This window comes from Phocoena sinus, chromosome 4, assembly GCF_008692025.1.
Source record: "Phocoena sinus isolate mPhoSin1 chromosome 4, mPhoSin1.pri, whole genome shotgun sequence".
In the NCBI taxonomy this organism is placed as follows: domain Eukaryota; kingdom Metazoa; phylum Chordata; class Mammalia; order Artiodactyla; family Phocoenidae; genus Phocoena; species Phocoena sinus.
The window spans coordinates 72,460,826-72,532,914 of record NC_045766.1 but is presented as its reverse complement, the minus strand read 5'-3'; the positions used below and the strand labels follow the sequence as shown (position 1 = coordinate 72,532,914).

At 39.0% G+C, this 72,089-nt stretch overlaps 2 protein-coding genes across 2 annotated transcripts; one reads left to right on the top strand and one right to left on the bottom strand.

The window, feature by feature from the left end:
- Positions 1-19,618: 19,618 nt before the first annotated feature.
- WDR53 (WD repeat domain 53) lies at positions 19,619-33,612 on the bottom strand. The gene is made up of 3 exons (XM_032631321.1): positions 33,463-33,612; positions 27,841-28,336; positions 19,619-20,402 (listed from the first exon to the last, which is right to left on the bottom strand). The coding sequence occupies exons 2-3, from the start codon at positions 28,318-28,320 to the stop codon at positions 19,806-19,808; spliced, it is 1,077 nt and encodes a 358-aa protein (XP_032487212.1). The 5' UTR covers positions 28,321-28,336; positions 33,463-33,612; the 3' UTR covers positions 19,619-19,805.
- A 206-nt stretch (positions 33,613-33,818) lies between these two features.
- On the top strand, positions 33,819-47,870 carry FBXO45 (F-box protein 45). The gene is made up of 3 exons (XM_032631322.1): positions 33,819-34,237; positions 39,785-40,141; positions 44,640-47,870. The coding sequence occupies exons 1-3, from the start codon at positions 33,929-33,931 to the stop codon at positions 44,823-44,825; spliced, it is 852 nt and encodes a 283-aa protein (XP_032487213.1). The 5' UTR covers positions 33,819-33,928; the 3' UTR covers positions 44,826-47,870.
- The last annotated feature ends 24,219 nt before the right edge of the window (positions 47,871-72,089 follow it).

The following is a 72,089-nucleotide window of genomic DNA, read 5'->3' as shown; positions in this document are numbered from 1 at the left end:
TTTCTGGATACACAATCATGTTGTCTGTGAATGACAGTTTTACTTCTTACTTTCTAATTCTTATGCCTTTTATTTCTTTTTCTTGCCTCGTACTATCTAGGACCTCCCAGATAACATCAAATAGAAATAATGAAGGAGATATCCTTCTCTTCTCTTTTTCCCAATATCAGGGGAAAAAGTGTTAATATTTTACTATGTTTCTAAATAATCCATATCTCAAAGAAGAAATCACAATGGAAATGTAAAATGTTGTATTGGAACAACAATGAAAGTGCAGCACATGAAACAGGAAGGATGCAGCTAATGCTATACTTAGAAAAAAAATCAGTGAGTTCTGAGTATCCATCTCAAGATGTTAGAAAAAGCAAATTAAACCTAAAGATAGTAGAATGAAGGAAATAATAAAGACTGGAGTAGGAACTAATGAAATATTGATAGAAAACAAATTAATAGAATTATCAAAGGCAAATTTTGGTCCTTTGAAAAGGCTATTAATATTGAAAATCTCCTGACAAGACTAATAAGAGAGAAGCCAGATAGGCAAATAACAGGATTGAAGAAGGGAACATCACTATACATGTAAACAAATATCAAAAAGTGAAGAGGATATTACAAACAAATTCTTGACAATAAATTTGAAAATCTATATGAACATCCAAGTTGCTTCATGTATCAAGTTTGTTCTTTTTTATTCTGAGTAGTATTCCCTGGTGTGAAAATATCTCAGCTTTTTTAACCATTTACCTGTTAAAGGAATCTCAGCTGATTCCGGTTTGGGGCTATCACAAATAAAGTCACTGTAAACATTTGTGTACAGGTTTTTATGTGAACACATATTTACATTTTTCTTGGATAAAGGCCCAGGAATGCACTGCTGGATCATACGGTAGTGGCATTTTTAGTTTTGTAAGAAACGGCCAAACTGTTTTCTAGAGTGGCTGTAGCATTCTACACTCCCACCAGCAGTGGAGGAGAGATTCAGTTTCTCCATGTCCTTACCAGCATTTGGTGTTTTCACTTTTTTTTTTCTATTTTTTATTTTAGCCATTCTGACTGGTGTGTAAATCAATTAAAAAATGTCATTTGGGGCTTCCCTGGTGGCACAGTGGTTAAGAGTCCACCTGCCGATGCAGGGGACGCGGGTTCGTGCCCCGGTCCAGGAAGATCCCACATGCCGCAGAGCGGCTGGGCCCGTGAGCCATGGCCGCTGAGCCTGCGCGTCCGGAGCCTGTGCTCCGCAACAGGAGAGGCCACAACAGTGATAGGCCCGTGTACCGCAAAAAAAAAAAAAAAAAAAAAAAAAAGTCATTCAGATTATCTAGTATTTTTGAAGGGTGAGTTGATCTGCAACATGTAAAATCTCTGTAATTGGTACTGAATCAGATATTTGAGGGATAGGACACAGGCATCTAGATATTTTTAAAATGTTAATTGGAGAATCTGAATTGCAGCCAAGATTATGATGATACCTTGGTCTCAGAAGACACAAGCTTTGAAGGAAAAGCCCTATAAAGAAACAGCCTTTCCTTCCTTTCTTACTTCCTCCCTTCCTCCCTTCCTCCCTCCCTCTCCCTCCCTCCTCCCTTCTTTCCTCCCTCTCCTTCCCTCCCTTCTTCCCTCCCTTCTTTTTTTTTTTCCCCAAACATAGGATTTTTATGAAAGTGCTGTGGGCAACAAAAAAGAGACAAAATAGCAGCATACCCACTAAAATGTCTATTCACCTCTTGTTTGACCTTTGATGGCAGTAGAAACATCACAGACACCAAGAGGATTGTAACGTTAGGCCCCTGAGAAGCAGAAAGCCAGCACTGGAAGTCTCTTCAAGGGAAACATCAAATAGCTATTTCCAGTTGTGTCAAGCTTTACAAACAAGCTGAATCCGAGCTCTACAATTTTGCAAATAATTCCACGCAGAAGCCAATGGCACACACATTCCTGAGACTTTCATTGCAGTCGATAAGTTTGCTGTTGCTGTCAGCCTGTGCAATTTCCCTGATTAACTTGCAAAAAGTGTTCTCCTTTATGAATGCTGTTCAGAAAAAAAACAGATATTGTCAAAGGAGACAAGGGCAGGTTCTGGAACTTGAATTCTTGGTGATCTTAAATGATGATGTATGAAAGAAAGAAAGAAAGAAAGAGGGAGACCAGTTTGATTTGCTGCAACTAGGTTGACCCAGAAAGGAGAAGAGCAGAAAAACTGCTTTGCCTAAGCAAACATGACATCAAGTCAGACAAGAGCAGCACTCACAATATCCAGTATTGAAAGCTCATTTTAAAAATATGTAGTCTGGATCTGAAAGACATTTAAATGCCAGTAATAAAGAAGTCTTTGCTCAAAAAAAAAAAAGAAAAACAGCCATATTAAATGATGGGAATGTCATAGACAATAAAAATATGTGGTAGATAGTAGAGCTAAATGTTTCAGAAACATTAACAAGGATTCTATGACCCTGAAAATTACCATATTTTGGAAAATAATTTTTTAAGCTTTTGAAGATTCAAACTAGATTAATTTAATTTAATTAAAAAAATTTTTTTGTTGAAGTATAGTTGAATTACAATATAGTGTTAGTTTCAGGTGTACAGCAAAGTGATTCAATTATACATGCATATATATTTTTTTCAGATTCTTTTCCCTTATAGGTTATTACAAAACTGGATTAATTTTTAAGGGGTCTACTTAGACCAAAAGAAAATTTTTAATTTGAATATCAAAATAATAAATGGTTACTTAGAGCCATGAAGAATTCCTTATTAACAAGAAAGAAAGAAAGAAAGAAAAGAAAAATAAGTTAGTTGATAAGGAGATGTACAATTGTCCCACTCAGAAAAGAACAAAAAATAATAAACTCAGGTAGTGACTAATAAATTAATTGATCAATTTGAGGCTATCAAAATCTCTGAGGACCCGGAAAAAGTTGCGGATTGTGTCTCTAGGGGGACCTGAATCTCTACAGAGCAATGCAGGAAGGGAAAATACTGAAAATTCTAAGAACCAAAAAAGTAATGCCTCATGAAAAGCATTAGCATCAATTAGAAAATTAGAATATGTTATTAAAAAGGGAGCAAGACTAAGAGTAAGAGATTTAAGGGAAACAAAGAGAAACAGAAGTGTCTGCTTAGTCCTCCCTCTGGCTTTGTTAACAGACTCCGAACCACCCCTACCTCTCCAGTGGGATTCTGTCTTGTGCAACCAAAGAGTATTGACTAATAAGAGCAGCTGTGTGTCATTTTGGAGGACTGATGGTAATGACACCAGAAATGCTAGCCAGGGCAAGTCAGGGCAGATCAGGTCTAAGTAGTCAAACCTGTTTACCCTCTGGTGCTCTCCCTACCTGGATTTATGGCCTCAGGATCCACCCAGTCACTGAAACCAGAAATCTGGGCTTCCTTCTTGACTCCAGTACCTCATACTGATAATTTGACTAGTTTTCCTACCTGGCTACCTTAGAATTTATACTGAAAAGTTCTCTGTGCTCCTTCAGAACACCCTCTTCAGAACAAACTATGGGTTCTATCCTTGCTACTTCCCCACATTCCCCAGCAACATCATTGACTTAGTTGTAGTCTCACCTAGAAATGCTAAAAGTCACTCAAGAGGATCTTCAAGACTCTGTGTACAAGCCCATGCATTCAAGCTTGAATACTGTCCACTTTTAAAAGAAAAAAATTATTAGACTTCTATGAGTGATTAATTATTATACCAAAATTATTTGTCCAAATCCAGCATTAGGTATAAACTTCTTACAACTCTTACATAACTATAAAATCAAAACAAATCTACATATTGAATACAAACCAAATTACAACTAATTAAATTGTCAATATTAATTTATTATGATGGCTGATGCTGTTTTGCTGAAACTAAATCACCTGTAACATCATGGATTTGGTACTACCTGCTTTAGAGGAGATGCTTTTGCCTTTGGCAAGTTGATACTACCTTGGGCAGAGTAATGACAATTACAAAACATTTCTGTAATTGAATTACATCCATCACTTGGTGTATGCCTTCTTAGTTTGTAGATTTTAGATTAAAAGAAACACAACACTCTGAATATTTACACCAGCCATGTATTTGAAACATTTTTAGATTTCATGAGTTCCTTTCAAGGCAAAGACACTCTATGACATTGATGACATATTTAAGATCATTTAAAAATCAACATGGAGTAACTATGGTTCAAGCGTCCAAAATGGAGCTGGGTGGCCATTGTGGATGTGGTTTCAGACATGTTCCTGCATCACTGAGAACCTGAACTTTCTGAACTGTATAAAACTCAAAGACACCACCAGCCATTTTCAAAACAATATCTACTAGCAGCTGCTAGATGCAACCTTGTAGTTTTAAAACTCCCCACCCCTACTTAGCAACTATGTAATCATTTTGAACCCCAAACAATCCTTGCTTAACAAGCACCCTTACTTCCCGCCAGCTCCAATCCTAATTCTTGACAAACAATTTATGTAAAGCTTCCTCCATTTTGTAGTCTGGTGGGACACAATTCAAGTTGGATTTGTGCTTGGATTTGTGCTTCCCAGGCTGCAGTCCTAACAAATCCCAAATAAAAGCTTTTTGTTTTGTTTTGCCTCAACCAGGTCTCCATTCTTTGAATTTTTAGTTAACAACATGATTTAGAAGATACATTCTTTCCGTTACTTCTGCTACTGCTGTTGATGAGTGGAGTACTGATCATGGAACACTGGGAGAGTGTTTATTGACACATACTGAGTAACTCTTTTGGCTCTGGGGGGACCTGTGCCTGCTGAACAACCAATCAAAGTGTTTCTATTGAACACATGCTCAGTTTAAACTCCTGTTTGTACTATTATTTCTAACACAACTTTCAAACTAAAAAAGAAAGCATAGAAAAAGTATGTGAAATCTAAGGGGAAAAAAGCCTAATTTTAAGTGAAAAATTAGTGATAACTCAAAGCAAGACAAACCTTAAAGTCATGAAAGCCTCAAACTTTCTATGTACAAGGACAATGGGTGGTAATAGGTTTGGAAAGAACACTAAGAAACTTGTCTTGAAAATGTACTTTATATAGCAAGCAATCTTTTTTTAAAAATCTGTTTTGAGATATAATTTACATACAATAAAGTTCAATAATTTTATTTATTTATTTATTGGCCATGCCACATGTCATGTGGGATCTTCCCCGACCAGGGATGGATCAGGGATTGAACCCATACCCCCTGCATTGGGAGCGTGGAGTCTTAACCACTGGACTGCCAGGGAAGTCCTCAATAATTTCAAAAGGTACAATTTGTTGAGTTTTGACAAATGTTTATAGTCATGTGACCCCCTACCACAATCATGACAAACATCACAGAACATCACCCCTATCACCCCCAAAAGTTCCCTGGTACTTCTTTGCAATCAATCCTATACCCACCTCTGACCTCTGGTAACCTCTGATCTGCCTTCTGCTTTGCCTCTTCTAGACCTTCATATAAGAATAATACAGTATTTTGTGTCTGGCTTCTTTCACATATCATAATGCTTTTGAAATTTTGTTGCATGTATCAATAGTTTGTTCCTCTTACTTCTCAGTAATATCCTATGGTATGGACATACTACAATTTGTTTAAATAGTCACCAGTTGGTGGGCATTTGGTTTGTTTTCAATTTGTCTATTTTGAATAAAGTAGCTATAAGCATTTGGGTAGAGATCTTTGTGTGGACCTAAGTTTTTATTTCTCTTGGGTAAATATCTAGGAATGGATTTGGTGGGTCATACGTAAATATGTTTGACTTTATAAAAACTGCCAAACAGTTTTCCAAAGTGGCTCTTCCATTTTTCATTCTTAACAATGTAAGAGAGTTCCAGTTGCTCTGCATCCTCTCTAACACCGTCAGTATTTTTTTTTTGCAGTACACGGGCCTCTCACTGTCGTGGCCTCTCCCTCTGCGGAACACAGGCCCCGGACGCGCAGGCTCAGTGCCATGGCTCACGGGTCCAGCCGCTCCGCGGCATGTGGGATCCTCCCGGACCGGGGCGCAAACCCGTGTCCCCTGCATTGGCAGGCGGACTCTCAACCACTGCGCCACCAGGGAGGACCAACTGTCAGTATTTTTAATTTTAGCCATTCTAATGGGTGTGTATAGATATAACATTGTGGTATTAATTTGTGTTTACCTAGTGACTATTGATGTCAGGTACCTTTTCATGTACTTATTAGCTATTTGTATATCCACTTTGGTGAGGTGTCTCTTCAAATCATTTGTTCATTTTTTAATTGGACTGTTTGTCTTTTCATTAATTTGTAAGAGTATATTATATGTTGGTAAGTCCTCTAACAGATATGTGTTCTACAAATATTTTCTCCCAGTCTATGGCTTGCCTTTTCATTTTCTTAATAGATTTTTTTTTTTTTGAAGAGCAGAAGTTTTCCATTTTGGTGAGGTCCAACTTGTCAATTTTTTTTCTTTTATGGTTCATGCTTTTTATGTCCTAAGAAAACTTTGTCTAACTCAAGGTCGCAAAGATCTTTTTCTATGTTTCCTACGTTTTACAGTGTTAGCTCTTATGATCCATTATTTATGGTATGACGTAAGGGTTGAGGTTCATTTTCTGGCATATGATATCCAATTGTTCCAGCAATATTTGTTGGAAAGACCCTAACTGGATTGTGGTCCATATTGGACCATGTTGGAAAGACCACATTGAATTACTTTGGTAACTCTGCTGAAAATTTGTTTGCCATAAACGTGCAAGACAATAAGTGCATGAAAGGATGCTTAAGATCATTAGTCATTAGGGAAATGCAAATCAAAACTACAATGAAATACCAATTCACATCCACTCCGATGGCTACAATAAAAAGGAAAAAACAAATGTTGGTGAGGATGTGGAGAAATGGGAATCCTCATAATTTGCTGCTTAGAATATAAAATGTTGCAGTAACCTTGGAAAACAATCTGGCAGTTCTTCAAAATATTAAACACATAGTTACCATATGACCTAGCAATTCCACTCCTAGGTATATACTTGTTCTCAGCAGCATTAATCACAGTAGCCCCAAAGTGGAAACTACCTTAAACATCGATCAGCTGATGAATAAACAAAATGGGATATATATATACATACACAAATCTATGTATATACATACACACATATGTGTGTGTTTGTATATATCTATAAACATACACATACAATGGAATATTATTTGGCCATAAAAAGTAATGAGGTACTGATACATGCTATAACATGGATGAATCTTGGAAACATTATGCTAAGTGAAAGAAGCCAGTCACAAAGACCACATATTATATGATTACATTTATATGAAATGTCCAGAATTGGCAAATCTACAGAAACAGAAAGTAGATTAATGGTGCGAGTGGTGGTATAGGGGAAATGGGGAATAACTGCTAATGAGTACAGGGTTTCCTTTTGTGGGGGAGAGAAATTTTCTAAAATTAGGTTGTGATGGTGGTACAACCCTGTTCATTTATTAAAAACCATTGCATTGTACACTTTAATTGGGTGAATTATATGGTATTGAATTATACCTTAATAATGTTGCTTTAAAAATCCCCCTCAAAATTATTGATTTAAATTTTTTGTTCTCTAAAGCTATATTCTTGTTTCTACCAGTACCATAAAACAATTGTTATTTCCAGTGTTTGAAACAGCAGCTTCTCTCTTACACTGTTAAAATTTCTTCTAGTCACAAAACACACATAGGCACACTAAGATTAAAAAAAAGTTTAGTTTCACTGATGTGTCAATTACATAAGAAACAGCAAGCTAAAGTAAACAGAAAGTATAATGGAGAACTTGCAGACCACTGGGGATACAAACTCAGACCTTAGTTTCAGTCTCTGGTTTTCCTCCTGCTACGTGGGTACCACCTGACTAGTGAGAATATGGAGGACTGCAGCTTCCCCAAACCCTTCGTGGTATAGGAGGACTTCAACCTCGTGACCTTCCAAATTCTCCTCGCATATTGTCCTGTATTTTTTATATTAGAAACAAAATTTTTCCATAGGTTTAATTCCTCCTTTCAAACAAGAGCATATAAAGGAATCTAGAAATAGTCAAGAAGGGAGGAAATTGCCATCACCTGTGTCTTTATAATTCACAATGTCAGCATGTGCTATACGGTTTGCAGCTGAGCCTTTAGCTCCTGAACCTGAGACGTAGAGTTGGAATGCTTGTGAACACTTGGGCCAGCCTCAGAACCTGGCTGAGAAAGGACTACAAGCGGAAAGAAAGATGCTGGGCAGGTGGGGGTGCCATCTATTACTTTAGGTTTTCAGAGGGAGGGACAGAATTACAGAGAAGCCTCATCAGATGGCAAGATGAAGCCAGGATCCTGGGTCACAGAAGTTTACTTTAGTCCTTCAGACAAATATGTTCTGTTCAAATACCAATTTATTCATCTTTCCTTCTTTCATGAGTACACTACACTAAGCTACAGAAAAAAGGCTCTCCTCATCAGTCCATGGTTATATAACCCCCTGTATCTGGCATAATGATATTCTATCTTTTTTTAAAATTTATTTTTGTTATTGGAGTATAATTGCTTTACAATGTTGTGTTTGTTTCTGCTGTACAATGAAGTGAATCAACTATATGTATACATACATCCCCTCCCTCTTGGACCTCCCCTGCCCCATCCCACACATTTAGGTCATCACAGAGCACCAAGCTGAGCTCCCTGTGCTATACAGCAGGTTCCCACTAGCTAGCTATTTTATACGTGGCAAACCTAATATCCCAATTCATCCCACCCTCCCCTCCCACCCCGTGACCACACATCCGTTCTCTACATCTGCATTTCTATTCCTGCCCTGCAAATAGGTTAATCTGTACCATTTTTCTAGATTCCACATATATGCATTAATATACAATATTTGTTTTTCTCCTTCTGACTTACTTCACTCTATATGACAGACGCTAGGTCCATCCACATCTCTACAAATGACCCATTTTCATTTCTTTTTATGGCTGAGTAATATTCCATTATATATACATACCACATCTTCTTTATCCATTCATCTGTTGATGGACATTTAGTTTATTTCCATGTCCTGGCTATTGCAAATAGTGCTTCGATGAACATTGGGGTACATGTGACTTTTTGAATTATGGTTTTCTCAAGGTATATGCCCAGTAGTGGGATTGTTGGGTCATATGGTAGTTCTATTTTTAGTTTTCTAAGGAAACTTCATACTGTTCTCCACAGTGACTGCATCAATTTATATTCCCACCAACAGTGGAGGAGGGTTCCCTTTTCTCCACACTCTCTCCAGCATTTATTGTTTGTAGATTTTTTGATGATGGCTATTCTGACTGGTGTGAGGTGATACCTCAATGTAGTTTTGATTTGCATATCTCTAATAATTAGTGATGTTGAGCATCTTTTCATGTGCTTCTTGGCCATCTGTATGTCTTCTTTGGAGAAATGTCTATTTAGGTCTTCTGCCCATTTTTGGACTTGGCTGTTTGTTTTTTTAATATTGAGCTGCATGAGTTGTTTATATATTTTGGAGATTAATCCTTTGTCCGTTGATTCGTTTGCAAATATTTTCTCCCATTCTGAGGGTTGCCTTTTCGTCTTGTTTGTAGTTTCCTTTGCTTTGCAAAAGCTTTTAAGTTTCCTTAGGTTCCATTTGTTTATTTTTGTTTTTATTTCCATTACTCTAGGAGGTGGATCAAAAAAGATCTTGCTGGGATTTATGTCAAAGACTGTTCTTCCTATGTTTTCCTCTAAGAGTTTTATAGTGTCTGGTTTTACATTTAGGTCTCTAATCCATTTTGAGTCTATTTTTGTGTATGGTGTTAGGGAGTGTTCTAATTTCATACTTTTACAGTTACAGTAGCTGTCCAGCTTTCCCAGCACCACTTATTGAAGAGACTGTCTTTTCTCCATTGTATATCCTTGCCTCCTTTGTCATAGATTAGCTGACCATAGGTGTGTGGCTTTATATCAGGGCTTTCTATCCTGTTCCATTTATCTATATTTCTGTTTTTGTGCCAGTACCATATCGTTTTGATTACTGTAGCTTTGTAGTATAGTCTGAAGTCCAGGAGCCTGATTCCTCCAGCTCCGTTTTTTCCCCTCAAGACTGCTTTGGCTATTCAGGGTCTTTTGTGTCTCCATACAAATTTTAAGATTTTTTGTTCTAGTTCTGTAAAAAAGGCTACTGGTAATTTGATAGGGATTTCATTGAATCTGTAGATTGCTTTGGGTAGTATAGTCATTTTCACAATATTGATTCTTCCAATCCAAGAACATGGTATATCTCTCCATCTGTTGCTATCATCTTTAATTTCTTTCATCAGTGTCTTATAGTTTTCTGCATACAGGTCTTTTTTCTCCCTAGATAGGTTTATTCCTAGGTATTCTATTCTTTTTGTTGCAATAGTAAATGGGAGTGTTTCCTTAATTTCTCTTTCAGATTTTTCATCATTAGTATATAGGAATGCAAGAGATGTCTGTGCATTAATTTTGTATCTTGCAACTTTACCAAATTCGGTGATTAGCTCTAGTAATTTACTGGTGGCATCTTTAGGATTCTCTATGTATAGTAACATGTCATCTGCAAACAGTGACAGTTTTACTTCTTCTTTTCCAATTTGTATTCATTTTATTTCTTTTCCTTCTCTGATTGCTGTGGCTAGGACTGCCAAAACTATATTGAATAGTAGTGGTGAGAGTGGACATCCTTGTCTTGTTCCTGATCTTAGAGGAAATGCTTTCAGTTTTTCACCATTGAGAATGATGTTGGCTGTGGGTTTGTTGTATATGGCCTTTCTTATGTTGAGATAGGTTCCCTCTACGCCCACTTTCTGGAGAGTTTTTATCATAAATGGCTGTTGAATTTTGTCAAAAGCTTTTTCTGCATCTATTGAGATGATCATATGGTTTTTATTCTTCAATTTGTTAATATGGTGTATCACATGGATTGATTTGAGTATATTGAAGAATCCTTGCATCCCTGGGATAAACCCCACTTGCTCATGGTGTATGATCCTTTTAATGTGTTGCTGGATTCTGCTTGCTAGTATTTTGTTGAGGATTTTTGCATCTGTATTCGTGAGTGATATTGGTCTGTAATTTTTTTTTTGTAGTATTTTTGTCTGGTTTTGGTATCAGGGTGATGGTCGCCTCAGAATGAGTTTGGGAGTGTTCCTTCCTTTGCAAGTTATTGGAAAAGTTTGCAAAGGGTGGGTGTTATCTCTTCTCTAAATGTTTGATAGAATTCACCTGTGAAGCCATCTGGTCCTGGGCTTTTGTTTGCTGGAAGATTTTTAACCACAGTTTCAATTTCATTACTTGTGATTGGTCTTTTCATATTTTCTATTTCTTCCTGGTTCAGTCTTGGAAGGTTATACCTTTCTAAGAATTTGTCCATTTCTTCCAGGTTTTCCATTTTATAGGAATAGAGTTGCTTGTAGTAATCTTAGGATGCTTTGTATTTCTGTGATGTCTGTTGTAACTTCTCCTTTTTCATTTCTAATTTTATTGAGTCCTCTCCCTCTTTTTCTTGATGAGTCTGGCTAATGGTTTATCAATATTGTCTTCTCAAAGAACCAGCTTTTAGTTTTAATGATCTTTGCTATTGTTTTCTTTGTTTCTGTTTAATTTATTTCTGTTCTGATCTTTATGATTTCTTTCCTTCTGCTAACTTTGGGTTTTGTTTGTTCTTCTTTCTCTAGTTAGATGTAAGGTTAGATGTTTATTTGATATTGTTCTTGTTTCTTGAGGTAGGCTTGTATTGCTATAAACTTCCTTCTTAGAACTGCTTTTGCTGCATCCCATAGGTTTTGGATCATCGTGTTTTCACTCATATTTCTCTAGGTATTTTTTGATTTCCTCTTTCATTTCTTCAGTGATCTCTTGGTTATTTAGTAACATATCACTTAGCCTCCATGTGTTTGTTTTTAACATTTTTTCCCCTGTAATTGATTTCTCATCTCATAGTGTTGTGATCAGAAACGATGCTTGATATGATTTCAATTTTCTTAAATTTATTGCGGCTTGATTTGTGGCCCAAGATGTGATCTATCTTGGAGAATGTTCCGTACGTACTTGAGAAGAAAGTGTAATGTGCTGTTTTTGGATGGAATGTCCTATAAATATCAATTAAATCTATCTGGTCTATTGTGTCACTTAAAGCTTCTGTTTCTTTATTTATTTTCATTTTGGATGATCTGTCCATTGGTGTAAGTGGGGTGTTAAAGTCCCCCACTATTATTGTGTTACTGTCGATTTCCTCTTTTATAGCTGTTAGCAGTTGCCTTATGTATTGAGGTGCTCCTATGTTGGGTGCATATATATTTATAATTGTTATATCTTCTTCTTGGATTGATATCTTGATCATTATGTACTACCCTTCCTTGTTCTCTCATAACATTCTTTATTTTAAAGTCTATTTTATCTGATACGAGTATTGCTACCCCAGCTTTCTTTTGATTCCCATTTGCATGGAATATCTTTTTCCATGCCCTCACTTTTAGTCTGTATGTGTCCCTAGGTCTGAAGTGGGTCTCTTGTAGACAGCATATATATGGGCCTTGTTTTTGTATCCATTCAGCAAGCCTGTGTCTTTTGGTTGGAGCATTTAATCCATTCACGTTTAAGGTAATTATCGATATGTATGTTCCTATGACCATTTTCTTAATTGTTTTGGGTTTGTTTTTGTAAGTCCTTTTCTTCTCTTGTGTTTCCTACTTAGAGAAGTTCCTTTAGCATTTCTTGTAGAGGTGGTTTGGTGGTGCTGAATTCTCTCAGCTTTTGCTTGTCTGTAAAGCTTTTGATTTCTCCATCAAATCTGAATGAGATCCTTGCAGGGTAGAGTCATCTTGGTTGTAGGTTTTTCCCTTTCATCACTTTAAATATGTCATGCCACTCCCTTCTGGCTTGTAGAGTTTCTGCTGAGAAATCATCTGTTAACCTTATGGGAGTTCCCTTGTATGTTATTTGTCATTTTTCCTTTGCTGCTTTCAGTAATTTTTCTTTGTCTTTAATTTTTGCCTATTTGATTACTATGTGTCTCGGTGTGTTTCTCCTTGGGTTTCTCCTGCCTGGGACTCTCTGCACTTCCTCCACTTGGGTGGCTATTTCCTTTCCCATGTTAGGGAATTTTCTGACTATTAATCTCTTCAAATATTTTCTCGGGTCGTTTCTCTCTCTCCTCCTTCTGGGACCCCTATAATGCAAATGTTGTCGAGTTTAGTGTTTTCCCAGAGGTCTCTTAGGCTGTCTTCATTTCTTTTCATTCTTTTTTATTTATTCTGTTCAGCAGCAGTGAATTCCACCATTCTGTCTTCCAGGTCACTTATCCATTCTTCTGCCTCAGTTATTCTGCTATTGATTCCTTCTAGTGTATTTTTCATTTCAGTTATTGTATTGTTCATCTCTGTTTATTTGTTCTTTAATTCTTCTAGCTCTTTGTTAAACATTTCTTGCATCTTCTCGATCTTTGCCTCCATTCTTTTTCCAAGGTCCTGGATCATCTTCAGTATCATTATTCTGAATTCTTTTTCTGGAAGGTTGCCTATCTCCACTTCATTTAGTTGTTTTTCTGGGGTTTTATCTTGTTCCTTCATCTGGTACATAGCCCTCTGCCTTTTCATCTTTTCTTTCTGTGAATGTGGTTTTTGTTCCACAGGCTGCAGGATTGTAGTTCTTCTTCTGCTGTCTGCCCTCTGTGTGGAAGCGTTTAAATTCGATGGAGTCCCATTGTGTTTTCTTTTGTTGTTTGTGGTTTTGGTCCAAAAAACCATTGTGAATACTGATATTGAGGAGCTTCCTCCCTCCTGGTGAGGAGGTCTTATGTTTAAGTCTTTATGGTTTCAGATCTTATGTTTAAGTCTTTCAAGTTAATTTCAAGTTGGTTTTTATGAGTAGTGTAAGATAGGGGTAAAATTTCATTTTTCTGCATGTGGTTATCCAGGTTTCCCAACACCATTTGCTGAAGAAACTATCCTATCCCAACCTGATGTTCCCGGCTCACTTATCAAGTAATAGCTGACCATATATGTGGGAGTTTAATTCTGCACTATTTTCTTCCATTGGTCTGTGTGTCCATTTTTATGCCAGTACCATACTCGTTTAATTACTATAGCTTTGTTGTGTAGTCCCATATCAGGATGTGTGGTGGCTTTGTTTTTCTTTCTCAGGATTGCCTTAGCTATTTGGGTTTTTTTGTGGTGCCATACACATCTTAGGATTATTTTTTCTCTATTTGAAAAATGCCATTGGAAGTTTGATAGGGATTACATTGAATCTACAGATGGCTGTGTGTAGCATGTTCATTTTAACAATATTAACTCTTCCATTCCATGCGGACACGTGTCCTTCCATTTGTTTTTCTCCTTCGGTTTCTTTAAGCAAGGTCTTGTAGTTTTCATTTTACAGATCTTTCACTTTTTTGGTTTATTGATTCTTAGGTATTTTATTGTTTTGTTTTGCTTTTTTTTTTGCAGTATGCGGGCCTCTCACTGTTGCGGCCTCTCCCATTGCAGAGCACAGGCTCCGGACATGCAGGCCCAGCGGCCGTGGCTCACAGGCCAGCCGCTCCACGGCATGTGGGATCTTCCCGGACTGGGGCACGAACCCGTGTCCCCTGCATCGGCAGGCGGACTCTCAACCAGTGTGCCACCAGGGAAGCCCCATTTTATTGTTTTGATCCTATTGTGAATGGGATAGTTGTATTCCTTTTCAGATGTTTCACAATTGGTGTATAGAAAAGCAACTCATTTCTGTGTATTCACTTTATACACTTCAACTTTACTGATTTTATTGAGTAGAATCAACAGTCTTTTAGTTGAGACTTTTATATCTTAATTTTTAATAAAATATTAACATTTGCATTTATCTAGCCACACATTGGTTTGTAACATGTTTAACCATCTTGTTCATAACAGAAAAATGCATTCAATTTTCAGGTTGCTACCTATTTGTGACCTGTTGTGTCAACATTTATAAGTCAGTAAGAATTGGGGTTTTCTTGGGTTTTGTTTTTTGGCTACGGCCGGTCTTTGTTGCTGCACATGGGCTCTCTAGTTGTGGCAAGCGGGGGCTACTCTTCGTTGCATTGCGTGGGCTTCTCATTGCGGTGGCTTCTCTTGTTGCGGGGTGTGGGCTTCAGTAGTTGTAGCATGTGGGCTCAGTAGATGCGGCACACAGACCCTAGAGAACATTGGCTTCAGTAGTTGCAGCACGTGGGCTCAGTAGTTGTGCATGGGCTCAGTAGTTGTGGCTCTTGGGCTCTAGAGTGCAGGCTCAGTAGTTGTGGCGCATGGGCTTAGTTGCTCTGCAGCATGTGGGATCTTCCTGTACAAGGGATTGAACCCGTCTCCCCTGAATTGGCAGGCAGATTCTTAACCACTGTGCCACCAGGGAAGTCCCAGTAAGAATTGTTTTTATTGATACTTGATCACTGCATGCTCTGGATGCTTCTTCATTCATTGCCTAGAATGATTATAGGAAAATCATGCTCAAGTGAACTTTGGGTCACTCTCCTCAAGCGTTTTTTATGGCTATAGAGAAGAAGACCTGATGGAGGCTCTGTTAAACCCCAGCCCAGTCCTTTCCTCCACCAAGGATACGAGGGTATGGCAGGGGCTCTCTCCAGGTATATGAGGGTTGTTCTGAATTTCTCCCATGTCCTCTACTGGGCCTAGATTAAATCCTCTTTCTCTAGTTGGAGTATGGCCCAGGTGGTGTTGGTGATAGGGTATTTTGTTCACTCCAGTTGAGACTCATGTCCTCACTCTTCAACAATGTCCCTTTTGCCTGACAACTCAGTCTCTAAAATGAACCTTAGCCCAGAGGAAGGGGCAGTGTTCCCCACTGGGGATGTGCCACAGGAAGAGGGTTGGCTCCAAGGGACACCTATCTCTGTTCAGACCTTAGACTAAGCCACAAGGTCCTTCTTGTTCCCTCTCATTTCCATAAGCCCTGCCCATGGCTGAGGGACCCATCTTCTGCAGTTCTGGCTGCCACCCTCTCTCACCACCAGACTTTAGTGCAGTAAGGATGATATTAGTCACAATTGGCTGGCTAAGGGCAAGAATGTGAATTATTGCTAAGTTTCTTGGGTATGAGATCAGTACTATGGTTATATATAAAAGTATCCTTTTAAGGAGATGCATGCTGATGTATTTTGAGGTCAAGTGTCATGGTATCTCACTTTCAAATAGTTCAGAAAACCAAATACACACACACAGCACATGTGCAGTATAGTACTCTGTTTTTCATTAATTCTTTGCTTGTAAATAGGAAAACTGAGGTCATGGGAGAGCTATTCATAGGTTAAGGCATCAGGATTATACACAATTCTGCCAGAGGGTGATTGATTAATCCTGAAGGTATTTCTGCTCTTGGAAGGGAGAAGCAACTGGGTGGGCACTGCATCAGCCTCAGGATTGTCTATCCTGGAGCACAACTGATTGTAATTTGGAGAGAACATCAAATGTGAAATGATGAGCATGTCTGGGTGTTTGTTTGTGAATTGAGCACTGGTTGGGAGAGCCATGTTTAGTCCTGATAGCTGGTGTTAAAAATTACCTGAAGCATAACAAAGAAAGGGTTCAATCTGGTTGCCAGGCAACCCTGCTACTAGCTCCCTTCAGGTTGACCTTTATTGTTATTTTGTTCTATCCACATCTCTTAACATTTTCACCTTCTGGACCTCCCTTGATTCATTTAAGATTTAATGATGATTTTTTTGTGTGTGAGCTGGGTGGTTCAGGTCAGGCCAAACCACAAGCTCTGAAACTCAAAAGGCAGATCCTTGCCCCCAAGCATCTTACACTCTAATAAAGTATAAAGGTAAGTATACAATTATGTTCCTTTAACATAATCCTTTACTATTTGTAACTTATATCTACAAAGATCCTTTTACCAAATAAAGTAACATTTACAGGTTCCAGGGATTAGAACCTGATATCTTTGGGGCACATTTTCAGCCTTCTATAGATTGGGGACATTGGATGCCCACTTCTAAAGCGAGGCCACTTAAGTTCTTACTCAGTTATCTGAGGGGCCAGCTGACTAATCGAGCTAAGAATATTCAAAATAGTATCCTGGGACTTCCCTGGCAGTCCACTGGTTAAGGCTCTGTGCTTCCACTGCAGGGGGTGCAGGTTCAATCCCTGGTCAGGGAACTAAGATCCTGCATGCTGCATGGTGTGGTAAAAAACAAACAAACCCGCCCCCCAAAACCCCAAAACGGTACCGATTCTCTGTAAGCCCAGGCTGAGGCACTTTATTTTGCTTACTTTACCATTCTTCAAACTCTCATTAACTAAAGTAATCTGGGTGTATCTTATTGTTTGAAAATTGAAAGTCAAACTGTAGTAAAATGGCTGACCCAAGAAGGGTTCATTTTGCATATAATTTTCGCACTGTAAATCTGCCAAAATCTCAATTGTTGGTTGTAGATCTTCGGGGACTATTAGTTCAGCCCATACTCCCCTTCCCTGAGAACTACCTCCCCACCTATGGGGGCCCCATTGGCAATGTTGATACTAAATGACAACACCCCCCTGCTCAGAGCTGATTGGATCAGAGCTAGGCACTTGACGAAGTTAGACCAATCAGATTCTCTTCAGGGCCTTGGAACTTAGACACTACTCAGTTTCTGGAATTGAAATGGGTTGCTGATGTAGCCCTGGAAGGCCATCTTTTGTCAGGTGAAAGCCACTATGCAGAAAGAAGCAGAGACAAGTGACCACAGGAACTCAGAGAAACAGAAAGGGTAGCTGCTTTGGTTCTTGATGGCTTCCCTGGTTAGAGATTTCCCCGGTTAGAAACGTAGAGCCAAGCGACATTTCTGTTCTGGGTTGAGAGAATTCTGCTCCTCCACTCCCCATAGTAAATTTCCCTTTTTGCTTAGGCAGTCTGAGTGGGTATCTGTTATTAGCAACAAAAAGTTTAAAACTAATGTTTCAATCCTGGTTAGGGGGAGGGAGAGGGATGGACTGGGAGTTTAGGGTTGCAAACTATTACATTTAGCATGGATAAACAATAAGGTCCTACTGTGTAGCACAGGAAACTATACTCAATATCCTGTGATAAAACATAATGGAAAAGAATATAAAAAAAGAATGTATGTATGCGTATAACTGAGTCACTGTGCTGTACAGCAGAGACTGGCACAACACTAAATCAACTATACTTCAATAAAAAAAAAAAATCAATGCTGGTTTAAATACTTCTTACCTTGTTCCCATAACATTATTCAGGCTCAATAGCTAAGATGATGCTGTACTTGGGTAACTTTTCAAAAGATTCCTCTAATCTCCAGTGATTGCCCATGATAATTAGTCTTTACTGACATTTTAATAAATATTAGAATCACTGGATAAACACAGTATTATGACAATGTTTTCATTTCATAAAACAGTGGCACGGAAAGGACCTTAGGGGATGTCTAATTCAACCCTTCACTTTCAAGAAAGAAAATCAAGGCCCAGAATGGCCAAGAACTTTGCCCATTGCTGGGATTAGAAACTTGTTTCTGTCAATACTCAGGCCAAGGTCCCTGTCAATGAATTTTTTAGGGCCAAGATGGTATTCTCCTTGCTTTAAATTTTAAGTGAGATCACTAAACAATATTTACTGACCACCCACTTAATTGGTCAGGACACTTTTAGTCACAAGTTAAAAAAAAAAAAAAAGGCTCCAGAAATAACTTGTTTCAGGCATAGCTGGTTCCAGGCTCAACATTACTGTGAGGATTCTCTCACTCCATCCCTAGGAAAGACTTTTCACAGGTGAGGCACCTATAAGACTCACATCCTTTCAGCTTAGCTACCTCAGCAGTACAAGCCTGATTATCCTTGGACTTCTCAGTTACATGAGCAAATAAATTCCTTTTTATTCCCTTAAGTCAATTTGAGTTTGGTTTCTGTCATCTGCAGCAAACATTCTGACTAAAATTGAGCTTATCAAAGAGTTCTCCACAAAAAAGGATAATGGTAACCAACAATCAGAATCTCTCTTTAAACCTTTGAATATAAGAGTAGGCAATTTAAGCAGAAGCTGAAAGGACATGCAGAGAAATCAGCAATCCAGGGCATGATGAAAAGAAAACTTACTCTCTACACAGTCTTGGCTTCTCTTCTCTACCTCTTCTATCTACATCTTCTGCTTAGTCAGAGTTTCTGCTTATTCATAACTTCAGCTTATTCTTGGTCCCATAAGCATCACAGCCTGGATTGCTTCGTAATATCCTAAACTGATTTGACCTGGAACACTTTTCTTAGAAATGGCAAAAGGTGATTGTCAGCAAAGCCTTCTGGGCTTTACACAAAACAAGCAAGAACAGGTTTCCTCTTTCAACTTGGTAAAGTTCCTCATGACATCCTAGGATCAGAAATTACTAATGTTATAACTAATGTGGTGACCATATTTGGATCAGGATGTGGGCTTCCCTATGGCAGGAGGCTTGACAAGACAATGAAGATCCTTTGCAGGAAAGTAATCGTGCCTGCAATTTTCTTGGATCCTCAAGTTACTTAACATCTCTGAGTCTTGATTCCTGTGGCAAAAAATGAACAAAGTAACCCACTTCACTGATTTGGAATAAGAAAGGAAACATGTAAAATGGCTGGTACACAAGCAGTACTCAGTGAATATTAGTTCTCATTCTCCAAATTTTAATATGTCATTTACTATAACAAGTGTTACCCAATTATCTCCTTTTGCTCAAATGTTTTAAAATTTATATGATGGAATGGTATTATTTCCACATATGACAAATAGTTCAAACAAAGAATCAGGATTTTTTTTAACCCATAAAAAGTTCTGCAGTTTTTCAAATGTTTTATTGGATTTAAAATTCTTTTAAAGGATATACAGATATACAATTAGTTTGATCAGCTACCAATATATTTTGGTATCCCTTTATTTTTGTACTCAAGAGCCAGTTCACTTTTTCTCCATGTTCAATACTTAACTTTGGTAAAATTTTGCCATGTTCGTCTTCACCTGCTACTGAAGCATGAGTGTTTCCACCCTGCTTGGTATAAGCTGCCCTTTTGGTTTTCTTCTTGTGGGTATGTTTTATAGGACTCTTCTGTTTTTTCTCAACTTCACTGCTTATATCCCACAACATTATCTTCCCATCATTCCCTCCAGTAAGCAGCAAATAGGATTCTGGCAGAAAGCAGACATGGGATACCCCTAAGGTGTGGCCTTTAAATCCCAGTTCCTGTTCACACTTGACTCCCATCACCCTAAAGATTCGAATCTTACCATCTTCTGCACCACAACTAAAAATATTGCCACACGATGCCACAGACACAGAGTGGGCTAGGGCAGGATTTAAAAGCTGACCAGGTGATTGTGGGTCTTCCATTTCTTCTGTTTCATCCTCCTGCAAATTTGTAATCCAGAGGGGCCGGGCTTTCTGAAGGTTCCACAGCATCACCTTTAAATAAGAGGAAGTTACATAGTTACGGTTCTAGTCAGTTTGTTTAACTAACATGCTTATTCCACTTCTAACAAAATCATCAAAGTAGTCTGAGAATGGTTAGTAGGATACATTTCCAGCAATATTAAAAAGAAAAAAATTCAGATGGCACCATGACATGCCAGTGGGATGCAACCCTAGTGCCAAAACTAGAATGCCAATGGGCAGTAAGGAAGACAGAATTTAGAAAACAAGATCCTGAGTAACTTTCGATTAACAAACCCATTAAAGTGTAATCCAAATTCTTAAGCAGATGCCAGTTTCTTTGAGTCATTCTACCCTGATCTCTGCAGGTAAAATTGAAGATTATGAAATTTATTAATTTTCGTCTATGCTTGTTAAAGTAAAAATACCTATCAACTAAATAAACTAAACTAGAATACCACTGAAATCATTTTTATCTGGAATGCTTTTCCTTTCCTTTCACATTACCCAAATTACTCATCCTAGGGGCATAGCTCAAATTGTGTTCCTCTAGGAAGGCTTTCCTAACTATTCCAGCCCCCTTCTCTCTTTCCCATATTTAATCCCTGTTCTATTAATTGACATATACTACTAGCTTTTCAGTTTCTTGAGATTTAATTCATCTTTGCTAATGCCTAGCATAGTACCTGGAGAAAAGAGCAGAAATTCTAAACAAGTCTGTTGACTAATTTGACATCCTGGTATACTTAGCTTTTTTTTTTTTTTAACATCTTTATTGGGATATAATTGCTTTACAATGGTGTGTTAGTTTCTGCTTTATAACAAAGTGAATCAGTTATACATATACATATGTTCCCATATCTCTTCCCTCTTGTGTCTCCTTCCCTCCCACCCTCCCTATCCCACCCCTCCAGGCGGTCACAAAGCACCGAGCTGATATCCCTGTGCTATGTGGCTGCTTCCCACTAGCTATCTACCTTACGTTTGGTAGTGAATATATGTCCATGCCTCTCTCTCACTTTGTCACAGCTCACCCTTCACCCTCCCCATATCCCCAAGTCCATTCTCCAGTAGGTCTGTGTCTTTATTCCTGTCTTGCTCCTAGGTTCTTCATGACATTTTTTTTTTTTTATTCCATATATATGTGTTAGCATATGGTATTTGTCTTTCTCTTTCTGACTTACTTCACTCTGTATGACAGACTCTAGGTCTATCCACCTCATCACAAATAGCTCAATTTCGTTTCTTTTCATAGCTGAGTAATATTCCATTGTATATATCTGCCACATCTTCTTTAGCCATTCATCCGATGATGGGCACTTAGGTTGTTTCCATCTCCAGGATATTGTAAATAGAGCTGCAATGAACATTTTGGTACGTGACTCTTTTTGAATTTTGGTTTTCTCAGGGTATATGCCCAGTAGTGGGATTGCTGGGTCATATGGTAGTTCTATTTGTAGTCTTTTAAGGAACCTCCATATTGTTCTCCATAGTGGCTGAACCAATTCACATTCCCACCAGCAGTGCAAGAGTGTTCCCTTTTCTCCACACCCTCTCCAGCATTTATTGTTTCTAGATGTTTTGATGATGGCCTTTCTGACCAGTGTGAGATGATATCTCATTGTAGTTTTGATTTGCATTTCTCTAATGATTAATGTTGAGCATTCTTTCATGGGTTTGTTGGCAGTCTGTATATCTTCTTTGGAGAAATGTCTATTTAGGTCTTCTGCCCATTTTTGGATTGGGTTGTTTGTTTTTTTGTTATTGAGCTGCATGAGCTGCTTGTAAATTTTGGAAATTAATCCTTTGTCAGTTGCTTCATTTGCAAATATTTTCTCCCATTCTGAGGGTTGTCTTTTGGTCTTGTTTATGGTTTCCTTTGCTGTGCAAAAGCTTTGAAGTTTCATTAGGTCCCATTTGTTTATTTTTGTTTTTATTTCCATTTCTCTAGGAGGTGGCTCAAAAAGGATCTTGCTGTGATTTATGTCATAGAGTGCTCTGCCTATGTTTTCCTCTAAGAGTTTGATAGTTTCTGGCCTTACATTTAGGTCTTTAATCCATTTTGAGCTTATTTTTGTGTATGGTGTTAGGGAGTGATCTAATCTCATACTTTTACATGTACCCGTCCAGTTTTCCCAGCACCACTTATTGAAGAGGCTGTCCTTTCTCCACTGTACATTCATGCCTCCTTTATCAAAGATAAGGTGACCATATGTGCGTGGGTTTATCTCTGGGCTTTCTATCCTGTTCCATTGATCTATCTTTCTGTTTTTGTGCCAGTACCATACTGTCTTGATTACTGTAGCTTTGTAGTATAGTCTGAAGTCAGGGAGCCTGATTCTTCCAGCTCCGTTTTTCGTTCTCAAGATTGCTTTGGCTATTCGGGGTCTTTTGTGTTTCCATACAAATTGTGAAATTTTTTGTTCTAGTTCTGTGAAAAATGCCAGTGGTAGTTTGATAGGGATTGCACTGAATCTACAGATTGCTTTGGGTAGTAGAGTCATTTTCACAATGTTGATTCTTCCAATCCAAGAACATGGTATATCTCTCCATCTATTTGTATCATCTTTAATTTCTTTCATCAGTGTCTTATAATTTTCTGCATACAGGTCTTTGTCTCCTTAGGTAGGTTTATTCCTAGATATTTTATTCTTTTTGTTGCAGTGGTAAATGGGAGTGTTTTCTTGATTTCACTTTCAGATTTTTCATCATTAGTGTGTAGGAATGCCAGAGATTTCGGTGCATTAATTTTATATCCTGCTACTTTACCAAATTCATTGATTAGCTCTAGTAGTTTTCTGGTAGCATCTTTAGGATTCTCTATGTATAGTATCATGTCATCTGCAAAGAGTGACAGCTTTACTTCTTCTTTTCCGATTTGGATTCCTTTTATTTCCTTTTCTTCTCTGATTGCTGTGGCTAAAACTTCCAAAACTATGTTGAATAAGAGTGGTGAGAGTGGGCAACCTTATCTTGTTCCTGATCTTAGTGGAAATGCTTTCAGTTTTTCACCATTGAGAATGATGTTGGCTGTGGGCTTGTCATATATGGCCTTTATTATGTTGAGGTAAGTTCCCTCTATGCCTACTTTCTGTAGGGTTTTTATCATAAATGGGTGTTGAATTTTGTCAAAAGCTTTCTCTGCATCTATAGAGATGATCATATGGTTTTTCTCCTTCAATTTGTTAATATGGTTTATCACATTGATAGATTTGTGTATATTGAAGAATCCTTGCATTCCTGGAATAAACCCCACTTGATCATGGTGTATGATCCTTTTAATGTGCTGTTGGATTCTGTTTGCTAGTATTTTGTTGAGGATTTTTGCATCTATGTTCATCAGTGGTATTGGCCTGTAGTTTTCTTTCTTTTTGACATCCTTGTCTGGTTTTGGTATCAAGATGATGGTGGCCTCGTAGAAGGAATTTGGGAGTGTTCCTCCCTCTGCTATATTTTGGAAGAGTTTGAGAAGGATAGGTGTTAGCTCTTCTCTAAATGTTTGATAGAATGCGCCTGTGAAGCCATCTGGTCCTGGGCTTTTGTTTTTTGGAAGATTTTTAATCACAGTTTCAATTTTACTTAGCTTTTTGTTCTTGTTCCCTACCATGATCTTGGACCTACTAAGCGAATTTAAATTAACTGCTAATTAAAAACTGTTTAAAACAAAACAATAAACTCTGTGAACTGAGTTTACATCTAGCAATTTTCTTCCTGTAGCAACCAATTTGAAAAAGAAAATATTCTTCATACTTTCAGAGAAAACAGACAGCTGTATTTTATCCCCTAGTACTATCCCTGAATTATGACTCACAATTTAAAATGGACACTAGGATAAGCATGACCTTCTTTAGTCAAAAGCACAGATCTGAATTGACAAGATTACTACTGTTGATTATATTAAGGATTTGGTTTTCTATTCAAGGTAACTTCCTTTAACTCGGCCTACTTTCAAAAGAAGCAACATCTAGTAACACTTATATTCTGCTTATACTAGGGAAAACACTGAAAATCTCTTTGGATTGGATTTATAACATTATACCAAGAGGCCACCAATTGTTATACATATGGGTGAAGCCAAAATACTAATAAATTGAAATAAAGTAAAATTTTAAAAATCAGAAAATATAACAAAAATGAATGAGTAATAAAACTTGAGGGAATTCCCTAGTGGCACAGTGGTTAAGAATCCACCTGCCAATGCAGGGGATGTGGGTTTGATCCCTGTTCCGGTAAGATCCCACATGCCACGGAACAACTAAGCCCGTGCACCACAACTACTGAGCCTGCACTCTAGAGTCTGTGCGCCACGACTACTGTAGCCTGCATGCCTAGAGCCCGTGCTCTGCAACAAGAGAAGCCACCACAATGAGAAGCCCGCACACTGCAACCAACAGTAGCCCCTACTCACTGCAACTAGGGAAAGCCCGTGTGCAGCAACGAAGCCCCAACGCAGCCAAAAAAAAAGAAAAACTTGACATGGCAACAATCTCTATAAAAAACCTGAACACAAGGAAAATGGACATTCCAAAATATACTAGCTTAACTGTATGGCAGGTATCCCCAAATTCTTTTTCACATAGCCCCATAATGCCTGGATTATATTTTCTGCCCTAAGACATCCAAACATGAACTACACCCAAAGTGTTTTCAGCAGCTTAAACATTTTTGTATTTACTTAAATCATCTAAACGTGTTAATAGCCATTTCAAATTGTACCAACCCAGCAGTCATTTCCAAGTGTTGAAGATTCCCAAATTGTTCCTGCCTGGAACAATTCCCTTTGTACTTCTTTACTCTTCCTAACTGCCCAAGAGTCCAAGGTATCTCACAGTTTCTCAACCACCTGATCAAGCAGTATCACCCTAAGCAAGAGAGGTAAGGTATTAAAGGAAAAGAATATTAAAGAAAATTGATTTGAAGGAAAAGTATACAAGCGTTCAGGGCTTAAGGTCCAATAAAACGTCAAAGGGAGAGAAAGTGGACAACCGGCAAATGTTCAGAAGTGAATGCAAGCATATCAAAGTGACCCTGCTCAAAAATTTCTCCTACAAAAACATTTCTTTCCACATAAAAGATTCATTTTCAAGGGGGGTAAAAAAAAAGGCTCCTCTACTGTCCCAGTCCTTAAGTTCTGTACTAGAGATCTTTCAAACTCCAGAAAGAACAAACCTTTGAACCATTTATTTTCAAATGTGGAAATGAGAGAGAAAGAAAACCAATGTGTATGCTACAGAAATTCATGATGGCTTCAAATTTCCAAAGGTCCTTATAAGAAAAAACTATATTTGAGTGGTGGTACACATGTATTTGTTTAATGTTATTTTTTATACCTTATACATATATTATGAATATTATTTTGGGCCTATTTAATAAAAGATTAAGCAGTCTCAAGTGTCTTAATAAATCATACTTCATTCTTAAGGTCCCTGCCTCTTTGAGTAAGCATTGACTATTTAATTTTATTTTTTATTTATAAAATTTTATTTATTTATTTATGGCTGCATTGGGTCTTTGTTGCTGCACATGGGTTTTCTCTAGTTGCGGTGACTGGGGGCTGCTCTTTGTTGCAGTGCGCAGGCTTCTCATTGCAGTGGCTTCTCTTCTTGCAGAGCACAGGCTCTAGGCACACGGGCTCAGTAGTTGTGGCTCTTGGGCTCTAGAGCACAGGCTCATTAGTTGTGGCGCATGTGCTTAGTTGTTCCACGGCATGTGGGATCTTCCTGGACCAGGGCTCAAACCCATGTCCCCTGCATTGGCAGGCGGATTCTTAACCACTGTACCACCAAGGAAGCCCGCACTGCCTATTTAAACCTATCTAAATCAAAGGGTATAATTTTTATAATTTGTATAATAACAAAGATAGGTGTGTTGAACCCATCTATTTTATGTGGCAATAATTCAATTCCTGCCTTGAGATAAAACACACTTGTTCAGAGAGAAATAACTCATCATTAATCTGATAAGAACTCCCTTCCACTACTATGCCTACATTCTTGGACTCCCCCATAGACTATTCTTAAGGTTTAGAAAAATACCAGATAACCAGGTTTTAAGAAATACTGATAAATTGGAAGAAATTATAGTTTCAACGTCAGTTAAAGAAGTAATTTTTTAAAAGCGTGGCTGTGTTATCTTAGCCACTGTTGTTACATCACAACCCAATGCAGAAGTTAATCTACAGTGTATTTTTAGCAATTCTTGACAGTCATATCAAAATGCAATTACCAAAAAAAAAGAAAAAAAAAAAGCAATTACCTAAGCCTTCTTCTCACAAAACATTTATTTCCTATACTGTTCTCTAGCAGCTGCCTGCCACTAAACATTCTCATCTAGAACTGGAGGTAAAATGGTAAATTCTGGGTGCCTGCTTCTTATCTAATCTGTGATTGCTGCAAACCTAATTGTTTATTGCCATGCCTAGTAGTTAATGAACCAGTGATTGAAAACTGGTATAGCTTAAGGATGAAAGAATGACTAGTCAAAGAGACACTGTACAATCTGCCTACTTAAAACAGGTATCTGACTGGTTGGGTAGGTCTTTCTGCCCAACCAAGTAAGCAGATTATCTCCACTAGGATAGGAAATGTAGGAGGTTTATTAAAGTTTTGGACAAGACCTAGGAGTAGAAAAGGAGTTTAGAGGTTATGGGGTCACTATGCCTTGTAGGTATAAATGATTCTCAATAGAGGCACTACAAATTTTTGGTTGGACAATTCTTTATTGTTTAGGGGCTGCCCCAGCACTGCAGGACAACTACCAATTCTTCCTACTAAATGCCAGTAGTTTGCGGGGAGGGGCTGGCAGTCATAGTGACAACAACTAAAATTAGCCTCATTATTTCTAAATTATAAGGAGGTGTGGAGGGTAAAGGAGGGAATGGTAAAGACCACTGGCCAAGAAGTGGCCACAAGTCTTAGAAGATACTAATATATAGTTGGGAATGTAGATTAAATGCCTAGAACAGTGCTGGGGGAGCCCCTAAACAATGAAGCAGTGGGAAGTAGTAAATGTAAAGCAGTGGGAAGTAGTAAATGCTCACCAAAGAGAAGCCATGACTATTCTCACTCCAGTGATTTTTAGAGTAAAAACAATAATAGATCCAGGCCCTCCAACTTTTTTTTTTTAAAACAACAGACTTTGTAGAGAGTGGGTGATAAACTCTGACTTTAGCATGACTTTGTTTAAACAGATGTTTAGAATCAAATATTTGAATTCTCATGTTTTAGGAATGTCTTAAAGCATAGAGAAAGGAACAGTAAAAGATTAATAATTACTCTGTAAATAAAATCTACTAAACTTTGTCAAGTTAGCATTAAACATGCAGTAGAAGTAAAGCTTATGGTTCATAAAATACATAAGACATGTTAGTAGAGAATAGAAAATGGAAAGATATATTTAGCCCAATTAATAATTTGATTCTGTTACCAAATCGCATCTAGAAATTACCCAAGTACTCTCTACAAGACATCACCTGCATATCCAGTCCACATGACACCAGGCTCTGAGGTCTTTGAGGCCGAAAAGCTACAGAAGAACAGATATTGGAATGTCTCTTCAGTGATCTGCTAACTTTCTTATTTTCCAAGTCTAGGATTTTGATTGTTCCGGAGTCATCAGCAGAAGCCAGAAGGTTTTCAGTTTCATTCAGTGAAACACAGTTGATTTCTTCTTCATTCGCATGAAAATCGTCCAAGGATCCTTTGAGAGACCTGACATCCAGTATGCTAATGGTTTCTCCATGTGAGGCATAAAGCTTGGTGGGGCAGGAGGGAGCGAATAAGACACTGGTAACATCGTCTGCCCCTTGGAAGCGTGTGTGTCCTAATGGAGTCCCATCTTCACCCCAAACCATGAGATCTCCACCTTCTGCTCCAGAAGCCACTAGCCCTTCTTGACTTGCATTCAGGCAGAGAACAGGAGAAAAATGTCCACCAGTCCACTTGACTGCCATAATGGCTCAGATGACTCTGTGAAGAAGGGGGAAAAATTATAATCTCGTGTTTTATCTAAGAACTTCACGAGAGACATATTCAATAAGCAGTATTTCATTTAAATATTAAAAGATATCTAAAAAACTCAATCAATAAAAAGACATTTGAAGATCAAGCCTACAAAGCCTAGTTGAACACAAGATTATGGTGCACCTGGCTGGCACATGCCTACATGGGCTTTCCTTGCAATCAGGGGCACAGGTAAGCCTGGTCTTCCAGCCTTTGATGTGAGGCTCACATAAGAATAAACAATAAATATATTTATTTTAAATTAAGAAAAATCCTTTTTAAGAAAGGGCTGCACAATCATCAGGTTATATCCTTTATCTGAATAATGTTTATAGAGAATGAGCCCTGGAACTAGACTCTCTGGGTTTGAATAGCTCTATTACCTATCAGCTGGGCAACTTTGGGCACATTACTGAATCTCTCTATAATTCACTTTCATTATTGATAAAATGAGGGTAATAATAACATCCATTTCACAGGATCAGATCGGATTAAATGACATAATAAATGTCAAGCACATATAACAGTGCCTGGTACATAATGAGGGCTCAACAAATATTACCACTGTCACTTTTCTTACTTTTATTAGGCTAGTCAAAGTGGCATCATATATACTACACAAATGGTCCTCAAAGTATAGTCTCCAGGAGCATTAGCATCACCTAGGAACTTGTTAGAAATATAAATTGTTGGACCCCACTCTAGACCCACTGAATCAAAACTCTGGGGTTGACACCCAGCAATGTGTTTTTTGTTTTGTTTTGTTTTTGCAGTACGCGGGCCCCTCACTGCTGCGGCCTCTCCCGTTGCGGAGCACAGGCTCCAGACGCACAGGCTCAGCGGCCATGGCTCACAGGCCCAGCCGCTCCGCGGCATGTGGGATCTTCCCAGACTGGGGCACGAACCCGTGTCCCCTGCAACGGCAGGAGGACTCTCAACCACTGCGCCACCAGAGAAGCCCCCAGCAATGTGTTTTAACAAGCCCTCCAGGTGATTCTGATGTATGCTAGAATTTGAGAACCTGTACTACACCAGTAATCATCAGGGGAACTGGTTAAAAATGCAAACCCCTGGGTCTTACGATCGGAGACTAATTCAGTACATTATTTAACTTTATTCTCAAAACAACACTTCTGATTGGTAAATATTATTCCATTTTACAGGTAATAAAACTGAGTCTCAGAAATGTTAAATAATGTTCCCAAAGTCACCTGGCTCTTAGGATTTGTACTTGGGATCTAATATAAAGGGATCCTAAACTTCTAAACAATGAAGACCTTTTTCTAACAATTCTACTTGACAACAGGTTTAACTTGTTAGTATTCTTTGAAAGTGCAGAAAACGATTACTAGAAAGCTGCTAATAATTCATTACTGCTTCTAAATATATTCACATATTTTAATCACATTATCACCTACTTGAACTTATATAACAGTAGTACTTACGTGCAAAATTTAGTTTCCTGATACGCTAGGCAGCCTGTATCTATAATTGTAACTGCCACATAATACTACCCCCTCTCGTAACTACCTCCTGTGCAAAGCGAAAAAGGAAATAGGGGCAATTTCTACAACTCTAAGTGGTCAAAAGGAAGCAAACAAATCTATCTAGATAAATTTAATTTTTCATTCCACAAGACAAGGGAGAATTTATCTAGTAAGAAACTGCCATAGTTGCTTTACTATTTTCAGATACAATACCTGAATTTAGTTCAATTGTACAGAGATAAATTTCCTAAAATTGTTTTGAAAATAATTTTAAAATAATCTGGTGATCTGCCTAAAATTTCTATTCCCAACACAAAGGTTATTTCCTCCACTTTTAGCCACACACACAAACAAAATCACTAACTAGACTGCAAAAAATCACCAATCTAATAGTAATCGAAGTAACAGAAACAAGATCACAAAATCAGCAATTTTCATACAGATAAAATGGAAAAAAGACAAAAAGATACATTTTTAAATTTCAGCAGAAGCACTCAATTAGTAAACAGAGGAAACTAATTAAATAGAGACTGAAACAAGTTTTAAAGGAGAGGTTTGGAGAGGAAATAACTCAAAGGGAGATAAAGACAGGGAACTCTGGTGGTTTGATTTTTGCCAACAAGTACTGAAATAGTAGTTAAATAACAAAGACTTTTGCCAAATGTTCCAGATAAACCAAGGAAAAAGGACACTTAACACAATTTAAAATGAAAGGTATTAATATTATTTAGGCTTAGGAACTGTCATTTGTGGTGACTATTGATTGATATGATAAATACAATATCCTACCTTAAAATATGAAATTTGAATTAATCACTGAAAAGTTACAAATCGTTTTATTTAACTCTGTCATGAATCTTTAGGGTATTGACCACTTATTTCCTAAGTCAGAGTTTTAATTTTTCTACAATTAATTATCTTTAAAGTCCAGAAGTCTGCTCCCTACAGCTTTAGGATTTTGTGTCCATATAGGTTTTGGATCCCTGTTGGGATATATTAGGTTTTTGCTAAGACAAGAATGAGGCAGGGTTTCTAGTACTTCTATTTCTCCATCACAAATCTACTCACAAGGGACCTAAGTAAATGCTGACTAGCAGACAAAAGTTTTAGCAGGTTTTCTTCCTAATATAACTCTTTTCCAGAAAAGATTAATTCAATTTTAAAGATACATTTGGTTAAATTCACCCCAAAGTGTGAGAAGTTAGGCAATAAATGAATTTTGTACTTAAAGAGACTATTATAGACAACGCCACAGTTCCTGTAAATTTTTCCATAATGGAAGCAGTAGTAACTCTTGGACTATTACTCTCACAAGTCCAAGGTCAGCTCTACCTTAACCTCTATGCACCAGAGTAAAGAGCAAATTAAACTTCTAATCTCTACACCACATGGATGATATTCACCGATCACCTAGCTAGTCAGAAAAATTAAAATAGAGACCTATTATGTGGAATGTTAGGAAAAAGAGTTGAGAAAGCCCCAGAAATCCATACATTCTGAGGCTTTTAATTTTATCATGCAGAGTATTGATCAGGGATTCAACGAGAGCCCCCCAGATCACCTGTTTACTTAGTCTACAAAATTAAAATTATTTGTTATTATTTGAAACACATTCGAAGATCACCATCAAAAAGTGTTAAACAATCAGACTGCTGCGGTATGAGGTAGTGGGAAAAATTAACTATATATGGGTTAAATCAAAATAATCTTTCAGAAATGAGTTGGCAAGCCACTGTTTCTTGTTTTTCTTTTACTGGGACTGGAAAGCCTACCTGGAAATAGCTAAGTGCCACTATCCCCACACTCAGGTATCACGTCAACTAGCTTTTCTCTTAGGTAGATGACTAAAGGGTCAAGCACAGTAATTAATCATATCCCAGTGTGAATTAGTTTAATTAGATACTGGATTCCTTCCTTCTTACACCTAATGAGATCATGGAGTGAGAGGGGGCAAGGAAGGTGGGGTACTATGAGAACATTTTTATAAAGGGTGCAGTGCAAAGATGGAAGTTCTAAACAGTGAAAGGGTAGAAAAAGGGTACTGAACATGGCGGAGGGGACATGATCAGGAGGGTGATGAGCAGGCAAGAAAGAAAAGGAGGTAGTGATAAAGGAAATCTTTTCCTACTTTGAAATCCTACCTGGGCCACTTGGGGGGTACTTTGCCACAAAAAGTCACCTCACTGAGTGGACAAGATGTGCCAGAATTATTTCATCAGATCCTTCAAAGGCTCTACCTCACACCATGGCAGACAGGATAGAGGGCAATGTCTTTAATAACTGAATGCTCTCTACTCTAAACACTTACTCCTGTCATACCTCCATGTATCCATTTGTCCTTTTCAAGTGTCTGTGCCTTTAAAGCTATTCATTCTGTCTGTTCTTTGTCCCCTTCTTGGATGGACTGACTCTACTTATCCTTGAAGCTGTAAAAGAAACTTCAGTGCCTTTCCAGACAAATCTTGGACCGTCTTCCTTTGATGGCTGAAAGCTGAATAATAAATAAAACTCCGAAGCCTGACATCTAAATAATGTGATAGTCACTATCACTGTAATAAGTATAGGTCAACTTTTCTTGACATGTTTGAGTTTTCCAAAGTTGGTCTCGATGTGGAGAAGCTAGATAGCAACCGAAGAGGCTGAAGGGCTGTGGCACTGGCACTAGTAAGAATGAAAAGTATCTGGGTTACTAAGCTTGGAGGAAAAAACATCTGGGAAGAAGGGACTGGCAAGTAATAACCAAACACCACCCATCAGAGAGTAGAGATGGTAGGTGCTGTTCTTTTGTTTTTACTGGAGAACAAGAAATTGACTATACACAGCAAGGGAGCTTTTGGAAAGATTGCTTACTACGTAAAGGCAAGACAGTAGAATTGACTACTAAAGGAATCTGTGAAACCTATTATTATAATAATTATCTCATAGCTGTTTAGAGAGTTATATAAACACCCCTGTAAAGGGCCTCAGTCGGTTGCCTGGCTCACATGATAGATATTATTTTCTCGTACCAAGCATTCTTTAAAGGCTGTCAGAAAACGTTCTGGCCACCTAGGAAAACGCAATATGACTAAATAATGCTGAAACTCTTTCCCTTCCAAGAAGCCTTATATAATTATAGCCTCCATGTCATTCTCCCTATTGGAATGTCTCATTGGTTAAAAACACACTGCTTTAATTCGCCTACCAATCGTGGGTTAGTAGGAAAGACTAGGAAAAGCCACATTTTGTCCAAAAGAATGTAGCACTTAATAAGCACTTAAATGGCACTTTAAGGTGATCCAAACACTGGGGGGTGGGGGGGTGGGGAAGGTGTTCAAATGTGGCGACCTCACATGCTGTATACACGCTGGGACACACGTTCTGATAAGCACTGGTACTAAGGGAGAACAAGAGGACCTGACCAGAAAAACACGACCTCACCGAAGGACTGGCTAATAAGGAGAGAGAATTTCATGCGTTAGATTGGAAAGATGAAGCAGGGACCCAAATGACTCAGCGAAAACTTATAGGAAAAGTGGTCCAGAAAAGCCGACGCGAAACCACTAGATTAAAAAAGGGAAAAGGCACCGGAGGATAGCCCGGAACCCACCGGCGATAGCCTCATACCTGCGCTTCCAGCTTCTCTCCTAGGCGCCTGATGATGACCTCACCCGTGGGCGCCCAATCCCATCTAGCGTAGTGGGGGGAGGCGCCTCAGCCAAACAGTCACATCCGGGGCCGAGAGGAACCGCGCGAGCTGGGCGTGCGCCCTTGCTTCGTGCCCTCAACCCGCATGGCGGAGGCACGGGCGCGCCGCCGGGAGGCCGTGCGAGTCGGGCCGTTCCGGCGCCCGCGCTGAGCCGCGGGGGAGGGGCGGGGGACGCCCGTGCGGCCGGTGCGTCTGCCCTCAGTGAGGCGGGGCGCGTGGCGGACGCCCCCGGGCAGGGGCGGGAGTGGTGGAGGGGCCGGACGGTAGTCTGTGAAAGGGGCGGTGAGCGAACTGCTCCGGTCTCAAGGCGAGGCTTGGCCTCCGGAGCAGAGACGGGGGGAAGCGGCGGCGGCGGCAGCGGCCCTCGGGCCGGCTGTTGAGGCGATGGCGGCGCCGGCCCCGGGGGCTGGGGCAGCCTCGGGAGGCGCTGGCTGTAGCGGTGGCGGCGGCGCGGGCGCCGGCTCCGGGGCCGCCGGGGCCGGGGGCCGGCTGCCCAGCCGGGTGCTGGAGTTGGTGTTCTCCTACCTGGAGCTGTCCGAGCTGCGGAGCTGCGCCCTGGTGTGCAAGCACTGGTACCGCTGCCTGCACGGCGATGAGAACAGCGAGGTGTGGCGGAGCCTGTGCGCCCGCAGCTTGGCAGAGGAGGCTTTGCGCACGGACATCCTCTGCAACCTGCCGAGCTACAAGGCCAAGGTGAGGGAGCCCCGCGCCACGCCGCTGCCCCCGGTCCCGCTTGTCCGGGCCGCTCTCAGTGCTTCTCAGCTAAGCTTTTGAGTCGGAAGCCTCGCCTCACCATCCCGCCTTTCCACCGCTCCAGTCAATACCTTACCTTACCTCCCCGCGCCATGAAGATCCTCTTCTCTTTGGGTTGAAGTTCTGCTCCTTAACCCACCCCACTTCCGCGATACACTTTTTGAAGGGCCAGGTGGTTTCCCATCCCTGTTTTCCGTCACTCATTCTACTTTTCACAGTCTTTACCCTTAAAAACAGACCACCTCATTGTTGTAGGTTTCAATACTCTCATCCTATTTTTCTCCCTGCCCTTTATTAAATCACCTTGGCTGCCTTAACATCGGCTTAGTTTCTCAGATCTTTGCTTTCACCGCACCTTTTCCAAGCTGGTTTATAATCATCTTTTCTTTACTTTTGCCCAAGCACTCTTTAATTCCCTCCACTATGTTACAGGCTTATAAATGAGTGTGGTCCAAGGCATCGTGCTGACTTTCAACATAGAGGCTTTAATAGAACATCCTCCCATCGGCACCACTTAACAGTCATAATACTGCCATGTCCCACTATTATTAGCTACTTCTTTGCCACCTTTTTCGTAGTTCCACCTTGGTGTTGTGTCTCTTATGTTCTATTTGTCATCTAACATGCTGATTCCATTTTTGCTGCCTTTTTTCCCCTGCCAGATTCTTGTGATTAGTCTTGCTTTCATATGCAAGTAAAAATGTCAAGTAGCAGATAATGGTAGGACTGAGAGGATTCTTCAAGCAATATAAATAAAAGGCCTTAAACTTGGGTTCAGTTTGGATGGAAACAGCTCTTCAGAATAGCAGTCACCAAGAGCATATATGAGACAGGATAAAGTCTGACCTAGAATATGGTAAACATAAAAATACATTAACAACTAAAAAGGGAAGACATACCTTTTTAATGTTAGACTGCCAGTGGGGCCAGAATAAGGAGTAAATTTTTTCTCCATGTGAAGTAGATGTAAAATGTATTCTGTAATAAAACAGGTTTTAGTTTAGTAAGATAAGGAATATCGCTTTTTAATATGTCAACTGTCAAGTTGTTTTTCTGTTAAATGAAATAATGTTAATTTGCGAGGACAGTATTTGTACATGGTAGATTCTCAATGGATACTAGTTGTAATTCATATAGTAGAGTGCAGTAGATTGCAGTTTTGTCTTACTGTGCCTGATAAACGTGTAGATTTCATGAGTCTTATTTTTTACTTTTCCATAAAGTTTATTATTTTACTTATTTTAAATTAAGACATTTTTGTAATTGGTCTGTAATAGTCATGTTCACATGATTCAAGATTCATATAATAATATGTAATAGATAATGTAATTCATGTGAAGAATACATGATTCAAAAGAAGCAAAGTGATGTAAAGCAAAATGTCTTCCTTTTGTCCTTATACCACCACCATCCAGGTTGGAGGCAACCTATGTTACCTATTTCTTCTGTATCCTTCCAAAGATATTTTAGGTTTCATAAGTTTTTAATACTTTGTATGCCTTTGTACTACTTGCACTATAGGTATTATAGACCTGTACTAATCACATGTACATTCAGATACTGCAGGACTTTTCTTGAATATCTTGAAGATAAAAGATTAATTCAGAAGGAATCACATAGCCTAGTAGGGAAGTCCTCAGTCTAGTAGAGGAGAAAAAAATGTATAGAAATAACTAGTGGTTATTAGTTAGAAATGGTAGAAATTGTTGCTAACTGTTAGAGATATAAAAATATATATATACTAGAAGTTTACTGAAAGAGATTTACAAGTTGAGTGGATGATTGTAGAAGGTTTGGGGTTGAGATTGTATTTGAGCTGAACTTTAAAGATGGGGAGAATGTGAACATTTTACTAAGAGGAAGTACCCTGAACAAAAGCAAGGCAATGGAAAGCAGAGGGTTTGTACAGCATATATTTTTATTTAAAAAAATATGAATGTTAGGCACTATGCTCAGTTTTGCAGATGCAATGGTGAATAAAAACAGATACAGACTCTTATGGATGCCTTGCCATATGGCACTTACAATCTAGTGCAGGGAAGTGGGTATTAATCAAATAGTCACACAGTTGTAAAATTGCATTTGTGTTAAGTCCTACGAAGGATGGATACATGATGCTCTGAATGTCAGTAATGGAGAATTTGAACTAAGTAGGGAGGTCAGGGAAGGCTTTCTCTGAGGAAATAATGCATGAACTGAGACCTGAATGTTAAGGATAAATAGGCCAGACAGAGAGGAGCCTTCCAGGAGGGAACCTGATGAGTATGAGGGACAGAAAATAATCAATGTGGCTGGAGCATAGACAGCAAAAGTGAGGCACGTTTGAGAAAGATGGAAGAGGTGGACTGGGGCCAAACAAAAGGAAGCCATTTTAAATTGTAAGCAAAAGGGGGTTAGGAGTGTGGGGATTGGTGATGTGATATTTTTCCATTTTTTAGAGGTTATTCAAACTTAAGAATGGAGAACAGGTTGGAGGGGGACCTTAGAAATATGAGTATTAGGAAGTATGTAGTAAAAGAGATGGGGAGAAATTTAGAATAAATTTAGGAAATAAAATCTACAGGACTTGGCAATAGATTTGAAATAGCGGGGAGGAAGAGGGAGGTGCTCAGGATGACTCCTAGGTATCTGGCTTATATGATATAGGGATTACCTCGGCTAGATTTTGGATGAATAACAATGAGTTCAGTTTTGGTAGAACAGAGTTTACAGTGTTTTTAAGACATCCAAGAGTTTTCAGATAGGCATCTGTTACAATTTGTAGCTTGGAGGAAAGGCTAAAGATATAAAATAGTTTAGTTAGATTGAACTGTGATAGGAAATATGATTGTAAAGGTAAGCTGAAACTAGATATATCATGGAGGTCCTTGACATACAGCCTTCAGTCTGTAGTTTGGGCTTTGTCTTACAGCTGGAAAACACAGAAATTTGAACAAAGGAGGGACGAAGTAAGAGCTGTGCTTTAGAGAAACCAGTCCATAAGGTGAATTCAGGAAGGCAGGGGTTGGTGCCTATACCAGAGGTACTTAAGACCAGAACGAGTGTATAGAGCAGAGAAGGGGGTGGCTGGGAGAGGAATTGCAAGAAAACAAGTCCACATAGGTGGACAGCTGACTGGGTGAGGTGGGATGAAGAAGAAGGAAGGGTCAAATAGGATTTCCAGGGAGCCTGGGTAACTGAGAAAATGATGAGAACAGGCTTGAGATAGCATAAAACTGGAAAGTATTTGGAGTTGTCAATCTAATTAGGATTTGTCTTCTTTTTTTCTTTTTGCGGTACGCGGGCCCCTCACTGCTGTTGCCTCTCCCGTTGCGGAGCACAGGCTCCAGACGCGCAGGCTCAGCGGCATGGCTCACGGGCCCAGCCGCTCCGCTGCATGTGGGATCTTCCCGGACCAGGGCACGAACCCGTGTCCCGTGCATCGGCAGGCAGACTCTCAACCACTGCACCACCAGTGAAGCCCCTAGGATTTGTCTTCTTTTTAAAAGTTCATGTTTTACATATTACCAAGTAACATCAGTTATTCCAGTCATACTTGGCATCTAGCTATAATTGTCTAAATTTCAGACTTACATCCTAAACTAGGTCTTAAAGCTGTTTGCTATAATGCAAAATCCAGGTTACGCATGAGACTGTGTAGCAAGAACTATAGATTGTTTTTATTTATTTGTGTATTTATTTTTCCATTTTATCTGATTTTTCACATTATCTCTAAAAGATAAGGACACTTAATCACAATACCATTAGTACATCCAAAGTATAAAGAAATTAATGATAATTCCTTTATATAAAAAGTTTGGTGTTCAAATTTCCAGTTGTCTCATAAATGTCAAATGTTATATCTTTAATTTTCAGTTTATTTAAGCAAGATCTATATAAAGTTCCCATGACAAACAGTTGATATGTCTCTTAAGGCTATTTTAGTCTACAGATACACCCTCCATCTCTCTCACCTCTTACCCCGGCAGTTTATTTGTTGAAGAAACCAGGTTGTTTACCCTGTAGAGAGGTTCCCTCAATCTGGATTTTGCTGATTTCATTCCCATGGTGTTGCTTAACATGCTTTCTGTCCTCTGTATTTCCTATAGAAGTTTGATCAATTTAGGTGAGATTAGATTTTTTTCAAGATATGTTTTACTAGAGTCAAATGGTTGAGGTGTGTACAGCACTTTTAGGTGCTTAAAAGTGTGTTATAATAACAGATCGGAAAAAATTTAGGTATACTTCAGGTTTACATCCTGTTTATGAAAATATGGGATACCTGAACCAAGGAGGTTTTTTTGTTTTTGTTTTAATCTGTCCTCTGGAGTACAACAATTAAACAGTGAAGTACTTGCTAATGGTAAATGAGAACTGGATGAGGGGACTGGATGCTTGACTTCTCTTTGGGGCTCTTGTGCTAACTACCTGTTGACTTTACGCCTGTGTCCCCATCCCTGAGTTGAAGTAGGTGAACTTTAACGTCTTTCCTAATGCTGAAATTCTGTGATTCTGGAGTTGATTTCTCAGGTTAACTAAAGCAATAGGTCCCAGCCTTCAGCTGCTTTTGGGTTGTTTGAATAAAGAAGGGATTTTCTAAAAAACGTACAAACTAAAACCTATAAATTATTAAAACATGAGAGAATGTTATTATTTGTACAGAGTAGCAATTTTCATATTGTCTTTATTTTGGAAACTTAAAAAACTGGTGATTACTGAAGGTCAACTATCCTGTCCTGTCAGTGGTAGCTGCTGTTAATGACTATCTCTTTATAAATTTTAGTGATTGAATTTATGCTATCTAGGGGATTATTTGATTTGGTAAAATGAGAGTGGTGATGTCTCAGTGTATGAGTGATACCTAGCAAGGAGGCTGTGGATCTAAGATAGTTTGTGGTTATTAAAATTTTTCATAAACTCTAGAGCTGATATGCCTAAGTTCTCTATTTTACTTAAAATACAGTTCTTTTTGGTGGCAGCATTGCCAAAACGAAAACTGTGCATATCTTAACTTTTTAATGTAAAAATATCGAATATAAACAAGAGTATAGAAAATAACCTCCCTATACCCATCACGAAGCTTTACCAGTGATTAATTCATGGGCAATCTACTTTCATGTCTACCCTTCCCACTCTCCCATTCCATTCCTGGATATTTCAAAGCAATTCCCAGATATGTCACCCATAAACATTTCAGTACTATCTCTAAAATATAAGGATTCTTGTGTATATCTTTTGATGTGTTAAGAAGTCTATTTGGAGAAATTATACTGTGGTTTAGAATTTTAGTCAATAACGAAACAGCTGGCAGTTTTATTTTTAATGTTGCATAGTTTATTATGTTAGGATTCCATGCTGAAACGTGAGCCATTTTTGAGAAATAATTACTGTATTACTTAAAATATATAACTTTATTGTTTAAAAACATGTAGCCTAAAGTTTGGGTACTTTTTAATGTTTAAGAAAAATTAAATTTCTATTTCTTTTGTGTGCTTTCCACCTTTTCAGATACGTGCTTTCCAACATGCTTTCAGCACTAACGACTGCTCCAGGAATGTCTACATTAAGAAGAATGGCTTTACTTTACATCGAAACCCCATCGCTCAGAGCACTGATGGTGCAAGGACCAAGATTGGTTTCAGTGAGGGCCGCCATGCATGGGAAGTGTGGTGGGAGGGCCCTCTGGGCACTGTGGCAGTGATTGGAATTGCCACAAAACGGGCCCCCATGCAATGCCAAGGTTATGTGGCATTGCTGGGCAGTGATGACCAGAGCTGGGGCTGGAATCTAGTGGACAATAATCTACTACATAATGGAGAAGTCAATGGCAGTTTTCCACAATGCAACAATGCACCAAAATATCAGGTGAGGAACTGGCTTAATTTGTTTTAAATTTACAAAATTTTATATAGCAGCATTATTTGTCTTTTTGGTAACTTTTAAATAAATAGTGTAACTGGCCTTTTTTGGCTACTCTGACAATAATCTTTAGTATCTCAGTATTTGTTTCCTAATACATATTCAATCTGAGCAATCTGTCTTTAAATCAGGTTGGCAAACTTTTTCTATACAGGGCCAGATAGTAAATATTTTAGGCTTTGTTGTCCATACTGTCTCTCACAACTGTGCAACTATGTTGTTATAGCACAAAAGCAGCCGTGAATTATGTAAATGAATGAGCATAGCTGTATTCCAGTAAAACCTTATTTATAGACTGCAAGCCAGATTTGGCCCAGGGGCCATAGTTTGCCAACTTGTGCTTTGGATTGTAATCTTTCTTATATCATGCACATCCAAATTTACTTTTTCTGGATACCTCACCCCCTCACCCCCACAAATGCTCCTGTGTGCATGTGCACACATACTTACCCTCTGCTACTTATTAATCTGGATTGTATTTAAAGCGTCTGGAGGTGTCAGCAATTTCCATAAACATAGGTGAGTTCAGGCACACTACTGCATATTTATTTATTTGGCCACCCCGCGCGGCATGCGGGATCTTAGGTCTCTGATCAGGGATCGAACCTGTGCCCCCTGCAGTGGAAGCACGGAGTCTTACCACTGGACCGCCAGGGAAGTCCCAAACTACTACATTTAAAAATTCTTTTTTAAAAAAATATTTATTTATTTATTTGGCTTCATCAGGTGTTAGTTCTGGCACGCAGATTTTTCGTCGTGGCGCGCGGGCTTCGTGGTCCCACGGTATATGTGAGATCTTAGTTCCCTGACCAGGGATCAAACCCGGGTCCCCAGCATTGGAAGGCAGATTCTTAACCACTGGACCACCAGCGAAGTCCCTAAAAATTCTTAGCCTTGAGCCATACTCACTTGATTCTAGGGTCATAATTATAGTTCCTATTTGTAAAAGCTATATGATTACCATAGATTCAGCAGAGTGTAAAAAATAATAATCTGATAAGAACTTGGAAATTTTAAGGAATTATAGATAGTACATTTCAGAGGAACATGTGGTTTGAAAGCTCTAGCCTCAGTAATGACCTCAAGTGAGACATAATAAAGTAGAAGAACTAAAATATATCCCATTTCCTGATGTATAAAAGCCTGGAAGGATTTTCTTTCATAGAATCCTTTCCTTACTGTCCTTTCAGGCTCTGCAAATGCCCTAAGGAGAACAGACTTAATAATCATTGAAGATAAAGACCTATGACTAACCTTGTGACTTTGTAGTGAAAGTCCTTTATTCTTTGTTTTTCAGAGAACATACTCTGTATGATTTCAGTCCCTTTAAATTTATTGCAGCATGTTTTATTCCCAGCATATGGTTTACCTTGATAAATGTCTATATATGCTTGAATATATATTCTGTTGGATAGAATAATCTATTAAGGACAGCTAGGTCAAATTGGTTGGTAGTGTATAAGTCTTCTATCTGCTTTCTGTATTTTCTTTCTACCTGTTCTTTCATTTACTAAGGAGTATTAAAATCTCCAACTATAGTTGCTGATTTATCTACCTCTTCTTCCAGTTTTGTCACTTTTTGCTTCATGTGTTTTGGAACTGTTATTAGGTGCATATACATTTAAAATTGTTATATCTACCTACCTGGTTAACTCTTTTATCATTATGAAATGACCTTCTTTGACTCTAGTAATATTCCTTGTCTTTACATCTATTTTGTCTGATATCAATAAAGCCAATCCAACTTTCTTATGCTTACTATCGCAAAGCACCTCTTCTCCCTCATCCTTTTACTTTTAGACTATCTTTGTATTTAAAGTGGGTCCCCCAGACAGCATGTAATTGGATCTTGCTTTTTATCTAACCCAGTCTCTTGATTTGAGTAGTTAATCCATTTATATTTAATGTAATTGTTGGACTGCTTGATATCATCCTTGTTTTTGTGCCTCTGAAGCTGTGTTCTTTTTCTCTCTCTTTTTTGGATTCATTACTTTCTGTTGTTCTGTCTTCAAGTTCATAGATTTTTTTCTTCTTGTCATTTGAACTCTGCTATTGAGCCAGGCTAGTGAATTTTGGTTATTGTGCCCCTCAGTTCTAAAATTTTCATTTTTATAGTTTCCATTTCTCTACTGAGATCTCTGTTTGTTCATTTATTAATACTATATTTTTCTTTAATTCTTTGGGTATATTTTATAACTACTTTAAGTCTTTGCCAAATCCAGCATCTAAGGCCCACTTGGAGTCTGTTTCTACTGACTGCTTTTTTCTCCATGAGTATGAGTTACACTTTCCTGTTTCTTTTCGTATCCAGTCATTTTTTAAATGAAAATTGGACATGGTAGTGACTCTGGAATGTTTTGTTTCTTTAGAAGCTACTTTGTACTTCTGAAAACTGTAGGTTTTCTTGTTCTAGTAGGCAGTTAACTTGCCTGCACTGAAACTATACAGCAGCTTGTGTCTTTATTCAGTTTTTTTGGCCTCTAGCTGCTACTTTTTCTGCCTGGTTCCCTGGGGGTTTCCCCTGTGTTTGTGTAATACAGTCATCACATGAGGATTTGGGCAGAGTTTATTTTCAGATTTTGGGGCTCATCCTCTTTGTGGTTTTTTGCTTGCAGTGTTCCTCTAAGTTTCCAGTTGCTCTGCTGTCTCCAAATTTTGTCCTCTGACACCTAAAACTGTAAGACTGTCTTTCTGCTTTCTGTGCTATGTGTATGTATGCTGTATGCTCAAAGGTAAAGCAGACTTGCAGATTTCACTTGGAGTGGTTCTATTTTGTTATTTTCATCTTCTGTAAAACAGGGATAACTCCTAGGATTGATATGAGAATTAAATGAGATAATATAAAATCACTCAACAATACTCATGAAAATATTAGCTTTTATTTCCTTTTTTTTTTTTTTTTTTTTTGCGGTACATGGGCCTCTCACCACTGCGGCTCCTCCCGCCATGGAGCACAGGCTCCGGACGCACAGCCCCAGCGGCCATGGCTCACGGGCCCAGCCGCTCCGCGGCATGCGGGATCTTCCCGGACCGGGGCATGAACCCGCGTTCCCCGCATCAGCAGGCGGACCCTCAGCCACTGCGCCACCAGGGAAGCCCCTAGCTTTTATTTCTGATTTTTGCTGTTGTTCGTGTTTTGTTTGTAACAGTAGTGATGATGGTGATTTGGAGGTTCTTAAAATGGGGTTAATCTGTGAGTTGGGCAGAGGGAGAGAAAAAGTAGATGTTGGTAGTTATTTGTGATAGGAAATACAATGAAGGAAAGTAATGATAGCAGCAGGGGGTATCATAATTGGGAAGTATTAAATTATGATTTTTGATTGCAAATGTTAGGACTTTCTGCCTCCAAGTATATAGATGCAACAGCCTTTAATACATGCAAATTATAAGGATAAACATGCTCTTTCTTTGTTTACTTTTCCAAATGGGAAAAGAAATGGGTAATTGTGCTTCCAGTTTAGTTTAACAATCAGTACTGCTATTTTTATAACAAACGGGTGTTTCAGAGTAGTGGACCACAAAGTGATTGTTTAATAAGCCTATTCTGCATCTTTAGAACCTATAGTCAGATTTGGCTATTCATGATTATGTAGGTTCCATGTTGTATGTAGAACTGCTTTGTAAATTTTAAAGGTTGTGGAAGTGTTTTATTATAGTAATTTTTTTTATTGTGGTAAAATATACACAACAATCTTTATTCTTTTAACTATTTGTAAGTGTATAATTCAGTGGCATTAAATACATTCATAATGTTGTATAACCATCATCACTATATATACCCAAAACTTTTTCATCATCCCCAGCATAAACTCTGTGCCCACTGAACAATAACTCCACATTTCTTCCTCCCCCAAGCCTCTGGTAACCTCTATTCAATTTTCAATCTATATGAATTTGAATATTCCAGGTGCTTGATACAAGTGGAATCATATAATATTTGTATTTTTGTGTCTGGCTTATTTCTCTTAGCATAATGCTTTCAAGGTCCATTCATGTTGTAGCACATACTAAAATTTCATTTCTTTTTAAGGTTGAATAACATCCCATTGTATGTATGTACTATAGTAATTTGAGAAAATTTAGGTAGCCTTTTTTGGTAAAATATGCCAAGTTATAGATTTTAGTGGTAACCTTCTTAAGAAAAGTCTTTAAAAAGAATAAATAAAATCTGGGGACTGTTCAGGAAGAATATTTAAATTTTCAGTATTAAATATAAATCCCACACAAGTCTTAAGTTTTTTTTAAAAAAACTATCAAAACAAACTTTTATGATGAAATTGATGTATGTTCTTTTTTAGATGTTTCTCCCTGACCAAATAACTTTTTTGGTTTTTCTAGATAACTTTTGAGATATACATATTCTTAATAATATTTTCAACTTGATTACATCTAGCTGTGCCTTTGATGGGTTTTCTTCTTACCTTCTTTTGATGTCTGTTTGCAGATAGGAGAAAGAATTCGAGTCATCTTGGACATGGAAGATAAGACTTTAGCTTTTGAACGTGGATATGAATTCCTGGGGGTTGCCTTTAGAGGACTTCCAAAGGTCTGCTTATATCCAGCAGTTTCTGCTGTATATGGTAACACAGAAGTGACTTTGGTTTACCTTGGAAAACCTTTGGATGGATGACAGTGGCTTTCTTGGGATGAAAGACAGAGTGGAGGAGATACCTGCTTATGGAAAGTAGAATCATGAAGTGACAGTGTCATACATGCATGCCCAAGAAACATCCTGAAAAAACACATGATATTGTTAACTGGAGAAGCAACTCTACAGCAGAGATTATCTTAGTGTTTCCTCTTTTCTACTGGGCCAGAAAAATCCTCAGGGTTGCAGCTGGTTGAGTGGGCAGTTGACATATGCATGTTTCAACAGATTTTGTCTCTAAGTTAGCGATGTGATATTTTCAACTTTTAAGGTGAGATCTTAGAGATGGTGTAAAAGGGATAAGATAAGGAACTAGCAAGAGTTTTAAGTAGTGTGTTTGTGAAGAAAGACTGATCCTGTTTTACAACTGCCTGTTTTTTCTCCAGACCCTTTTTTCCAGCCAGCTTGACTATTAGAAAAGTATGAAACTGGTTGGATTTTATTTAATATTTTTAATATATTGAGAAGCATGGTCTGCCTGGACTGCACTTCTCTAACGGTGAGATATAAAATTGTGCAGCTATTTTAAAAGTTGTATATACAATATGTGTGTAAAAAAAAAAAACTAAAAAAAAAACAGGACAAAGGAGTTGCTTTGTTCTAGTTCAATTTCTTAAAAACCACTACATGGTACAAAATTAGAATAACATTTAGGGACAGTTTGGTAACTACAAAGAAGAAAATTTTAAGAGGAGATGTGTTGTATTGGCTCATTTTGTATTATATTTGGCTTACAGTTTCCATGCCTATTACAGTCTGATTTATTTTTTTAACCATCAAAATTATTATACAGATCCCTCAAATCTCCAGGCTAAGATTGAGGGAAGGCAAATCTATTTCTAATCATTCATATATCAATAATAATAATAATGTGCATCTTATAGAATCTGGTTTTATTTTTTGACCTTGCAAGAAGGTGTCTCATAAGAACAGAGAACATTGCCATTTGTTCTTATAGGCCTCAAATATGAAAGCTGTTAGTCACAGACCTTAAGAAAATAATTGATCAATGGTCCTTTTATTTTGTAACTTTATAATGCTGTAGATATTATAATATTTAAATTTCATATTGTTTACATCATGCAACAATCTAAGCCTCAAACTCTTCATTGGGGTTGTCAAGAAAATGTTTACTCATCCATCTGAAACAGTGCTAACCTGAACCCAGCTTAAGAATGTTGTTTATCTCATTATAAATAATTGCCCCCATGGGACTTGAAATAAAACACCTTATGCTGGAAACTTCAGGTTGGTGATATTTTGAAGGTTTTATTGTAGAAGAGTTTAACGTTAATTCCTATTCAGAATTTTTGACTAAGAAATCTGATTTCACTAATAGTCTTTCAAATTAATAATTCAACGTACATGAGCTGAGATTTTCTTTTGTTAGAAAGGAAACAAACATCTTTCTGTATGAAAGTATAAATTGTATGGTTTCAGATACATCTTTGTGATAAGAAGTGACTAAGGCAAGTGGAATCTTTGCAGTTTTTAGGTTTTGCTGTATGCATATTTTGTTTCGAATCTAAAAAAATTAGGGACAGCAAGCATCTGGCTGTGGTTCTTGGGTTGCTCCTTGCGAGTTAATATTATCAGTACTCCTGTGAAACAAGGGATTTCAGTCATGAACAAAGATTTCATTTTTGCCACCTGAAAGGTTTACAAGTATTTGTTGTGTATTTGGTGTGTTGCTTAAAGGTGTAATCTGTTAAAGATCCTTTTTGATATCCACATCAAGAAAGAAACCTCCTAGAAACCATATTTAATACTACAGAGTGAAATTATATGTTAAATGTATTAGAGAACATAGCTGCTACAGAAATTGATTTTTCTTGGTGTAGAAAACTCAATTTGGCAAAGTTTAAAATTTAATTAAAGAAGAGATCTGGTTCAGGATAAAGATTGAACTAGTTAGAAAGCTGTAAGGTCTTTTAAGCACTTGTTTCTTTTTCAGATTGTGATATGGTCAATTCTAAGAGCTTTTGCTCAGAGTTTTGTTTATATCTTCTGTTTTGTCTTATTAGTAAACATTCATTTGTAACAAAGTTTGGAAGGTGCTGAATGGAAAATGGAAACACATGGTTATTGCATATTGAACCTAGAATCAAATGATTGCCTAAATATTTAATAACAAGCCATTCTTGTCTCAAAGACTTAAATTCTTTAATATCCAATTTGCAAATTTTATAAAATGGAGGTTCATATTTAGCATGAGCATCAGGGGAATGAAGAGCCTTCATTTATAACCTGGTAAATTAATTTGTTACTGGAGACCAATAGTAGTTGTACAGAATACTAAGACAAACTGTTATAATGTTTGAGGAAATGGAATCTCTTTTTCATTGGTGCTGAGAGAGCACTTAGGTAGAAGCCAGTTGCCTCTGAATATTGAATATAAATCATCTAAACCAGTGGTTCTCAACCTTGGCTATAGTTTAGAGTCACAGGCATTTTGAAAAATATTGATGCTTGGGTCCCATACCCTAATATTCTGATGTTGGTCTGGGCTATGACATGACCATAAGGATTTTTAAAAACTTCTTAGGTGATTTCAATATGTTGCCAAGGTTGAGAACCACTGATCTAAATTCACCTTAAGTTTTCTCATCTGCAAAAAAAAAAAAAAAAAAAAATCCTTGCTCCTTCCCTTCACTACCTCATAAGGATATTGGGGGTAAAGAAGAAAATAATGGGAAAGTGCTTGTGCTGTGGATAAAAAGTGCTATTGAAAGGCAAAGTTATATTTGTTGTATTTCAGCTGAAACTATGATCAGGAAGAAATGTGTAATTGAATTTGCTCTGTTGACTTTGTAAACCAGGAGCACTCTCTTTGGTTCTTAAATTTAGCAAAGCATGCAGATGGGTAAGAAAACATTACTATTACTCTTATTCATTCTATGGTCTTCTGTCATACTTGGGATAGGCTGGTTTAATTATCTGGTTTTACACAGGAAAGAAGAAATATTAAGTTTTAAAGTCTGTAATGGTCAATGGCTCACAATTCATTAAAACTTTTCATACAAAGAATTCTGTGGTTAATATATGTCATTTCTTAGTTGCCGTTATTTTTTCATTACCTGACTTTTGAACATTGAACCATTTATTTCACCTCCTTCATTCTTACTCCTGTAAGTTTGGATATAGATTTGATAAGGCACCTAAAGCAAGTAGGTGTTGCTCAGTTGAATACTTCAACTCATGGTTCCGTGATTAGGCATCTTCCGTCTTTTAGATATGATTTGACCTGGGAGAGAGAGTTTTTAAAAGAACAGAGCCCTAACCCACATAGTAGGTATTACAATTAACTTTTCATTTATGTCTCCAAACTGCTGTTTATATAGACTGTAATATTTATATTTTTGATCGTCTAAAAAAATGAACAGTTTGATAAGATAGAAACTTGAATTTTAAAGATGAGTATTGAGATTACATTCTAGAAATCAAGACCACCACTTTAAAGCCTTCCTGAAAGGAACAGTTCATACCTAACCCAAATGCTATTCTAATAAAGCATTCCTCAGTTTCTCCAGCTGAATGTAATCTCTCCTTCCTTGAAATTTCCTTGTCTTTATATTTATCCATACATAGCTCATGCTATATTACTTTGTACCTTGTATAAATTTATTTATATTTATTATTTGTTTATGTCTTAGCTCCCCTAAACATCTTAAGAAAGAACCTCTGATGGACTCATCTTTATGCTCATGTTATCAAACCCAATGTAGGAAGAAAAAAAGCTCTGAATTTACAGACGATAGTAACTAAAGGTAGATGAGAAAAATTCTTTTTGTATCCTATCCGAGTGAAGCAAATCTGAGGCTTGTAAGGAAGAAATAGTGACTGTGAATGCATTTTAGCCATTCCCCTTTCTTCTTAAATATTGGTAAACTCTGATACTTAGTTCTTGGTATAGATTTCTTATTTGTTTAGAATTAAAATTAGAATTCTGTATATTTTTTGAAATTCTTTTTTGCTTTAGTTTCTTAATAAAAAATTAAGACAAACATTAATCACCTGTGATTGCTTACATTTAAAACAAGGAATTTTTAAATATATTGGTCAGAAAGAAAAATGGTAATACCTTAGTAGTCAAATGTGTTGATGGAATTTACCTATAAATTCCATGCCTTTTAATAATGGAATCCACATTTTCCATGTTTAGAATGGACCATGGCCAGGGAATAATAATTCACTAGACTCCTGTTTCGCTATCGCCTCCACCCCCAGCTAACAGTTGTTTGATAATGCAGTTGTTTGCCAAGAGTTATGAGAAGCAGACATGGCTGAACAAATGGCTCCTGTGATCTAAAAGCTTAAAAGAATCAGTTGATCATGTTGCTGAAAGTTGCTTGATGTATTAATATGTTAAAATTTATACAAAGAGTTTTAATTTTCTAAAGGAAAATTAAGTAGGTGTAAAATTTCTGTATCCTTTTGTTCAGTGGGAAGAGATACCAGGGACAGCTTTACCAGTCTGTTGTCCTAATTTCTTTTTTGAACCCTCCCCCAAGCCATTTGCTTTTTATTTAATGTAGTCATTAAAATATTTTTGAGAGCAACATGTTCTCTACTTTTCAGAATATAGTTTGTTGAAAGAAGTAGCCCCTCAAGATTTACGATTGTCATTGTTCCGCTTCTGTGTATAGGATTTCATGATGAATGAGTGACTCAAGAAGTAAGAATCATTTAGAGAGTTTTCCTTAGGTCACTCTGTTGACAGTCCTTAATTTCTGTTTCTTTTCTGAGGGGGGGGAAAACATATAAGAGAAAGATTAGGGATTGTCTTTCTTCTCCCTCTTTTTCTCTATAAATGAAATGGAGGATGAAATTGAGTAATGGGAATGGTTTAGAGGTCCTGTCTCCTTTGAGAAGGCTCCTGAAATGATTTATTAAAATGCTAATATCCATTTAGATTAATTAGAGGCATATTGTAATGGGAGTAGGCGAGATATCTTTATTCTAATGTAGCTAATGTATTCATGTTTTCCAGCAACGTTTAAAAGGTTTTTTATTCAGCCGTGCCCTTTGTTGATTACCTTTACTTTCGAAAGAAAGGATACTTAAGGTTCAAATGGGAGGGGGTCAATGACTTCTCTCCCCGCTTCAACAGTCCAGAGAGTGATACATGTAGTTCACAACTAAATTGCCCAGAGCTCTACCAGCCTCACTAGACTCCACAACCCAGTGGGCAGAGTGAGGGGAGGGTACGCCTGGAGTACATTGAAAGGACAACCAACTGCTCTTTTAAGTAGTGACTCTACCAGGTAAAGGCTGGTGGGGTTTTTTGGTTTTGTTTTAACTCTCATGGCCTACATCTGTGTAACAATCCCTGCACTTCAGATTTTTTCAGATGCCTCTTTTTAAATGTTTTGAGGAGCTCAGTAATGTTCTAGCATTTTGGTTTTAAGGTAAGAACACTGGAGTAATAGTTCAGGAGTCACAAGCTCTAAGGCCTGGTAGTCCTGGTAGCCATGACATGATTCCTGAGCAGATTTCTTCCCTTTTAGGGCTGTTTCTTTATGTGCTTAAATGAGGAGATTGACCCAGCTCAGTGGTTCTCATTTTGGGCTGCTCACTAGAATCACCTGGGAAGCTTTTAATTTTTTAAACATCTTTATTGAGATATAATCAACATACAGTAAGCTACACTTACTTCAAGTGTGCACTTTGATAAGTTTTGACATAGGTATACACCCATCACAATCAAGTTAATATATACCTGGGAAGCTTTTAAAAGATAAGATTTCCAGGCAAATTAAATTAGATGGGGTAGGGGGGATGCACTCAGGCATCAGTAACACTACTTTTTTTTAAAGTTCCCAGTAATTCTCCTCTGACTAGAAATCACCATTCAGGACTGACTTTTGAAGAGACTGAGAGCGGAGGCAAAATCTCTTTTATGACCAGGAAAAACAAAACAAAACAACAACAACAAAATATATCTATATAGTTTATATAATATATAATTTGTTTTATATATATATTCATATATAAAACTCTAGCCCTTTACTGAGAACAAGTCAATGGCAGAGCCAGAGCTAGTAGCTGAGGCATCTAATACCTACCTCTTCTGTTTGTCCTTCTGTCATCCTTAGCTAAATATATGCAGTCATTTAAAAGAGAATGGACTTGAGGACACGGAGGGGGGAAGGATAAGCTGGGGCGAAGTGAGAGAGTAGCATGGACATACATATACTCCCAAATGTAAAATAGATAGCTAGTGGGAAGCAGCCGCATAGCACAGGGAGATCAGCTCGGTGCTTTGTGACCACCTAGAGGGCTGGGATAGGGAGGGTGGGAGGGTAGACGCAAGAGGGAGGGGATATGAGGATATATGTATAGGTATAGCTGATTCACTTTGTTATAAAGCAGAAACTAACACACCATTGTAAAGCAATTATACTCCAATAAAGATGTTTAAAAAAATAAGAGGTCAGTGTCCTTATTAGGATTCTTTCAGGGACAGTGGATTTAGTATCCTTCCTGAATCAGGGTGGTTATGAAATTTGAGTGCTAAACCAAAGCTGAGAAGCTGCACCTGTGGTTTGTCACATGTTAGAATCAAACTTTTGACCTCTTCGAAAAAAAGGGAGATATAATCATTGAAAATTGCTGCAGGAGAGAAATGGTAAAAGCTGGTGTTACGGGTTGGGTTGTGTCCCACCCCCACCCCCAAATTCATATGTCAAAGTCCCAGGTGCCTCATAATGTGACCTTATTTGGAAATAGGGTTGTTGCAGGTGTAATTAGTTAAGATCATACTGGAATAGGGTGGGTCTCCAATCCAGTGTGATTGGTGTCCTTATAAAAAGGGTATATTTGGACCCAGACATGCGCAGAGGGAGGATACCACGTGAAGATAAAAGCAAAGATTGAGCAGAAGCCACGGAATATCAAAGATTGCCAGCAAAACTACCAGGTGCTAGGACAGAGGAGGCATGGAACAGATTCCTCCCTCACAGCTCTTAGAAGGAACCAGTTCTGCCCACACTTTAATCTTGGACTTCTGGCCTCCAGAACAGTGAGAAGATAAATTTCTGGTTTTTTTTTTTTTTTTTTTTTGTGGTACGCGGGCCTCTCACTGGTGTGGCCTCTCCTGTTGCGGAGCACAGGCTCCGGACGCGCAGGCTCAGCGGCCATGGCGCACGGGCCCAGCCACTCCACGGCACGTGGGATCTTCCCAGACCGGGGCACGAACCCGTGTCCCCTGCATTGGCAGGCGTACTCTCAACCACTGGGCCACCAGGGAAGCCCCAAATTTCTGTTTTTAAGTCACCCAGTGTGTGGTATTTTGCTATGGCAGCCCTAGGAAATCAATATACCTGGTAAGTTTTTGCTCTACCAATTTTCCTATTTCTCTCTGGGGGCAACTTCGATGCTGTACTGTGTTGTTCACTGAATCAAGAGTAAGGCCAGGAAATATTTTCAAGGGTGTTATAGATTTGTTGGAAGGTCTTTTGTCAGGTTGCATTGGTAACCCAGAGTTTGTAAAGTACAATACGTAGTGTATGGTTAAGGGCATGGATTCTGGAGTCAAGACTGCCTGGATTCAACCCCAGTTCTACCACTTAATAGCTGCGTAACTTTGGAGAAGACGTTTGATTTCTCTGTACCTCAGTTCTCTTCTCTGTAAAAGGGGAACGGCGAGGGGAGTGCTAAATCGTTTATAGGATATGGTGAGGTTGAAATGAAAGGCACATTGAGCTGCTTTAGAACAGCGCCAGGAACATAGTAAGCATTCAGTACATTTCTCATTATAATAGGTAAATATCATTAAGAACCGACCTTGAGAAAAAAGCAATTGTGTGTGTGTGTGTAAAAAAAATTTTTTTAACACATTTGGTACTAAAATTAGGAATAGGAAACATTAAAAAGAAAGTATTCAAAGCAAGAGAAACTTTAGGTAGTTTAAGCAAAAGAGACAGATTAAGGGGTATTTCACAGAGGACCATGGCAAGAATGCAGCTGGACTTCACAAGGGACTTGCACAAGGCAAGGGAAAGGCATCAGGAGCCTGGGAGTATCGCTTCTTCCTCGTCTCTGAGACATCTCTTCACTCTTTCTCTTCTACATAGTTCACTTTGTGGAAAATGGCTGCCTTGTACCTCTTCGTTCAGATATCAACCCAGGATGAGATTGAACCCCTAGTCCTAATACCAAATTCGAAAGATAGGGACTCCACTTCCCACTCCAGTCAGCTGTGGTCATGTCATAGGGTGGGGAGCAGGTTCACTAGTACCGAAGCTGCTAGGGTCCCAAGTCTGTACCCAATGGCTGGGAGGGGAGAGGAGGGTAGTTGGGAGGCAGTCACAGAGAAGAGAGGCTGGATACCACACAAACACCAACAAACGTGCTTTTTGTTTTGTTTTGTTTTGTGGTACGCGGGCCTCTCACTGCTGTGGCCTCTCCCGTTGCGGAGCACAGGCCCCGGACGCACAGGCTCAGCGGCCATGGCTCACGGGCCCAGCCGCTCCGCGGCATGTGGGATCCTCCCACACTGGGGCACGAACCTGCGTCCCCTGCACCGGCAGGCGAACTCTCAACCACTGTGCCACCAGGGAAGCCCCCAAACGTGCTTTAAAAAAAAAAACAATTTATTGGAGTATAGTTGATTTACAATGTTGTGTTAGTTTCAGGTGTACAGCAAAGTGAATCAGTTACACATATATGTATATCCACTCTTTTTTTTTTTAGATTATTTTCCCATATAGGCCATTATGGAGTATTGAGCAGAGTTCCCTGTGCTATACAGCACGTTCTTATCAGTTATCTATTTTATATATTGTAGTGTGTTTATGTCAATTCCAATCTCCCAATTTATCCCTCCCCGCCTTATCCCCTGGTAACCATAAGTTTGTTTTCTACATCTGTGACTCTACTTCTCTTTTGTAAATAAGTTCATTTGTACCCTTTTGTTTAGATTCCACATGTGATATGATACTTGTCTTTCTGTGTCTGGCTTACTTCACTCGGTATGACAGTCTCTAAGTCCATCCACGTTGCTGCAAATGGCAATATTTCGTTCCTTTTTTATGGCTGAGTAGTATTCCACTGTATATATGTACCACATCTTCTTTATACATTCCTCTGTTGATGGACATTTAGGTTGCTTCCATGTCTTGGCTATTGTAAATAGTGCTGCAATGAACATTGGGGTGCATGTGTCTTTTTGAATTAAGGCTTTCTCCAGGTATACGCCCAGGAGTGGGATTGCTGGGTCATATGGTAGTTCTATTTTTAGTTTTTTCGGTAACCTTCATACTGTTCTCCATAGTGGCTCTACCAATTTACATGCCCAGCAACATGTAGGAGGGTTCCCTTATCTCCACACCCTCTCCAGCATTTATTATTTGTAGACTCTTTGATGATGCCCATTCTGACTAAGGTGAGGTGATACCTTGTAGTTTTGATTCGCATTTCTCTAATAATTAGTGATGTTGAGCTTTTCACGTGCTTTTTGGCCATCGACCATGCTTTTATTTCAAAGTTTGGCCATATAAAGAGTAGCACGTTTAGGGACTCTGAGAGGGGGGAAAAAACCAGGAGGCTGAAAGGGGTGAGGAGAAAAGGATACAGAGAGGAGAGCAGGGCAACCCCATAGAGGGATGGAGGCTCACAGCATGATAGCACCCGAGGGAGAGGACCAGCGACTCCATGCCAGACTCCGTCCTGAGAGGCAGCAGACACCACCTGGGCAGCAGGGGCTGCACCTTAGCAAGAGCTGGTTTGCTAAATAGAGGGCAAGAATAAGAAGCTCAGGTCCTGTGGATCTTGAATAAAGAAACTATGCTTCTTGCCTCATACTTCTGTTCCCTGCTTTAAGACAGAGACTAAAGGACGGTGAGATTTGAAATGCAGAGGAAAGCCAGCTCCATGATCTGCTCTTTGTTTGGCTGATCTTGCATCATTAGCACCCAGCTGCTCATTGGCTGCTCATCCTGAACAGCCAATGTGTTGCCCTCCGCGAATGTGAAAAATGGGGGTAATTGCATTGTTAATGAGTTGCTCCCTCTCTTGTGGGAATCATGCTTACATAGTTCATTGGATTCCTCTCCTGGAGGACCCCAAGTTTAATTTCGATTGTTTTGGGGGTCCTGAAGTGAACTTAGGGTCACAGCCTGGAGGGGAGTTGGGTGATGTGGTGAACTGAGGAAATATTTTAGGGAAAGGACAGATCTCAGTCAGCTCAGGATGCTATAGTGAAATATTATAAACGGAGTGGCTTATAAACAACAGAAATTTATTTCTCACATTTGGAGGCTAGAAGTGTGAGATCAGGGTGCCAGGGTATTCGGTTTCTGGTGAGAAATTCTCTTCCAGGTTGCACACCTTTCTAGTTGTATCCTCACACGGCTCACAGCAGAGCAGAAAAAGCAAGCTCTCTTGTGACTCTTTTAAGGCCACTAATCCCATTCATGAGAGCTTTACCCTTATGACTTCATCTATCCTAATTACGTCCTAAGGCCCAACCCCACCTCCTAATACCATCACTTTGGGGGTGGAGTTTCAACATATAAATTTTGAGGGGACACAAACATTCAGTCCATAACAGCAAAGGAATCATATGTTCAAATCCTCTACTGCTTCAACCAAGTGAAATGTTCCTGCTTCGCATGGGGTGAAACTTAAGAGCTGCAGGTTTTTGAGGTAGAAAAGGAGCTCTTATAGGAAGATGGAGCCAGGCATCCTCCCAGAGAGGGCTCAAGAGGACCTACTGCACCGTCCGCACCCTCCTCCCTGCCCAAGCGTGTATGTGTCTCCTGATTCCATGACCTGTTGTGGCCTGCCACACTTGCACCCATGTCCCTGACCTAGGGACCCTCTCGAGGAGTTGAAGTCTCTTCTGTGCAGCAGCCCCTCCCATGAGGAAGCACAAGATACAGTAAAGAACAAGGGTATTACAAGGTTTGTCCTCTGTGCATCTCTCACCCAGGGCCTTATCAGAGGTGGCTCGTGGAAAATTATGATTGACGCTTTCTTATCTCTTTTCCCATCAGCATCATGACTAGTGGCATGAATAAAATACTCAGAGCCTCTAGGGTAGGGAATCAGTGTAGAGCTCACTCTCCTCACCTGGATGTTCATTCATCTCTCATACATCTATTGAGCACCTTCTCCATAGCATGTACGGTGCTGTGTTAGGACCAGGTCCCTGCACTCCTGATCTTCGTAGATGTCATGCTTAATATTTCTGAGCACCTGCTGTGTGCTTTGCCTACATTATCTCATTTATTTATCACAACATCTTAATGGTATTCACTTTTTTGGGGATGTGAGTTGATTTACAATGTTGCGTTAGTTTTAGGTGTAGAGCAAAGTGATTCAGTTATACATAAGATAGCACAGGGAACTATACTCAATATTTTGTATTCACTTTTTATAGGAGAGACCTGAGGCTCTCAGAAGATAAGTGACTTGCTAAGTTTCGGAGTTGGGATTTGGACCCAGATCTGTGACTCAAAAGCTTGATCACTTTCCATTCAAGGGGGAGGCAGACACGTCAATAGACAAACAACCCATAACAAAGTGGGTGTTCTTGAAGAGGCAGACACAAGTAGTGGTGGTGGCTGACTTGCCTGGAAAGTCAGCAGAGACGCTGTGACAGTTGCTTTATTCATCAGGACTGGGAAGACAAATGGGCACAACACATGTTCCCTGCCCTCAAGCCACATTCAGGGTCTGTGCTAGCTCCTCTTCGCTTCGTCTCTCACCTCTGTGAACTGTCCCCTTTCGTCCTGCCTATTAGTTATGATCAGTAGTAACTACACAACCCCTGACCTTTGTCTGGGTGGCCAGATAAAATATAGGATGGCCAATGAGATTTGAATTTCAGATAAATGAATACTTTTTCAGTGTAAATATGTTCCCAGTGTTGCATAATATGTACTTATGCTAAAGAATTATTCATTGTTTACATAATTCAAAAAGAGACACGTACCACAATGCTCATTGCAGCACTATTTACAATAGCTAGGACATGGAAGCAGCCTAAGTGTCTATCAACAGATGAATGGGTAAGGAAGATGTGGCACATATATACAATGGAATATTACTCAGCCATAAAAAGAAACAAAATTGAGTTATTTGTAGTGAGGTGGATGGATCTAGAGTCTGTCATACAGGGTGAAGTAAGTCAGAAAGAGAAAAACAAATACCATAGGCTAACACATATATATGAAATCTAAAAAAAAATGGTTCTGAAGAACCTAGGGGCAGGACAGGAATAAAGATGCAGACCTACTAGAGAATGGACTTGAGGACATGGGGAGGGGGAAGGGTAAGCTGGGACGAAGTGAGAGAGTGGCATGGACATATATACACTACCAAATGTAAAATAGATAGCTAGTGGGAAGCAGCCGCATAGCACAGGGAGATCAGCTCGGTGCTTTGTGACCACCTAGAGGGGTGGGATAGGGAGGGTGGGAGGGAGGGAGACACAAGAGGGAGGGGATATGGGGATATATGTATATGTATAGCTGAGTCACTTTGTTATACACCACTAACACACCACTGTAAGGCAATTATACTCCAATAAAGATGTTAGATAAAAAAAGAATTATTCATTGTTTATCTGAAATTCAAATTTCACTGGGTGTCCTGTATTTTTATTTGCTAAATCTGGCAACTCTAAACCCAGCCAGAGACCTCTTGTTTGGTCCTCACAGCCAGAAGCCATACCTTTCTTAGCCCTTGGCTTTTCTGTGTAGCATCCTGATAGCAGCCTGGCCCTGGGCTCCTGGGTTCCACCCAAGCACCCTCACCTGCTGCTGTACATGCCCCAGCATGGGAGCGGGCTCTGCTGCTGCTGCAGAGAAAAGCTTTCGTCATATTTTCTTGCTCTGCTTTCTCTGATAGCACCTCCCTGGCACCACACTGGCAGGCTGGCACAGTCGGCAGAGCATGCAGGTAGAAATTGGCAGAGCTTCATCTCAAAGGAAATGGCCCAAGAGGGGAAAATGTTGAAACAGTAGAAGTCTGTGACCTAAACTCAAAGCACAGACTGTTAATAAATATCCTTCACTCTGCAGGTTGGAAGAAGCAGACATTTTTAGTTACTCGATTCTTTCCTCAGTTAGGGCTCCTGGTCCCTCTCCTCCTCTTCCCTGTTCAGATGTTTACGAAGGACCTACCATGAACACCATACGAGTAGCTTCATTTCCTTGAGGAAAACTTCTCCCTCAAGGATCTCATGGCCCAGCAAGGAAACCAAGGTCTGCCTAAATAGCTGTAACATACAGTAGAAAATTAACACCTGAGGGAAGTGCAGAGAGAAAACTATGGGACTTCAGAAGAAGAAGAAGAAGGTGAGGGAGAGGGTCAATCCAAGCTCCTTCGTGAAGGGGGTGTCTTTTGAGCAGACCCTCAAAGGATAAATAGTATTTAAACATTCTCATTTTGCTAAATAACAAACTGTTGAACACTGATTCATTAACAGCAATTTATAATTTGTCAAATGACCAGTTCACTAAAACCTTGTTTCTTTTAACTATTTATAGACTTTATAGCAATTTGTTTTTTACCAAAACTTCCAAATATTGTTTATTATTGTTTTTTAAAATCTCAGGCAATGTTCATGTCCCAAATATCAAAAATATCATAAGGTTTATTTCTCTCTTCCACCCGATTTTATTTTTTAATGTCTAAAAATTGTATCAGTTTCAGGTGTACAGCATTATAATTTGACATCTGTATTCACTACAAAGTGATCACCATTACAAGTCTAGCTGCCATCCATCACCATAGAGTTGATCCGCTTCACTCATTTTGCTTACCCCTTAACCCCTTCTCCTCTGGTAACCACCGATCTCTTCTCTGTATCTGTATACCTGTATCTGTGCATCTGTTCTTGTTTCATCCTGTTTGTTCATCCGTTTTGGGGTTTTTTTAGATTCCACATATTGGTGAAATCATATGGTATTTGTCTTTCTCCACCTGACTAGTTCACTTAGAATAATACTTTCAAGGTCCATCCAAGTTGTCGCAAATGGCAAAATTTCATTCTTTTTTATGGCTGAGTAGCATGCCATTGTATATATACACCACATCTTCTTTATCCATTCATTCATTGATGAACACTTAAGTTGTTTCCATATCTTGGCTATTGTAAATAATGCTGCAATGAACTTGGTGCATTTATCTTTTCAAGTTTGTGTTTTCATGTTCTTCAGATAAATACCCAGAAGTGGAATAGCTGGGTCATACAGTAGTTTTATTCCTAATTTTTTGAGGACTCTCCATACTGTTTTCCATATTGGCTCCACCAATTTACAGATTAGTAAGTGGATCCCCATCACCTATAGTCCATGTGATTTTCAATCTGGTGGTTTTACCCTGGTTTTTGGGTAGAGTCTGCTCATGAGCGCTTTAAAAGTAGGTTTTCCAGACTGGTGGTTGCTGAGCGGGAGGGGGTTGCGGGAGGGACGGAGTGGGAGGTTGGGGTTAGCAGATGTAAGCTTTTATATATAGAATGTGCTACTCTATAGCACAGAGAAACATATTCAATATCCGATGATATACCATAATAGAATACTTTTTAAAATAATGTATATTGTATATATATGTATAACTGAATCAATTTGCCGTATAGCAGTAATTAACACAACATTGTAAGTCAACTATACTTCAACTTAAAGAAAAAAAGGGAAAAAAGTGGGTTTTCCATTCCCTGCATTTCTATAGTCTTCCTGAGCATATTCCCTATTGGTTTTTCAAAGCCAAGAGCTTGGGATGCTTGACTGGCTTGTCTCTCCCATGCAGGTTCTAGGGGTTGGGGTGCCTGATGTGGAGCTCAAATCCCTTGTTCCTCAGGGAAGAGATTCATACCTTTGTGATCCCTCTGCGTGTGGATCACTGTGGCTAGGGTGTGAGTTTTTCTTTGAGGAGCCCGTCTCTCTGCTTCTCTTACCCATGTCAATGCTGTCCTTCTACCTTTTGTTGTGGAAGCTCTGTTCCTCCAGTTTTCAGGTCCCCTTCCGAGGGGATTATTCCATACATAGTTGTAGTTCTCTTGTGTCCACGGGAGGAGGTGAGTTCAGGATCTTGCTACAACACTGTCTTGAACCTTCTCTTTCCTGATGAATCTCTTCCAACCAACTTTAAACTCATTTCTCTGTGTACTTGGGCTTCTGCGACTCCACTGACTTGATTCCCACGAGTACAATTTTCTGCAGACACATGCTTGAAGCTTTCTCTATCGCATGACTATTCCTATGTAATTTTGACTTTTTTGAAATAAGCAGAATAATAAAGACAATAACAACAAACACCCACTGTTCAGCTTTAGCAAATCTTAACATTTTTCAATATTTGCTTCAGATAATTTTTCACTAGAAACAAATATTACAGATACAGTTGAAGCCCCTATATACCCTTGCCTGTGATTTGATTCCTTTCCTTTCCAGAATCTGAGACTTCTCTTTCCCATGTTTATTTTTATACTTTTCTACATATGCATGATTCCTTAAAGGTTTAGCATTGTTTTGCATATCTAAAAACTATTTGTGTATGTACATATATATCATAATACCGTTTATGTCCTTCTTTAACGTTATGTCCTTATGATTTATCCATACCTAAGCATAGAGCTGTTAATTCATTTTAGATTACTGTATAGCATTCCATTTTACAAATATACTACAATCTATTCATTCTTCTGTTGATGGACGTTTAGGTTATTTCCAATTTTTTATTATTACAAACAAAGCTGGAATACATTCTGTACATACACTATAGTCTCTCTAGAATATATTACTAGAAACGGCATTCTATAGGTTATACTCATCTTCACCTTTGTTAGGTATTGCCTAATTGATTATCAAAACATTTGGACCAATTTACTCTCACTAGCAATATTTCTGTTTATCGAGCAAGGGGCAGGGGCAAACCCCACAGATAACACGTGGTACATGCATGTTTCAACCTGCATGTATAAGGGAAAGTATGTGGTGCCTCAGATTCTGACCATTTCATGAGGAAGTGTGCTCAGGCCAGGCACAGCTGGACGCACTATGTATTGTATACAGGAGAAGGACTACACATTTCCTGTGACCTCACATGTTTATAGAGGTGTATGGAGGAATCAGGATCATCTGAGCAAGCTGGCTTTGTGATTAAGATTTTAGCCTTCCTGGCATGAGAAATGTGTCGGAAACAGCCCAATAATTTAGAGAATTTATAGACCGGAGTTTCTGCAGCCCTCCCCGAAGAGCCAGCTCATTGATAGGCTCCCTGAACAAGGCTCACAACAGTCGTCCTGCAGACAATTGGTTTATCTCTCTACATTACACCTCTGGCCTTGCTAAACATAGGCCTTCTGATGCAGGGAATGTATTAGTCGACAACATTGTGACAAATGTGCATCATGGGCTATGAAAGGCAAAAAGGTATTTTGGGACTTCTTGTCCACATCTGTAATACAAAGGAAGAAAGGGTGTTTTAAATTTTTTAATATAGGTCTTTAATCTATTTAGAATGTTTTGTTTTGGAGAAAGTAGAAATTTCATTATTAAAAAAATATGATTAACATATTATCCTTGTCCTATTTATTAAACAGCCTATACTTTATTCCATTGATTTACAATGCCCCCTCTGTCACTAATCAAGTTTTCATACATACATGGTCAGTTTGAGGGCTCCCTGTTCTATTCCTCTGGTCTATCCTCTACACATAGGCTAACACCATACACTCTTAGTTATTCTTACTTTATAATCAGTTTTCATTTTTGAAAGAGTAAGTTCCTCAACCTTGTGATTTTAAAAAATTGTTTTGGTTTTTCTTGGCCATTTGTTCTTCCATAGAATGTTAGATCTAACTTGTCAAGTTACCTGAAAATTCTGTTGTGATAAGTATTAAAAATAGAAAACATAAATCAATATACATATTGAATTACTAGATTTGGGAAGAACTGATTTTTTTAAAAGAGCTTATATCTTTATGATAAAGTGTATTCCCATCCATGATCATGGTATATCTCATTATCTTTTATGTCTTTCAATGTTATCTTTAAGGGTACAATAATTAGATAGGGTTCTCCACTTGGATTTGGAACAAATTGAGAAATAAAGGAGTAGTACTTAGGAGACAAAGATATTACCTTTTGCTGATAGAGACCAGGTTAGAGGATATGGCTTTGGGTCAGATAGTCAAGTTCTTGGTACTAAATATCAGTAAGCATTCAAAAGATTTATACAAACAATCTCAAAGATAGAACTATATATAGGACCCTGTCAGGAGTTTGCACCCCAAGAAGAAGAAAAACAGAACTGAGCCTAGCACGCCCACATTATTCTTCCTAAATTTACTATTTAATATCACTCTGTCCTCCAAGGAGCAAAATGAGTAAAGGGGCAGAGAGACTGAGAGGGTTTGTCATACCAGTAGAGCTCCTTTCAAATGGATAGAAATCTTACAAGTAGGAAAAAATATTCTTTCTTTATATTATATACCTTATATTAGGTTTTAGTCTTTTTAAATTGAGAATGGAATTTGTTTCCCATTACAGTTTTTCATTGGTTATCATGGGTATATAGGAATTCTATTGATTTATCTATGATGACCTCATTTTCAGCAACCTAAGAACCACCTTATGAGATAAGTAATGTTATTATTCTCTTTTAGGTAAACTGAGGCAACGGAGAGTTTAAGTAACTTGCTCAGGGTCACAGACGTAGGATGTGGTAGAGCCTGGCTCTTGCCTAGGCAGTCTGATTCCAGAGCTTTCACTCTAAATCCCCATGTAAACTTCTTTCACATGAACGCATAGTATCCGTTGTATGGATGACCCATCATTTATTTACTCAATCCCTATTGATGAATATTCAGTTTATTTCCAGTCTTTCCTTATTACAGGTACACTGCAACAAGTAACCTTGTACATATGTCATTTTAAACACATGACATGAAATAAATTTCTAGCATAACAAGATGTCCTAGGTTCATCTTGCACTTTTCCTGCCCCAGACCTGGAATCAATTGTTCTATCAAGGAGCCTGGTTACTTTTAGTGGGGAATAGTATTTAGAAACCAATTTCTGGGCTTTTGACACGTATCTTTTACTGAGACTCTCTTAATCTTTAAATGTCTAGAAAATGTCTTCACTTTGCCCTCACTCTTGAATAAGTTTGACTAGGGGAACAAAGTCTAAGTTAACAATTCCTTTTCCTTAGCACTTTGAAAATATTACTCCATTATTTTCTGGCAGGATAAGAAGTTTGCTGTCAGTCTAATTATCACTTCTCCATAGTTAATCTTTTTTCTATAATGGCTATTAAGATTTTTTCTATAAACTTATTATTCCACAATTTCACTTCAATGTAACCAGATGTGAATTTATTTTTATTTATCTTGCTTGATACTCAGCATGTACTTTTTATATGAGAACTCATGTTTTTCTTCAATCCTAAAAACTTTTCAACTATTTTTATAGCTTTATTGAGACATAATTCACATACGATAAAATTCACCTTTATAAAGTATACAATTCAGTGGTTTTTAGTATATTCACAAAGCTGTACAACCATCACCACTAAGTCAAGAACATTTTCAATACAGCAAAAAGAAACTCCATACCCATCAGCAGTCATTCCCCATTCCTCCCTTCCCTGATTCCCTGGCAATCACTAACCTACTTTCTCTCTCAATAAATTTCCCTATTCCCTATAAATCATGTGTGACCTTTTGTATCTGGCTTCTTTCGCTTAGCATAATTTTTTCAAGGTTTGTCCATGTTGTAGCATGTGTCAATATTTCTTTCCTTTTTATGGCTGTATAATATTCCATAAGTATATACTGCATTTTTTGGTCCATTCACCAGTTGAAGGACATTGTAATTTCCACTTTTTGGCTACTAAGAATAATGCTGCTATGAACATTTGTGTCCATATTTTTAGACAAACATGTGCATAAAAATATGATTTCAATTCCCATCAGTGGAATTCCATAGAAGTAGAATTGCTGGATAATATAGTAACTCTAACTTTAAAGTTTTGAGGAATGGCTAAACTGTTTTCCACAGTGACTGCACCATTTTACATTCCTACTAGCAGTGTATGAAGATTACAACTTCTCCAAAACCTCACCAACACTTGTTCTTTTTAAAAAAAATTCTAGCCATCCTAGTGGTAACTTGTGGTTTTTAAATAATTTTGAATATCTTCTTATGTACTTATTAGCATTTACATAAGTTCTTTAGAAAAATGTCTATTCAAATTTCTTGCCATTTTTAAATTGAAAAACTTGTCTTTTTATTGTTGAATTGCAGAGGTTCTTTATATACCCTAGCATGATGGTGCCCTCTTGAAGTACACAAACTTAATTTGATGAAGTCAAATTTATCTGTTTCTTCTTTTGTCAGTTGGATTTTTGGTATCATACCTGAGAAACCATTGCCTAATCCAAGGACATAAAGACTTATTCCTTTGTTTTTTTCTAAGAGTCTAATAGTTTTAGTTTTACATTTTAGTTTTACATTTAGGTCTATGGTCATTTGGAGTTAATTTTTGTTTATGGTGTGAGGTAGGGGTCCAACTTCATTCTTTTGCAAGCAGATATACATATGAACTTTTTTAAAAACATCTTTATTGGAGTATAATTGCTTTACAATGGTGTGTTAGTTTCTGCTTTATAAAAAGGTGAATCAGGTATACATATACATATATCCCCATATCTCCTCCCTCTTGCATCTCCCTCCTATCCTCCCTATCCCACCCCTCTAGGTGGTCACAAAGCACCAAGATGATCTCCCTGTGCTATGTGGCTGCTTCCCACTAGCTATCTATTTTATATGTGGTAGTGTATATATGTCCATGCCACTCTCACTTCCTCCCAGCTTACCCTTCCCCCTCCCCGTGTCCTCAAATCCTTTCTCTATGTCTGTGTCTTTATTCCTGTCCTGCCCCTAGGTTCTTCAGAACCATTTTTTTGGATTCCACATATAACACATGAACTATTAATTTTCAAACATTTCTTCCTCACAATTCTCTGCATTCTTTTCTTATGAGACTTTTAAAAGAGATTGGAATGGAGACTCAACCTATTCTGTATGTCACTTGACTGCTGTTACATTTTTTACATAAGAGTATTTTTCATAGTGTTTACTCCTCTGTCATATTTTAATTCACAAACTTTCTCTTTGTGTTCCGGTTTGCTAATTTTTTAAATCATTGAATAAAGATTATATTTACAATATTTCTAAACTATTTTTTCTGATTAAGGAAAAACCCATTTAATTATTAGTTTTGAATATGTAATATAGGTACATTGTACAAAATTCAAAAGATATAAAACATAATGAAGAGGTTAGTGGCTTTTTAAAAACACATCTGTTCTTGTTTCATTTTTGCCAGTTTTTGTTTCATAATTTTGTATCTGTGTAATGCATATTATTCACAGAGCTAGATGAGCAGCGGGACGGATAGGAGAGAAGCCCTGATGGTGAAATGACAATGGGAAGGAAAGAGGGAGGGTTTGGGAACAGTGAAGAGTTGAGTTTGATAGGAGAAAAGCTTGTGCAATGAAGTCTAGTGGGAGGCAAGGCTGGAAAGGTGGGTTGGGGTCAGTCTGTGGACTTTGGAATAAAAGGTGAGAAAAGGTTAGTTGAAAAATTTGAACATTATTCTCTTAGCAATGTAGTCTTTGAAGATGTTTTTCACCACACAACAAATACTGTCCTTTAGGAAGATTAATATGTTTTAAATAGGCCAAAGAGAGAAGATTGGTAGTCTAGGCCTCATCAAAAGCTTTCTGTCTCAAGTGAGTACTCTCCCCCTTGCTCTGCTTGACCTCCTTTTAAAAAAATAAAAATAAAATGTCATGTATTGATTTTAATTTTTATGAAAGCAATGATCTACATAGTTTTTTTTTAACCTCTTTTAACAGGTCTATATGCTGATTCTAAGCCAGATGTTTCAGATATTTCCTGCAAGGCTTGATTTTAGTGTCAGTCTGTAGTGAAGTACTCTGTTTTGTTGACTGCTCCTTAGAGTTCCCACTTCCACTCTGGGTGCAGAAAGGGGCCACCCTCCAGAGGCACCCGGCTCCCCGGGTCCTGCAGCATTCTCCCAGCAGGGGGCAGCAGCGGCACACTTCAGAGTCTCAGGGGAGGGTGGGGTGTTGTGGGGTGCCCAGTGGGGAGGAGCTCACAGAAGGAAACCCATTGAGTGCAAAAAGTTAACTAGTTCCTCAACCCACTTCAGAGCCAAACCCACACCCTGCGGTGGGTTGAGCCACAAACACTGTTTTCTGTAAAGCTGACAGAGTCTTCTCTTATGGAGGGAGGAGGATGCTCTCAATACTTTAGAGGACCTGGTTTTTTTTTTTCCTTTCTCCTAATTCTTTATCCTCTGCTTTTGCCCATGAAAGTTCTAGTTCCTCCAGCTTTCCTTTTCCATTCTTTCATTTCCTCCAGTTTCCCACCACCATGGTTGTGGGTCCATCCAAATAATCACCTCCTTGACACTAGGTCACACTGGGAAGAAGAGATGCAGCGTGAGGGAGGGGCAAGCTGGCTGGCTTCCTGAGCTCCTTGCCTCCCTAGAGGCATCATTTTTCAATTAGATTAGAGACTCGAATCACCTCTAATCAAAGACACCTGGCAATCTCTTGCTCATCATCCTGTTCCCACTCACTTGCTGAATCCTCTGCCGGGACAGGATGAGAACATGGGCACCACCCCTGCAATCTGGCCTGTAACTTTGTCTACACTTGCATGCCATGTGGAGAAGGAATTCCTGGGGGCAGAACACGTGGAGTTGGGGATCAAAGCACTGTGGTGGGAGATAGTTTTTCAAAGATCCCAAAAGAACGTGATCCTAGTACTTTCTCACTGCTTTCCCCCAAATCTGCTGTTACGATGCCCTATGCAACATGGCCAGCCTGGCATATTACTGTAGAGGCGGTGTGGTGTAGTAGAAAGCACATGGGACCAGGACACAAGCCATACGCTTGACTTTACTGCTGTGTGGTTTGGGGCAAGTCACTTACCTTCAAGCCTCAGTTTACTCTCCTGCAAGTGGATATTGATAATACTGTCTATAACCACCTTACAGAGTGGAGATAGCCAAGTAAGATAATGATATGAAAAGGTTTTATAAACAATAGAATGCTTCAAAACTATCATTTGTCACAACTTTTTTTTTTTTTTTTTTACTTAATTTATTTATTTTTGGCTGTGTTGGGTCTTCGTTGCTGCGCACGGGCTTTTTCTAGTTGTGGCGAGCAGGGGCTACTCTTCATTGTGGTGTGTAGGCTTCTCATTGTGGTGCCTTCTCTTGTTGCAGAGCATGGGCTGTCGGCACACGGGCTTCAGTAGTTGTGGCACGCGGGCTCAGTAGTTGTGGCTCATGGGCTCTAGAGCACAGGCTCAATAGTTGTGGTGCACGGGCTTAGTTGTTCCGTGGCATGTGGGATCTTCCTGGACCAGTGATCAAACCCATGTCCCCTGAACTGGCAGGTGGATTCTTAACCACTGCGCCACCAGGGAAGTCCATGACTATTTCTTTTTGAAGAGCAGTTTGGCTTCTGTTTCATGGGCACAGAATCAGGTATTGGGACAAACTGGATTCTCGTGGGTTCCAGGGCTATTGGGAGACAAGTCAGGATAGAACAGAGTGGGACTATTTCTAGGGACTTGGCTCCTAGCCCTTTGTGAGAGGAGGGGTTTCTTTCTTTCCCTTGGGCCAAGGGAGACTAATAGGGTGATCTACCTCTAGAATTCTGGGTCTGGACAAGATCACCAAAGGGTCATTAGTCTTAGGCCATTTCCCTGTCTCTCACCTAAGACTGCATCTAAACTACCTCAGATAGATAAGAAAGAATATGGTATATAGTCTGTTAAGCTGTTTCTGGGGAGATTCCATATCCTCTCCTGGCAATTCAGAATCAAGTATATTTTACAGTGAGCTGTCATTTGTATTTCACTTTTCGCCTTTTTCTGCAGTTGAAGGTTTTGAACGCTTCAAGGGCAGGAAAAGCATGCGTTCATTTTCCTATCCCATCTCAGCCCAGCACAGAGTGGCCCTGGGGTCCAGTGTGTTTGGCTGAACTGTATTGTTCTATCCTCACCAGAACTAGGAAATATGCTAGTCACTGTTCTTTGACAGTTTTACATGTAGTATTTGTAAAGTTCAAAACAAACATTGCAGTAATTTGGCTTGCAGCTTCTCTCCTAATCCTCCCTCCTTTGGGAATTGACCAGGATGGGGGTAGGAACTGTCAAGACTGAGCTCCCTGTTTCTGCTCAAGAAACGCCCTGTGTTGGCTTGGCTTGGGCTCCCCTCCCTTTCTTATCAAATGAAATCAGCCACTGAAGGAAATTGGCTTCTCCAGATTGTGAGAGACAGGAAGCAGCATTGAGAAGCAATGTCCTGGGAGGGAAGCCAGAGAATTAGCTCCAGGCCCAGCCCAGTCAGTGCCTGGCCCTGGCCTCCTTCCCTACAGCTCTGTCCTGTTCTCACAACCTCCAGCCCCTCCTCTCCTTTTCCTGGGTCCTGGCATGTGAGGCTGAAAGGGACTGTAGTTATCATCAAGGCCAGTACTCCCAAGTCTTCCAGCCTGTGCTGGATGCTTCCAGAGATGGGAATTTTGCTGCTTCCCCAAGGAATCAGCTCCATTTTTGCCTTTTATCCAGATGAAATCTGCCTCCTCCAACAGTCCCCTCCTGCTCACCTGGGCCTCTCTCCTTCCTCCATGGGACAGCCCTTCAGATGCCTTAGTCTGACACCCCCAGGAGAGGTCCTAATAAAAGCATCAGTTTCTCAGAAACTTACAAACCCTAAGGGCATCTGAATTAGAATCTAAGTGGGAAGGAAATGCTGAGGACAATGCCATTGATCATCCCTTTCCTTGCCAAGGAGACCTGTGTGGTTTACCCTGATGTTTTGTATGGCCTTGACATACTGCTTTTGCCCGCCCCCCCACTGTGTGTCCAGTGTCTTCTAGAAGAATTTGTTTTCCCATCCAGCTCACTTTTTTTTAAAATTTTTATTTATTTATGGCTGTGTTGGGTCTTCGTTTCTGTGCGAGGGCTTTCTCTAGTTGCGGCAAGTGGGGGCCACTCCTCATCGCGGTGCGCGGGCCTCTCACTATTGCGGCCTCTCTTGCTGCAGAGCACAGGCTCCAGACGCGCAGGCTCAGTAATTGTGGCTCACGGAGCTAGTTGCTCCACGGCATGTGGGATCTTCCCAGACCAGGGCTTGAACTCATGTCCCCTGCATTGGCAGGCAGATTCTCAACCACTGTGCCACCAGGGAAGCCCCCAGCTCACTTTATTAATTTTTGCTAAAATATTTAGAAGTATATTTAAAGACATCATGACATTCTGCCCCTAAATACTTCAGTATATATCTCTTTTCAAAACAATGGAACAGGGACTTCGCTGGTGGCGCAGTGGATAAGACGTCACGCTTCCAACGCAGGGGGCCGGGTTCCATCCCTGGTCAGGGAACTAGATCCCACATGCATGCTGCAACTGCAACTACTCCCAACTAAGGAGCCCGCCTGCAGCAACTAAGACCTGGTGCAACCAAATAAATAATAAACTAAAATAAAACAGTGGAACAATATCTTTATTTTATTTTAAAATAATTTTTCAAGATTGAAGTCAAGTTGATTTACAATGTTGCGTTAGTTTTAGATGTACAGCAAAGTGATTCAGTTTCACATATGCATATTCTTTTTCAGATTCTCTTCCCTTATTGGTTATTACAAAATATTGAGTATAGTTCTCTGTGCTATACGGTAGGACCTTGCTGGTTATCTATTTTATATATAGTACTGTGTATATGTTAATCCCAAAGGCCTAATTTATCCTTCCCCCCAGTTTCCTCTTTGCTAACCATAAGTTTGTTTTCTATGTATGTGGGCTTATTTCTGTTTTGTATATAAGTTCATTTGTATCTTTTTTTTTTTTTTGGCGGTATGCGGGCCTCTCACTGTTGTGGCCTCTCCCGTTGTGGAGCACAGGCTCCGGATGCACAGGCTCAGCGGCCATGGCTCATGGGCCCAGCCGCTCCGCGGCATGTGGGATCTTCCCGGACCGGGGCACGAACCCGTGTCCCCTGCATCGGCAGGCGGACTCTCAACCACTGTGCCACCAGGGAAGCCCCAAATTAAAAAAATTTTTAAACCACAAAAAATACTTTCCTGCAGAGCTGAAATCAAAATATAATACCCAACAAAATTAATTATAATTTCCTGATATTGTCTAATACTCAATCCAAGCTGAGAAGTGGAGGGGAGCATCCCAACTTCTGGATTTATCCGACTGCTTCCTTGTTGTAATGTTCTTCTAGCTGGTTCTTCTATGCCCTTTATTTCCTATAAATGGTAAGTTAGATTTTAGGGCTTGATTATATTCAAGTTAAACATTTTTAGCAAGGATATACCCTCGATGATGTTGGGACTTCACGTTGCCTCACATTGGGAGACATGTCTGGTTGTCCTACTATTGGTGATGCTAAGATTACCCCATGGATTAGGTGTTGACCCCTTCATTGTGTTTTTTCCATTTTGTAACCAGAAAGAAATCTGTGTGGTTGCTGTATTATAGCACTATACAAATGTCAAATGATGTGTATTTTAAAGTCACAATTGATCAGAAAAAGAAAAGGCAGGGCCGGGATGGATGGAGGTTCCATCTCTATTACTGTGTTCTGTTCTTATATAAATCATTTAACACTCAAGGCGCCTCAGTTTTCCTATCTGTAAAATAAAGGGTTTGAACTAGAAGATCTCTAAGGTTCCTTCTAGCTTCAAACTTCTTTTTAAAAAAGGTTCAATTGTAGTAAAATACACATAACATAAAATTTACCATCTTAACCATTTTAAAGTGTACAGTTCAGTAGTTATGTATATTCACATTTTTATGCAGCCATCACCACCATCCATTACCAGAACTTTTTCATCATGCAAATATGAAACTTAGTACCCGGTAAACAACTCCACTTTTTCCCCTCCCTTCAGTCCCTGGTAACCACCATTCTACTTTCTGTTTCTATGAGTTTGACTACTTTAAATACCTCATATAAGTGAAATCATATAGTATTTGTCTTTCTGTGGCTGGCTTATCTCACTTAGCATAATGTCTTCTGGGTTCATCTATATTGTAGCATGTGTCAGAATTTCCTTCCTTTTTAAGGTTGAATAATATTCCATTGTATGTCTATACCACATTTTGCTTATCCATTCAGCTGTCCCCATGGACACTTGGGATGCTACCACTTTTGGCTATTGTGAATAATGCTGTTAAGAACAAAGGTGTACAGATATCTCTTAGAGACCGTGCTTTCAATTATTTTTCCTGTATATCCAGAGTGGTATTGCTGGATCATATGGTAATTCTATTTTTAATTTTTTGACAAACTGCCTGTTTTCCATAATGACTGTACCATTTTACATTCCCACCTACAGAGTACAAGGGTTTCAGTATCTTCATACCCTTGCCAACACTTGTTTTCTGTTTATTTTTTGATAAAACCATCTTAATGGATGTGAGATGTTACATGGTTTTGATTTGCATTTCCCTGATGATTAGTGATGTAGAGCACATTTTTCATATTCTTCTTGGTCATTTGTATGTCTCCTTTGGAGGAATGTCTATTCAAGTCCTTTGACCATTTTTTTTTTTTTTTTTTTTTTTTTTTTTTTTGCTGTACGCAGGCCTCTCACTGCTGTGGTCTCTCCCATTGTGGAGCACAGGCTCCGGACGCGCAGGCTCAGCGGCCATGGCTCACGGGCCTAGCCGCTCCGCAGCATGTGGGATCTTCCCGGACCGGGGCACGAACCCATGTCCCCTGCATCGGCAGGCGGACTCTCAACCACTGCGCCACCAGGGAAGCCCCTTTGCCCATTTTTAAGTCGGGCTATTTGGTTTTTTGTTGTACAGTTGTAGGAGTTCTTTGTGTATTTTGGATAGTATCCTTATCAGATACATGATTTGCAAATATGTTCTACCATTCAATGGTTTTCCTTTTTGTACTGTTGACTGTGTCTTTTCATGCACATAAACTTAAATCTATAAAACTTGAACCGCAACTCGTCCTCTCATCTTTGGCCCATAGCTGCAGCCTGAGGACCTTAACTTCTCTTCCCTAAATAAGTGGCATTCCTATCTCACTGCTTCTCTGATGATTCAGTTCTCAGAATAGAATTCTAAGTTCTTAATGACTGGAGTAGACCTTAGAGGTCTCGCCCAACCTCATTTCACTAATGAACAGACTGGGGCCCATTGTTAGCAACAGAGCTGGATCTGG

What these genes read in the sequence shown, in the direction of transcription:
- WDR53 (XM_032631321.1), bottom strand. Translation starts at nt 28,320, where the DNA reads ATGGCAGTCAAGTGGACTGGTGGACATTTTTCTCCTGTTCTCTGCCTG. An exon ending in CATGTGGACTGGATATGCAG is followed by an intron (nt 20,403 to 27,840) that starts GTGATGTCTTGT and finishes TCTTATTTAAAG; the next exon opens with GTGATGCTGTGGAACCTTCA.
- FBXO45 (XM_032631322.1), top strand. Translation starts at nt 33,929, where the DNA reads ATGGCGGCGCCGGCCCCGGGGGCTGGGGCAGCCTCGGGAGGCGCTGGC. An exon ending in TGCCGAGCTACAAGGCCAAG is followed by an intron (nt 34,238 to 39,784) that starts GTGAGGGAGCCC and finishes CCACCTTTTCAG; the next exon opens with ATACGTGCTTTCCAACATGC. An exon ending in ACAATGCACCAAAATATCAG is followed by an intron (nt 40,142 to 44,639) that starts GTGAGGAACTGG and finishes GTCTGTTTGCAG; the next exon opens with ATAGGAGAAAGAATTCGAGT.